The following is a 72,089-nucleotide window of genomic DNA, read 5'->3' as shown; positions in this document are numbered from 1 at the left end:
TCAGTCTCGCTGTAAGAACGGAGTGGTGAACGAGGGAGAGAACGGAAGGAAGTGCTCTAACATCTCCATCGGAGACGAGGTGAGGCCACATCAGCTCATAGCAACATGCATCATCCGTCATCCGTAGCAGAAGCCGCTAGCCTGTTGTTTTCTGTTTCCAATGCATTTCCAGGTATCATTCAACATTAACATCACGGCTCAAGGCTGTCCCAAACAAGGCAAACCTGAGAGCATTAAGATCAAGCCCCTGGGCTTCACTGAGGAGGTGGAGATCATGCTCAACTTCATCTGCGAGTGTGAATGTCACAAACACGGCATCAGGAACAGTGAGATGTGTCATAACGGCAACGGGACGTTTGAGTGTGGCGCCTGCAGGTGAGACGCTCCTCACAACAGCCCACAAGTCTGTGTTTCAATGCTAAATTACATTTGATGTGTTTTCCTGGAAGGTGAAGCAAGTTGCAAATACTCAGCTTAAAGGGGTAGTTCACCCAAAAATTAAAATTTTGTTATTAATTACTCCCTCTCATGTCGTTCCAAACCTGTGAGACCTCGTGTTAGGATCACTGCTGTCTATGGAGGGTCCGAGAGCTCTCGGATTTCATCAGAAATATCTCAATTTGTGTTTTGAAGATGAACGAAGGTCTTATGGGTTTGGAACAACATGACGGGGAGTGATTAATGACAGGATTTTCATGTTTGGGTGAAGTAACCCTTTAAAACAATCCTATAATAAATGTTTTGTGTACTTTTGTCATTTTTTGAGTCTTTTTAGTTCAATTTCTAATTAGCTTTAATTAATTTTTAGTCAGATTTTAGCACTTCAATCTAAACAAACCTCTGGGGCATTTCTAATTTCCATATATGTTTTTCATCCGAGATTATATTAGATATTTGTCAGCTTTTTTCAATGAATGAAAATGATTTTAATATTTTTATGTAACATATTTTGCATAAAATGAAGACCATTTTTATATCCTTTTTCTTGTTTTCACTGAATATCAGCATATTTTCCCACAAAATTCCCATTTACAAGAAAAAATGGAAATAAAAAAAAGTATTTGAATTTTGAATTATATTACTGTAATTGCTTGGACTTTTTCTGTGTTATTCTCATGATCATAAAACATTAATTTACTGTACATTTAAAAAAAGAAAATCTAGAATGCAATGATTTGTCTATATCAGCATACATTAAAGACGATGCACTGTCAATGAAAATAATAAATCTTTTCTGATAAATACTGTTTTTGTTGATTAAGGGTTAAATACAACACTGAATCTTTGAGGTAAATAATCATTGTAAAAAATGATGCCAAAATATGTGAACTATTGTTACACTGTTTTTTTTTTACACTTATAGGTGTCAAATCATGGCAAAAACAGATGATAGTCATGTTGCTCAGAAAAAAATATTTAATAAAATTGAACAGGACACATTCTAATGCACAGAAAAAAATAAATCTATATTAAACGTTCATTGTTTTGATGCTTGAAAAGCCCTTTTCGTCTTTGACCCGTAATCATGTAAGCGAGAGTCTTTATGTGAGCTGTGTTCTCTGCGTCCTCTCAGGTGTAATAAGGGACGTGTGGGCAGGCAGTGTGAATGTCGAAAAGACGAGGTATCCACCGAAGACCTGGACAAGAACTGCCGCAAGGACAACGGCACGGACATCTGCAGCAATAACGGCGAGTGTGTGTGTGGCACCTGCGAGTGCAAGAAGAGAGACAATCCTGAAGAGCGCTACAGCGGCAAATTCTGCGAGTGTGACAACTTCAACTGCGACCGCTCCAATAATAAACTCTGTGGAGGTACGCATGTCACCAATACATCACTCGACAGATCGTTAATAGAAGAAAAGCAGCTTGGGTGGCTGAGGAAGACTGTTTGGAGGTGTTTAATGTGGTGTTCTTCCTGCAGGACACGGCCGCTGTGAGTGCAGGGTGTGTATCTGTGATGCTAACTACACGGGAAGCGCGTGTGACTGCTCTCTGGATGCCTCCACATGCTTAGCCTCCAACAAGCAGACCTGTAACGGCCGAGGGATCTGTGAGTGTGGGACCTGCAGGTGCACCGACCCCAAGTTCCAGGGTCCCACCTGTGAGATCTGCCCCACCTGCCCCGGAGTCTGCACTGAGCACAAGTCAGTGGCACACATGCACACGTCTGTCTACACAATATATGACACATTAAACTCGGTCAGTACATGCACAGCTTCAGTGATGAACTGTAACACATCATACGATATACTGGGTACCACTTTTTTTCTGTCCAAAATAGATATAATATACTCTAAAAATATAATGTAAACAGCATGGGTTATAATTATTTTATTTTTTTTAATGGCAAAATATATTCTAGAATTCACTGCAAGTGGTAAGAAAGTGCATTCCCAATCTTAAAATACATTTGGCAAAATATGTTTTTTTTAAATATATAAACTAAACTCAGTTAATTCAAACAATTATTTATAGCATGCATTAAAGACGATAGAATGCCAATGCCAGAAAATTCATTATAGTTTCATATTTATTTTATTTTTAGGGTAAGAATCCTTTATTCTTTGGGTAAACATAGATATGTAAAAGTGTGACACCACTTGTCAAAAGTTTAAAAATAAGGTTGAAATTAAGTTTGTAAAGCATAAATAAATGAATAAATTAAAGCTACAATATTGTGAAATATTATTATGATTTAAAAGAAAGAAAGAGGTAAATAAATGATGTGTGTGTGTGTGTGTGTGTGTGTGTGTGTGTGTGTGTGCTTTGCCAGTGTTTTAATATTTAAAAATATATTTTCAGATTTGTATTCATTATTATTTTTTTAAGTATTATTATTTGTCGTATGGCCAGCTGTTGTGGTATTAGTACAGTTACTAGAAGTTTTGGTAACACTTTATGGTAGCGCTTTATTTTAAGGTGTCCTTATTACACGTATTACATGTACTTGCTATTATAATTACAATTAATAACGCATAATTACATGCAAGTAGCCCTAAACCAAACCCTAATCCTAACCCTAACCATATAGGAAGTACATGTAGTTAATTAATATTACTCAGTACTTAAATGTATGACTACCCCGTAACAAGTACACCTTAAAATAAAGTGTAACCCACTTTATTTTAAGATGTCCTTGTTACACGTTAAATGTACTTACTATTATAGTAATAATATGTTATGCATAATTACCCTAAACCAAACCTAATCCTAACCCTAACCATACAGTAAGTAATGTAGTTAATTAATATCACTCAGTACTTAAATATGTATAATTACACTGTAAAAAGGACACTTTAATAAAAAAGTGTAACTGAGTTTTTCATTATTTGTCAACATAAGCTCTGTTTCTTTGCAGAGTTTGTAAGGAATGCAATGTTACCATTTATATATCTTTGCCTTTTGCTCTGTGGGAAAACCCCCAAAATCTTAAGTAGGTTTCACAATCCACTCTTCCTGTCTCAGGGAGTGTGTGCAGTGCCGAGCGTTTGGCACAGGAGAGAAGAAAGACACTTGTGAGAGAGACTGCAGCTACTTTAACCTCATCAAGGTGAAGGACAGAGATAAACTCCCTCAGCCGGTGCAGGCCTTCCCCCTCATGCACTGCAAGGAGAGAGACGCCAACGACTGCTGGTTCTACTACACCTACGCCGTCAACAACACTGAGAGGGAGGTGCATGTGGTGGAGACTTTAGGTGAGGCTTCGTATCAATACAGAGAAGAGACATGCTTTAAATATCCGAGTTTGTGTCACTTGTATTGTTACTTTAGCAGCATGAGTGTTAGTTTGCTTTAAAGGGGTCATATGATGCGGTTTTGTGAGTGTTACAAGCAGTTGGTGCATACAGTATATAAGATCCGTAAAGTCAATCACGTTTATACACTGCCTCTGAAACTTCGTTCATCATAAAAAAATTCGGATCAGGTTCGAATTTCTGCATTTTCGCATCCATAGCCAGCATTTTGATAAGAAAGGATTACAAAAAAATAAAAATAAACTGCAAAAATGCATTTCGTATTCTGTGTGCAAGGACCTTGAAGTCTCAAACCCAAAGAGAGATAGACTCATCCACGCCTTCCTAAAACATCTCATTCAAACACAACCCCACAAATCTACATATCTGTTTCCATCCAAAGACTCAAATTAAATTTATGAGCAAAATTGGAATATTGCTTTAAAAATTTGCAAATAAAGCACCGTTTTCATCCAACGAGTCCAGGAGACGTCACATGACTTTTCCAGTAAATGTGTTTCCATCGTAGTTTATGCAAATGTTTTCTTATCGGATAAAAAGTTTATCCTAATCAAATATTCTAAAATTTATGCGCATCTTGCAGTTTCCATCCAGCGTTTTTTATGTGATATTCCGAAATGCACATAAAAATAGGTAGATGGAAACATAGCTACTGTGTGGGAAGATTTGCATAACGCTGCCCAAATGTTTATCAAAGAAAGAAGGCTTAACTTTTATTCTAGCTGTAGTATTGTTGTCGTGGAGATGATGTGTGTTTCCAAATATGGTAATGGGCGTAACATTTCCGCCACAAGCTTGAGGTATTCAGCCAATCACAACGCACTTGATAGCTGGCCAATCAGAGCACACCTTGCTTTTCAGAATGTTGAGCTTTGTAAAAATCAATGTGTTTCAGAAGGCGGGGCATAGAGGAGAAACAATAATCTATAGTATGTGGAAAATAATGTGTTCTTGTACCGTAAACCACATAAACGCATTACATTACACCACATACACAACACAATGTTCTTTTTAGCAACATCATATGACCCCTTTACTGAAGTAAGGTGTGCTTGTTTTGGCAGAGTGCCCGGCGGGTCCTGACATCATCCCCATCGTAGCGGGCGTGGTCACAGGCATCGTTCTGATTGGTCTAGCTCTGCTGCTGATCTGGAAGCTGCTCATGATCATTCACGACCGCCGCGAGTTCGCCAAGTTTGAGAAGGAGAAGATGAACGCCAAGTGGGACACGGTATGAAAAAAAAGAAATACAATTAAATATTTTATTTGAGCTTGTGCTTTAAAACTTAAAGTTTTTAAACTTTCCAAAATTCCAAGATTGTTTCATCAGAAGTGTGGTTTTCCTCTTTACGAGTGCTCCGTCTGGATTTTAGATCAGCTGTGGAAGTAAAGCGAAGGCTTCTGGAGTTTCAGGGCCTGGTTTTTCTGGGTGTGCCGTAGGTCAGTCAGGACGATGCTCTGCTGCCCTCTGCTGGCTCACTTTCTGAGCAGATCTGTGAAAAAGAAGTGCACTTAATTGTACTGAATGAGCACTGATTTACAGAATTAAACTAAAATTGACAAAATGGCAAATGGTCCAGCCAAGATCAAATGCAGGATGGTGTTCACAAAGGATCCAGGTCTCTTAAATATCCAGTTTGTGAATAAGAACAGGTGGATCCAATTAACCTGTAAAAACAGAACCAAAACAAAACCCATAACATTCTACTTCAGTTCTCAAAAGAATATATTTTTAAAATCTTTATTGCACATAATTCAATTTTATTTAAGTAAAAAACACACAGAGACACTTACATGACCGTTTAACACACTTTTGTAATCATGTCAAATAAAAGACCCCTTATTTGTTTTATGTGTTTTTATTTAATTTATTATTATTATTTATAAACCTTTTATTCCATCTTCATTTAAACTCCATATGCATGCTTTGGCTCCTTTTCCCTTGATGTTCATGAAATCCTCCTCCCATCGCTCTCAGACCTCCATCCCTTTTATTCTCCACGTGTTGTCATGATTTCAGCTCTTCTGTTTCTTCATCTGTGGTTGATCTGTTGTCTGCCCCTGTCCACTCTCAGACAGACAATCCAATTTACAAGAGCCCTATTAATAAATTCAAGAACCCAATCTATGGACGTAAAGCTGTGGCTCTATAAGTTTGTATACCTCTCCTCTCTCTGCATGGCCTTTTTTCAGAGTGTGTATGTGTGTGTGTGTGTGTGTGTTTCTGTACCTGGCCACCATTTGTTATATATTCCATCCTTGTAACAAAATATTGATATATTTATAAATTGAAGTGTGTATGGTATAACTCACTAATCGGCTGCAGCATGTGCATCTGACAGTGCTGTGTCATATTGAACGAGCGTTTCACATAATATTTTGGTTTTCTTCTTTGGATATTAATATGTTCATCAAAATATATGTGAGTAATGTACAGCTGCATGTGCGTTTTTTTAACCTTCAAGGTTTTTTGGACTTTCTTGGGGTGTAGTGCATTTAGATGACACCATGAAGTTAAATTGGGCTGTATATTTGTTTCTTAGTTTTAAAATCAGATTTTTGTGTGTTTCACAGGGAGAGAACCCCATCTACAAGAGTGCCGTCACAACTGTTATCAACCCCAAATATGAAGGCAAATAATGGACGTGGATATCTCACACAGGAATGTTTTGGAAGGGATAGGTTTGCAGAAAGCCTCAGTTCTCCTTTGCTTATTTTCTCGTTGTATGTCATTCTTTTAGAACAGTATTGTAGTCGTGTACAGTCTTTATATTTACATCAGTTTTTCTTCTTTTCAACCCTGTGTACTTTCACACATTCACTCTTTTCAAACTGAACAGATATTTGTGGCTTTGCATCAAGTGCTGCAGTGAAAAGGGATCCTTGAGTCCCACCCAAAAATGGCAAAAACTCATCAAATGCCATTTAAAATCATCTTATTATTTTTGTTTATCATGTTCTTTCTGCATTCAAACCGCTTTAACAGTCATATATTGGCATAAGAAACTATCTGATCGCTGTATAAGTTGTATAAGTTTGGTTTGATATGCTAATAATCTATGCATATTCATTTACTGTCAGACGTATCTATGCCAAAAATGTCTTTGATTTTGGTGTTTGCAACTTATTGCCCATTTATTGTTGCGCTTAGAAAATCATTATGGCACGTGTCTTGTGTTTAACTGAAAATGTCTGTATTTTATATGTCATGAAGGATTATTTGTTGAGTTATTATGTGGCTCTTGATGAGTATCAGTGTATTCAGGTGATATCCTGTAGTTTGTAGCCAAATGTCCTTAAACCGCTCATTAAAAATGAGCACAATTATTCATACCTACAGATTTCAAATATGTTTTCAGTTAGTATATTTAAAAACAACAACAACAAAGGATGTTGTAATTTGCATATTTTAAATCAGAGATAAAGCTCTTTGTTGTTAAAACAATTATTTGGAAAAATAATAATAATTAGAATGTAGTTTTGTGTTCAAATGTTCATATCATATGCTCAAAGGTACAACAACCCATATATTTGTAATTATTTTAACTGAATGTAATCAGGAGATGCAGGCATTTAAATCTACAGGAATGCTCAACGTAATTAATGTCAACGCCCAATCTACTAGCTTGAGTAGCTTTTTTAAAGTGCCTTTTTCTGGTTCTCAATATTGCAGTTTTCAATTTATTTATTAAAACAAAATCTAAAAGACTGTGATCATGTCTTTTGTTTAAAAAAAAAAGTAGTAGACATCAAATAAGGTTTATTTTAGCATTGTTTTAGGGTTACTGATTGTGTGCTTATAACAATATTAAGAATTATATTACTTTTTTTAAATGTGCTTTTCTGAACTGAATTGTAATAATTGGTATTATTATTATTATTACTAATGTTTCTCTTATATAACTTAAGAATAGCATACTATGCCAATTTTGCTCTGTTCATTACATTTTGTATAAGCAGCAGGATGATGTAAGATATAATACAATTACAGCTTAAGTCTTTATACAGCACATTATTTCCCACATATGCTAGACTGAGGGTTGTGGAAGTGTTTTGTGGGGGTTTTTTATGAATTTTAACATATTTCCTGACTCATTTGACTGGATTACCAAAAATGTACGTTTATTACAATTTTGATTAAATAAAAAATCTTAATATCCATATTAATTTCTGAGATTGCCACTCGTTGCACAAAACATGCCACATAAAGAGGTTTAATGACAACAGTGTAAAAATTATCGTTCCATACTGTATGTTGTTAACTTATACATTCTTGTACATTGAAGTAGTACTCCATTATGAGTGTAAATTAAGTGCAGAAACAGACATTAACCAACAGAGGGCAGCAGCAAATAAATACAGCTAGGACCAACTGCAGCCAAAAAACACAATCACCATCAACTCACTGAATCAGTGAGATGGACTCATTGTACCATTAACCAATTCATTCATAACACACTGTATGACCACAGAACAATAATTGACAGGTATATATGCAACACACACTAAGCTGTGTCTCAGGTTGTGTCCTATATTAATTTCCAGATGACACTGGGAGGTCATTTCACCAGACCAGCCCCATGTGATCACGAGGAAACCACATGACAGCCAACTGATTAGCTTTATATTAGACACAGCCTCTTACTAATTGTACTAATCTTTAATGAACAAGCACTGGCATGTCAGCAAGTTACTTTTTAATATATAAACATATAGATTTTCCCTACCCATGCACACTGACAACACTAATTCTTCCCATGCAAGCAGAATTAGGTTTTTGTGACCCAGCTGCAACAACAAAACACATTTTTCCCATCCATCTCGCTGAGTAATTGATTTCATCTGTGCTTGTATAATAGTGATTCATACTAACAACTGAAACAAGTTATGATTATGGTTATCATGAGCGTAATGCACATCTGACTAGAGATGTTCTTAGGTTAATGGATCTTGCTAAAGATTTATTTGAGGGGAAAGATCTATTAAGTGTCACTGTGGTCAACAGTGTGAACAAGCAAGACTTTGGATCCTCTTAAAGACATATCTCATTCAAATATAGCTAATCTCTCAAAGAACTGACATCTGGATGCATCTGGTGGATGCTTTAACGTTCCTGTTTGAAGGCGGTTTTCTTCCAAGTATAATGTTACTATTCACTGCACTACATCACTACATGTGTTATCCTTGTCACTTTCCTAATTGTTCATAGATACAACAAATGAAAGAAGACATTTGATTGTAAATAAGTAGCCCTTTATTGGGTGTTTTTAGCAGCAACATATTGCTTTCACAAAATGATTTTTATCACAAAAGTTTCCAAATCTCATGTAATCCTTGCCTAGCGTTATCTGGGCTATATCAAACGAAAGACTTAAGACCTTTGGGTAATTTTGGGATTGTCAGTAATGCCCTTTAAAGTGCAAATGCCCATATTTTCCTAGTTATTTTGAACAAAGATGGTCTCTTGAATATCATTTTGAATATAATTTTTCTGAAGTAAATTAGTAAGATTTATTAGTAAAAGAATAGTTCACCCAAAAAGAAAATTCATCTTATTCACCACTTCTATGGAAAAAGCAAGTAGTATATTATTAAAAGTTTTAAAGTTTACATTAAACAATGTAATGGGACAGACTCTGGACAACCAGCTAAAGAGCTTTTGTAGAAAACCCAACATAAATCAACCCAAATAAACATAGTTCAGACCCCTAGGAAACATCAGCTTACGGGTGACGTACAGTGACAATATAATACATCTCTTCCATGTGATAAATATTATGCTATATGTCATGTAGGCTATTTTTTTATATATTACAAGAGCATGGTACAGCTCTGCAAGAAGCAACATTATGCACCAGATGTGTCTCAAAACCTAAGGACCTTCTGTTGACATGCTACTGCCGAAATTGTTAGTGTTGTGTCAGTCTGATGTTCAGTGCACTATGTGCATGACATGTAACTAAAAAATAAAATCAGTCACAAGGTTAGGCTTAATATTCTGTTTATGTGTCTATTAATATCAAACCTTGCTCCTGTAAGGCCTCCATGCTGAAGTTTAGTTCCAACCAGCTCCAGCACACCTGTCCAGAGATTCTTAGTAATCCTGAAGAACTGGTTTAGGTTTACAGCTAGACCAGTCTCATGTTTGAGAACACTGAGCAAGACTCTATGACCAGAATTTGATCTGGCTCCTGGAGGGCCACCTTCCAGCAAAGTTTAGCTCCAACCCAAATTAAAATGAAATCCAAACAAGCTTATTAAGTTCCTTACAAACTTCTTAACAGGGGCCTGTTTCACAAAGCAGGTTAAGTGAAAACTCTGAGTATGTTAACCCTGAAATGAGGGAAACTCTAGATTTTCTGTTTCAGAATGGAAGGTTTGTCAAACCCGAGAAAGCAGGGTAAGTCGAGCCCATTTCTGAAAGAGAGGTATCTTATACTCAGAGTCAGTTACCATGGTAACTTACTCTATGAACCTAACCTGGTCAGGAGCAGGTTTTCTTCGATAAACCCAGAGTTTCTTTCGGTCTCCTCCCCTTTTTAAACACTTAATTGATGCACGTTGGAAAAATGCTCTTCTTACTAAGTGTTTTTTATTCCCCCCCCTCCCCCCCCCAAGTACAAATATAAAAAAAGTAATAAAATAAAGATTGATTTTCTATATAAGAAAATGATATAAGATACTTAGTCTTGTTTCCTGGGGGATCTAAATTAAGTGCATTTTACTTAAATCAAATATATGCCAGTGTGGTAATAAAAATAATCTTAATGCAAATTTAAAACAAGATTATTCTGAGTGTCTATTACTAAGTGCAAATCTACTGTAGCTCCGCCCTCCCACGTCACATAAGGTTAAATATGACACATGTGAGTAACGGCTTCAATGGTGTAGGCAGTAATGTTTTGGGCACGGAAAACTAGCTTGTAACGTGATTGATTGGGTTAGAGTCCGGCTTTTGCCGAGCTCGTTCTTCTCACTTTTCCCATCACATGTCACATTAGAATTTATTTTCAATAAAAATTAACAAAATGTTCTAAAAATGGAAGTAAAGTGCCTAACGAGTGTTTAATAATGATGCAATATAATAATTGCATCCTGTTAATGTATAACAATACTGAGGTGCACATGGGCCTAGTATGTATCTGCCAGTATAAAGTATAACTAGCATCTAATTATTATTTACACTCAGCCTGTTGCAAAGAACTGCAACTTTTACAAGGTAAATAGAATATATCACGATTTTCATTGTATTTTTTTTCTGTTAATAGCATCTAGAGCTACTTGCACTTAGCCTACTGTAAATAGGATCTATCGCTAAGAAAGTATGTTAATTCCACTTAGTGTAAATAGCCACTGCTGTATTTTTCTTACTCTACTGGCAGATCATTTGTAAAATAAGAAAATGCACTTAAAATATTTATTAATATGATTAATTTATATATATATTTGACCATGAGATACCATAAAATGATTAGCTATTAGTTCATTAATCTAACGTTCTGCCAGTTTTCACCTGTGATATAACACTTAGAAGAATTACATTTGTATCGAGTCTGAAGATTGATAATGGCTTTTTATAGTTGTGGTGCACGCGCTTAACTCAGAGTCAGTCAATTTAGAGTTGATTAAACCAACTCATTTCAGCTGTTCTGTAACCCAAAACTCAGAGTTTCTCATCTCAGGGTAAGTCAACTCAGAGTTCAAGTTTAAACTCAGAGTTGGTTGAACCTCCTTAGTGAAACGGGAGCCAGGTGTGTTGGAGCAAAACTCTGCCGACAGTCTCCCCTAGGAGCAGAGTTTGAGACCCCAGAGTAGGCAGGAGACCAGTGTCTCCCAAGTCCCCAAGGGAGACATCCAAAATGTGCACTGGTGGTGTGCCTTCAGGAACAACGTATAAAAACACTGTAGGAGACAACAAATTAACTCACTAGATCAGGGGTGTCCAATCCTGCTCCCAGAGGGCCACCTCCCATTAAAGTTTATCTCCAACCCAAATTAAATACATCTGAACAAGCTAATCAAGCTTGTCTGCTAATACACTCATTAGTAGAGACTCCAAGACTTGAAATGGATGGTAAGATAAAGGAGACATCCAAAATGTCTACTGTTGGTGTGCCTCCAAAAACAGGGTTGGGAAACACTGCAGTAGACAGCGAACTGATTCATAAGGTCAAAGGTGACATGTCTGCACCTGAAGGGCCACTGTCCTGTAGAATTTAGCCCCAACCCAAATTAAGTATCTAAACACAAGCTAATCAAGGTATTTGGGCTTACTACAAACTTCTAGGCAGGCGTGTTGGAAGTTAAACTCTGCAGGACAGTGGTCCTCCAGAAGCAGTGAGTTGCGCCAGAATTTCAGTAGGCCAATGTTTCTCATGCCTGTTTGTAGAGGCACAGTACACATTTTTAAACTCTTCCTAATCAAAGTTCTCTGAATAAACTCATCAGCTTGATAGTAGTGACTCTTAGACTTGAAATGGATGGGTCAGATAAAGGAGACCCCCAAAATATGTACTGTTTGGTTGCCTCCAGAAACAGGATTGGAAAACACTGCAGTAGATAACAAGTTGACTCAGTAGGTCAGGTGTGACCTATTCTGCATCTGGAGGGCCACTGTCCTGCAGAGTTTAGCTTTAACATGAATTAAACACAAGCTAATCAAGTTCTTTAGGATTACTAGAAATGTCTGGACAGGTGTGTCGGAGCTAAACTCTGCACAACATTGGTCCTTCAGGAGCAGGGGTTGACACCCTTGAGTTGCTCCAGAATTTCGGCAGAAGACCAGTGTTTCCCATACTTGTTTGTGAAGACACAGAACACATTTTCAAACTCTTCATAATTACAAATCTAATTCAAACTCATTTGCTTGTTAGTAGGGAGACATTCCAAATGTACTGTTGGTCTGCCTCCAGCAACAGGGTTAGGAAACACTGCAGTAGACAGCTAATTGATTAACTAGGTAAAGAATGTCCTGTCCTGCTCTTGGAAGGCCTCTGTCCTGTAGAGTTTAGCTCCAACCCACTTTAAACACATCTGAACCAACCAATTACAGTCAGGATTACTAGATCACTTTTGGTCAGGTGTGTTGGAGTTAGACTCTGCATAAGCGGCCTTCCAGGGGAAAGGGGTCCTTATCAAGTCAGGGGTCACCAGACTCGGCCCTGGAGTGCAGGGGTGCTTCTCAATTCTTATTTGTGCATCCTCGTTTCCTTTCCTCACTTCCTATCCTTGTGTCTTAGCTCCAACCCCTCAGGATGAGAGAAGGACACAAGGAAAAGATGCTTAATACTCACATTTATGTGTGTTTGTATTTTCTGCCATGGTTAGCACTTGGTGCAGATGTGAAGGGGAGGAAAATTTGTACGTGTCATGTTTAGTCGATAAAACACTTCCGCAAAAGATACACCTGTGTATCCTCGCTCACCTTCTTCGGTGCAATTAGAGATTTGAGATGTCCTGCAATATGGCTGAGCTTGATCGGTTTCCAAGGCTGCATTCCAGTTCACATTTAGACATGCACTCACAAACTTCCCTATGCACTTGCCCTCGAGGGAATCCCTGCCACCATTTTTGAAGTGAGGAAAGTTTACATGGACATACCCTTGATCCTTCAATACATTTATACATTTTACATTTATAACACCCCAAGCATATTTATATACATATAGAATGCTTCACCAAACTATTTTGTAAGGGGAAATGTGTTAACAGTAAACCAACTCCATAGCATATTCTAAGTGATGAAGGGCTTAGGATGTTCCAATTCAGCCCATTCCATTCGGCCAGTAGTGGGTACTCATGCAACGTAATCAATGATGTTCATCCGAGTAATGAGATGGAAGGAAGTTAGCGAGTGTAGGTTATAACAAAAGTGAACTGGAACGCAGCCAAAGTCATAGGATGGTGGACGAAGGAGTGAGAAAAAGAGGAGTTTAGCATCAACCCTAATTAAACACACTTGAACAAGCTAATCAAGGTCTTACTAGGTATACTTGAAACTTCCAGGCAGGTGTGTTGAGGCAAATTTGGATCAAGTTTGGTGACCCCTGGACTAAGCACCCCAGTACCATGTTTTGAGACATATCCACCTTGTTGCATCTCATCAGGCAGTCATAGGAATGCAAAAAGTATAAACATCTGTTTTTCTAAGAGGTCGACACCTCTGGCGTCCCCAACCTGTCCCCTCAGTAGAAAGCAGGTATAGTGTGTTCGATAACACAGCGTCTGCAGTGCTGTCGGACCAGTCGAAGTGCCTCAGGTGGCACCTCACACTCTTGTACGTTTAGTAACTGCAGCTCGGGACATCCCACTGCTAGCGCCATGAGCCCTCTCCCTGTCAAACTCTCACAGCCTCTCAGACTCAGCCTTCGTAGCCCTTCACAACAACGTGCTAACACCTCCAACCCAATGTCTGACACCAGCGGACAGCGTCCAACATCTATGGACCTCAATCGGGAGCAGTTGCGAGCTAAGTGGCCCAAACCCTGGTCTGTTAGCCCCTCGCATCCCCGCGCATTCAGGTAGCGGAGCCGCGGACAGTAACGTGCTACATAGCGCAGTCCAACGTCTGTTATGCGCATACAATGCGCCACGCTCAGATAGCGTAAACGGCCCTCAAGGCGAGCGACCTCACGTAAGCCAAAGTCTCCAATCAGATGGCAGTCGCTAAGGCTAAGCTCACGTAAAGCAGTGCAGTGCAGTGCTAGCTGTCGCAGGGCCTCGTCTGTTAGCCGGCTGCAGCGCCGCAGGTAGAGGTGTGTGAGACGCGGACAATGAAATGCAATGGTCCTCAAGCCTTTGTCCTCCAGTGATACACAGTCTGTCATGTCCAGGTGCTGCAGGCTGATCTGCTGTCCATGTAGAGGTGTGAGCTGTAGAGTCGCCTCCTCCGTCAAGCTGATACAGGTCACTTTAGGGCAGCCTTAGGAAAAGGAAGGAGATATTATCATAACTAGAACAATTAAAAGGATAGGTCACCCAAAAATGAAAATTCTGTCATTAATTATTTGTCCTCATGTCGTTCCAAACCTGTAAGACCTTTGTTCATCTTCCAAACACAAATCAAGATATTATTGCTGAATTCCGTATGCAACATATGTATGTGGATATGTTGTTTATCAAAGAGTAATCAATGTATTCACACACAAATGTTGCAAAATTGTTTATGAACGTGATACTCTCCAGAATGACACTATAGGGTGAAGTAGAGGAGACAAATTATTGAATAAAGTCGTTATTTTAGTTTTCTTTGCGAACAAATGTATTCTCGTAGCTTTGTAAAATTATGATTGAACCACTGATGTCACATGGATTATTTTAACAATGTCCTTACAACATTTCTGGACCTTGATTGTGTTAGGATCCTTGCTGTGTGTGGGAGGGTCAGAGAGCTCTTGGAATTCATCAGAAATATCTAAATTTGTGTACCGAAGATATACGAAGGTCTTAAAGGTTTGGAACGACATGAGGGGAAGCATTTAACGACAGAATTTTCATTTTTGGGTGAACCATCCCTTTAAGTTCTTTAGGACAAACTTTTAATATCTGGTTGTTAAGTCTGATCCCATGTGTTACATGTGTTAAAGTGAAATGGAATATCGAAACAGAATAAATGTATGGCAGGGACTTGGTTCCGTCTATAAATTCCGACATACAGAGTCCGACATACAACAATTTTAATTTTTTAAATAGAAAAAAAAAATAAATTAATGTCGACTTTAAAGATAATGGACATAAGGTAAAATAAATAAGTGGGGACTTCTGATTGCTGAAATTTCTGGGCAGCACATATACTTACTTGACAGCAACCCATCAAAATAAAAGCTTGCTGATTTTATGTTTGAAAATGTTGAAAATTCATTAAAAAACTATTTTTAAGTCTACTATATATATATATATATATATATATATATATATATATATTTAATACTCCCTTTTTATTTTAAAATATAATATTATTATTTTGTTTATTATTATTTTTTAAAAACTAACTAAATGTAATATATTATCTTCACTGATAATATATGTATTATTAATTAATTATTAGACCAAACCAAATCTCCAGGTGCTCCATGATGAAAAACTTATGCGCACACCTGGTTATTATGCGAAATTAGTACAAATTATAATAATAAGCTGTGTTCTGGCCACTGTACAGTTTAAACCATGTTCTGTCCACATAACTGTTATGACCTTTTAAAACAGGGGGCCATTATTTACTCTTCCTGTCTTATATAAAAGCCATCAGACCATTTCTTGTTTTTTTTTTAGATGTCTTTAAACATATCTGAGCATCAGTTCCTGTTGTTTTGATCCTTGTTCAAGCAATAAATCAAGATCCTGCACTGGAAATGCAAAGACCGCTGAGAAAAAAAAGGAAATGTCTCATGGGAAACAGGAAAACAGTCTAATAAAATTAGTTTAAAATTCTGAAATTTAGAGTCTACATCAGGTTTTCAAATCGAGGCGAATGAATGTAATACAGTGAATATAGGCCAAATAAAATAGGACAAAACAGAGAAAAATAATAAAGAAATAAACCCCAGAAACCTAATATGGAACAAAAAGCAGGCAGTATCTGTTTTTGCTCCTATTACAGTTATACTACCTGCTTTTAAAAGTAAATGTAACCGCAAGAAATTTAGGATATGTTTGCAACAAAGGGTGTATTACTTGTGGAAAGCAGAATGCATGCTGTGCCCTCTGCATGATGAATAACTGTACAGTACAATGTGTGACTCGTACAATGAACTCAGAAGACAGACTCTTGCTCTTTGTTTGAGGTTAGCAGTCCATCTTTCAAAACTGAGCAGAGCTTCCTCCAGAGAAAGACTGGCAGCGATTCCTGGATCCCATAATGTTTTTCCCAGCCTTCCCAGAAAAACTTTACCACATTGAATCACTCCCTGAATAAATCCACAACCAAACATGGCTTTCTGATGCTTAATGGCAGCTAATTAATCACAAGAGCTCTTGAAAGTAATCAAGAGATAACATGTTTTACTCGTTGACCAAGTAATGGATGTGCCATGCCAATGCATATGAGAAATAAACATGATAATACTTGAAATTAAAGAAAAAACATTTCATGCATACCTACAACAATGCGTGGCATGAAGAAAGTTGTTCCCATAACCCAAAGTGATTATAAAATATGCTTAATTTTCTTGTAAAATATAATTTTTAATTTTCTCTTTTCAACTGAAGTGAGATTTGTTTCTCTTAGCATATATTCTCTAAAAAACCATGCATATTTCACCCCAAAATTAAAAGGCAAAAAAGATTTAAAAAAAAAGTTTTTTTTTTCGCTTCATTTCAATAAAAAAAAATGTTTCCCCAATTCTCATTACCATAATGTGAATTCCCAGCTGAAAAGCAACCACTTTTTGAGACCATTATTATTTATTTATGTGCATACATTACATATTACTTAATATATAATGTATAATGAATACTGACATAACAGATAAACATTTTTCACTAAGAGAATTAAAATACATTGTCATAAAATGTTATTATATAGTAATATAAAAATGTAATTTCAAATTTTCCCTTTTAATTGGAATAAAATATTTCCTTATTGCATATTCTGGACATATGTCTTGAGATTCACTCAAAGAAATATCCAGACGTCATGTTTCACCACAAAATAAAAAAATAAAACTAATATAAATTCCAGTAAGGACCATGATTAAATTTCTTTATTTTTTATTTGAACTCAAATTCACATTAGCATTATGTAAATGTCCTGATGAAAATATTTTTTTAATTATTTAATGATGATTTTTTTTTTTTAAGATCCTAAAATATGCATTATTTATTTCCCAATTAAATTTTTTTAACTGGTGGGTTAGCAACTGGAGCATGTTCTTGACAGGTTTCATGAGATTTTCACCCAACTGGCTTCACCGACTGCAAAGTCTGTCAATATTACCTGACACGTCTAGATGTTCCAGATTGGGACACTGGGAAACCACATCAAACACTGCTTCGTTGGACACATTATAGCAGCCCGCAACCTCCAAACGCCGCAGTTCTGGACAGCACTGAGCGAGCACACGCAGCCCTCGATCAGACAGTCTCCGGCAGCCGCTGACCACCACCGTCTCCAGGGTCAGACAGACGTTGGGAGTGTCCTGACACAAGCGATGGGTGAGCACTTTGAGGGCTCGGTCAGCGCTCAGCAGCTCTCCGGTCAGACGGATGGTGCTCCAGAGCCGTGGGTCCCAGGCCAGGTTATACCAGCGGCGGCTCACTCGAGCGCAGCGGCACAGCTGGGGGGTGCACAGGTAAGACAGCACCTGTAATAACACGGGGTCGGGCAGGGTGTCGATGAGGGCGGTGGGGGGAACTCTGGAAGGCCGTGAGCGAGATCCTGGAGGCACGTGTACCAGCGCCACTGTTTCGCCAGTGACGGTAAAAGACGTGGAAGACGTTTCATGGCCGTTTGGGACTGTTTGAAGAGGGTTTGGCTTCAGAATGAGAGCGGGACTGGGAGTGCTAAGCGTCCTCATGCTCGGGTCCGAATCTGAAAGAAAAAGAACAATCACATCTCTTTAGTTCAGTTACGCTACCAGTCGAAAGTTTTTGAACAGTACGATTCTTGATGTTTTTTTTAAAGAAGTCTCTTCTTCTCACCAAGCCTGCACTTATTTGATCCAAAATACAGCAAAAGCAGTAATATTGTGAAATATTTTTACTATTTAAAATAACTGCTTTATATTTGAAAATATTGTAAAGTGTAATTTATTTCTGTGATGCTCCGCTGTATTTTCAGCATCATTACTCCAGTCTTCAGTGTCACATGATCTTCAGAAATCATGATAATATGATGAATCTATTATTATCTTATGCCACATCTTGAGTATTAAAAAAAATAATATAATTATTATTATTATGATGATGATTTTGAGCAGCAAATCAGAATATTAGAATGATTCTGAAAGATCATGTGAATTAATGATGATAAAAATTCAGCTTTGAAATAAGTTAATTACATTTGAAAATATTTAAATATTAAATATATACATGTTTGAAATGTAATTAAATTCTGTGATGTGCAGCTGTATTTTCAGTATCATTACATTAACATGTATTATTATTATTATTATTATTATTATTATTTAAAACAAAATGATGATGATGTTTTTGTGCAGCAAATTAGAATATTAGAATGATTTCTGAAGGATCATGTTAATTAATGATGTTAAAAATTCAGCTTTGAAATAAGTTAATAAATTACATTTGAATATATATTCAAATAAAAAACAGTTAATTTAAATAGTGAAAATATTTCACAATATTACTGCTTATTTTGGATCAAATACAAACAGGCTTGGAGAGCAGAAAATAATTTAAAAAAAAAACTTATCTTTAATGATTATTAAAACACATTTGACTCTCACTCTGATCAATGAGATTAAAATCTAAAGCAAATGCAGGTCAGATTTGAGAACGACCGAAGTATTTCTATCGAATGCTGTCTTATACTCAAAATAAAGATTTAAAGGCAGGGTAGGTAATACATGTATAAACAACTTTCTTACAAATTTGTTTAAACTTTCTATATATATCAATGCATAATTAAAATGTAAGTACTCTGATAAAAAGAGTATAAAAATCGAGTGACTCTAGACCATTTAATCTGTATTAAACACAGCTCATTATTTCCATTTCGGGACGAAACATAGGATTGGCTTAGGCGACTGTCACTCTCTCGTAACCATGGCAACCACCCTTTTGCCACACATGACCTGCCCACTTGCGCGCGCACGTTTGATTTGAGGAATTCAAAAGGCACGGATCCTAGGAATACCAAAACAATGGCAGAGAAACAGCAAGCAAAATTCACAGTACCAGCCTATGCAGTTAGTGAAGGCAAACCAGGCAAAAAAAGGAAGACCGTAACAGTACAAGAAAAGGCAATGAACAAAAAGTCTTTGGATAAACAAAGAAATAAAACGCGAGTTAATATCGGCGTGGCTTTCCAGCGATGGCGAGAACTGAGGGAACTCAAGGGGCTGAAAAGTGACTCCTTGATGGCTTTATTTCTGCTGGACAGGTAAATCTTTCTTTTTGTATTTTGATTATACATATTTTTTTCATGAAGCATGTGTCATTAGCACACGTAGCTGCGTAATACAGCTAACATAACATTACTTAGCGAGCCGTAGTAGTGACGATAAATAATCTATAGGAGCCCAGAAGGGAGGGGGTGGAGTGAATGGAAATAATGAGCTGTCTTTAAAACAGTCGTGAGAGGTCTACAGACACTCGATTTTTATACTTTCTTTTTCAGAGTACTTACATTTTAATTATGTATTGATATATAAATAAAGTTTAAACAAATTTGGAAAAAAAAGTTTTTTATACATTTTTTTTTACCTACCCTGCCTTTAAATGAATGTAACATTGGTAAAAGAGAATCTGATGATGCATTAAATGTGTAGAAGCTCAAAGGATCTCAAACATGGAAGCCATCAGCTGGTTTGAGAAACATGTTTAGCACAAATGGTGTTAACTCAAGCGACGCTCTCGCGCTCTTTGTTCTCAAAACTGTTTCTGATATCTCGTTATTGGACGCTGATAAAAGTGTCAAGTTTATCTCAGATGCACTTGAAGTGCTTGCCACGCTTGAGTCTGCATTAATGGTGAAGCTTTCATTCTTCGCAGATGTTTCACTGATTTGGAAAAGATGAAGAGGGAGTCTGGGTGGCACGGTGGATAGCTTGAGAGTTCTGCGCTCCTTTCCCTGTGTTATTGTTTTCTATCTGACCCAAACTAGCTCGTGACTGGCTGAAAAGAATTAGCTCAAAATGCTGTCCTGGGTTTGATTCCTAATGTTAGACTCAACGTGCTGTCATTGTTTTGTATAAAACATCTGCAAAGATTTAAGATATCCCACAATGCATTGCACTCGACTTCACCTTGCATGTCCAGTGTGACATATGTTCCTCTCAAAAGCAACATCGACCACAATTTTTAAAATTTTTTGACTTGACATTCCACATTGATTATGCATAATGATTGTTTTTACTTACAGATGCTAAGTAGACGCCTGACTAATTTAAGTTTACACATACTGAGATGACATCACATGATGAACATGACGAGGTCATGTGACAACAGTGCAGTTCACCCAGAATTCATTCTTTCTTTAAACACAAAAGAAGGTTCTGAAGAATTCTGGTCATTAAAGGGTTGACGGTAGCCATTGACATCCATAATAACCTTTTTTTTTTTCATACTATGGAAGTACTATATTGTTACAGTCAGCTTGGTTTGGTTATCAACATTGTTCAAAATATATTCTTTTATGTTCAACAGAAGAAAGAAATACATTTCAGAAATACAAAAAACACAAACAAACAAAAAAACACGAAGGTGAGTCAATTATGACAAAATGTGCATTTTTTTGTTGAATTAACCATTAAACACTGTTCAATAGGAATTCATGCAATGGGGAAAGTGACTAATGCATCACATATATATATATTTTGTAAGTCACCACTGACTTACAATTAATTACAATCTTTTCTCCTTAGGTCAGTGTGGGGCTGAACAGTTTAACTGTGTAGATTTCCATTTATGAGCCAGTCATAAACTGAAAGATAATGAGGAGAAATATTAAGGGGGAAAACGTTTATATTAAGCTCTTGTCTTCCCTCGCTATCTATTTCACGTCCTTGTCAAGCCTCCTCCACAAAAATGAGCACAAACGACGAGAGAATGGGAGCAAAACATTTCCTAAGGCTGTGTTTAGGAGTCGTGGATTCCCGTCCCTAAACTCTCGATTAATAGCTCTGTGTTAAGCTCCACAAAGGTCCTTCTGAGGAAGTGAGGGTTTATGTGAAATGATGCTTTCTTTAGAGGAAATTTTCTTTAGGAAGGAACTTCTGTGGCTCAGATCCCTCACATGATGGATTAGTCCAAGCTGAATTTTCCTCCGCAAGCCATTTTTTGCATGCAAGATTGCATTTATAAACGCTACATTAACAGTTTTCGGTGTATATTTTTTATTCCAGATGAAGCGCTGCAAGAAGAATGTAATACACATTATATGGCCAAAAGTATGTGGACGCCCATTTCTAATTTAGGGATCTGGTTACTTCAGCTACATGCACCAACAGGTGCATAAACTAAAGCGTACAGCTACACACACTCCTTACACAAACATTTACAGCACAAGAACTAAAAGCACAATGATTATGAATGTGGCACTATCACAGGAATCCACCAGCATTCCTGAAAGCAGGCAAGAAATGTAACAAGTATCATGAAACCAGTGCACAAATCTTAAATATAAAATTATATGTTTATGTGTATAAACTATATATAAAATATATAGTATATAGTATAAAAATATGTATAGTATATATATAAAATATATACCTGCCTGCGGGTGTCGCTGTTGGACAGTGTTTTCTCTACTTCCTGTTGGCCTTCTGTAGCAAATCGTAGCTCCGTGTAGCTGTTTTTATTTTATTTTTTCTCTAGAATCTTTATCTTACTCTCACTCTCTGTTTTTTAAAGTGGTAAAATATGACTTAATTCACACCATATTTCTGATATTATCGATCAATCTTATCAGATTAACTTTGATCGTTCACTTTTATTTTATATCCGTGAGTGCAGTACACCTGCAAAGCATTAGCACTCGTTAGCTTGTCATTAGCGTTTTCATTCGAACCTATCGCTGTTTTCTTTTCTCCTCTCGCTCCAGTTTTTCACAAGTTCTTCAAACAACCGCAGTAAGAATATTTCATCAAGCACGGTGAGTAATGGCTTCTCCCGTCATTGTTTCTTGCACCTCTTGCCACATGTACAGTTTATCTATCTCTGTCGCTGATGAGAGATTCACATGTGATAAATGCAGGGAAATAGTTAGGCTGACAGAGAAGATTTCAGAATTAGAGACACGCATCCAAACTTTAATTGAGGACAGTAAGAATGTTAGGGCTCTAGATACGGCTTTGGATGCGTCTAGCTCAGGGATTCCTGTACATTGTTCGGTTCCGGAAACAGAGCCCCAGCAGCAGGGCAACTGGGTGACGGTGAGGCAGCGTAGTCGTGGGTCAAAACACCGCTCTTCTGTTCCGATCAAAACATTAAACAGGTTCTCCCCACTCAGTGATGCACCCACTGAGAAACCTGATGAAAGTGCTCTAGTTATTGGTGATTCTATTGTACGGAACGTGAATATAGAGACACCAGCCACCATAGTCAAATGTTTACCGGGAGCCAGAGCGCCTGACATCTTGGCAAATTTAAAAGTGCTGGCTAATGCTAAACGTAAATACAGTAAGATTGTTATTCATGCCGGCGCTAATGATGTTCGACTTCGCCAGTCGGAGATCACTAAAAATAACATTAAAGAGGTGTGTGAACTTGCAAGCACGATGTCAGACACTGTAATATGCTCTGGTCCCCTCCCTGCTTACCGTGGTGATGAGATGCATAGCAGATTGTCATCACTCAATGGCTGGATGTCTAAGTGGTGCCCAAAAAATAACATAGGTTTCAATTGGACAATTGGACGAGCTTTTGGGGCAGACCTGACCTGTTGAAAAGAGATGGTCTTCATCCCTCCTGGGGTGGCGCCACTCTTCTCTCTAGAAATATGGCAAATAGTCTTAGTGTTTATACTTGACTAACTGGGGCCCAGGTCAGGAAGCAGACAGACTGGCTAAACCGACCGTCTGCTAGCTGCCTCCCGTCACAGAGGTCAGTTAATTCTCAGCACATAGAGACTCTTTCACCTAGATATCACACTATAGAGACTGTGTCTGTTCCCCGAACTATAAAAATACAAAAAACGTCCAAACCAAGTTAAGATTAACAATTTAATTGAGGTTCAACAAATAAAAAACAGAAGCAATATGGATAAACAAATGATAAAGCTTGGCTTATTGAATATCAGATCCCTTTCTACGAAAACACTTTTTGTAAATAATATGATCACTGATCATAATATAGATGTACTCTGTTTGACAGAAACCTGGCTAAAACCTGATGATTACATTATTTTAAATGAGTCCACCCCCCAAGATTACTGTTATAAACATGAGCCACGTCTAAAAGGCAAAGGTGGAGGTGTTGCTTCAATTTATAACAACGTTTTCAGGATTTCTCAGAGGGCAGGCTTCAAGTATAACTCGTTTGAAGTAATGGTACTTCATATAACATTATCCAAAGAAACAAATGTTAATGATAAATCCCCTGTTATGTTTGTACTGGCTACTGTATACAGGCCACCAGGGCACCATACAGACTTTATTAAAGAGTTTGGTGATTTTACATCTGAGTTAGTTCTGGCTGCAGATAAAGTCTTAATAGTTGGTGATTTTAATATCCATGTTGATAATGAAAAAGATGCATTGGGATCAGCATTTATAGACATTCTGAACTCTATTGGTGTTAGACAACACGTTCAGGACCTACTCATTGTCGAAATCATACTCTAGATTTACAACCCGAATTCCGGAAAAGTTGGGACGTTTTTTAAATTTGAATAAAATGAAAACTAAAAGACTTTCAAATCACATGAGCCAATATTTTATTCACAATAGAACATAGATAACATAGCAAATGTTTAAACTGAGAAAGTTTACAATTTTATGCACAAAATGAGCTCATTTCAATTTTGATTTCTGCTACAGGTCTCAAAATAGTTGGGACGGGGCATGTTTACCATGGTGTAGCTTCTCCTTTTCCTTTCAAAACAGTTTGAAGACGTCTGGGCATTGAGGCTATGAGTTGCTGGAGTTTTGCTGTTGGAATTTGGTCCCATTCTTGCCTTATATAGATTTCCAGCTGCTGAAGAGTTCGTGGTCGTCTTTGACGTATTTTTCGTTTAATGATGCGCCAAATGTTCTCTATAGGTGAAAGATCTGGACTGCAGGCAGGCCAGGTTAGCACCCGGACTCTTCTACGACGAAGCCATGCTGTTGTTATAGCTGCAGTATGTGGTTTTGCATTGTCCTGCTGAAATAAACAAGGCCTTCCCTGAAATAGACGTTGTTTGGAGGGAAGCATATGTTGCTCTAAAACCTTTATATACCTTTCAGCATTCACAGAGCCTTCCAAAACATGCAAGCTGCCCATACCGTATGCACTTATGCACCCCCATACCATTAGAGATGCTGGCTTTTGAACTGAACGCTGATAACATGCTGGAAGGTCTCCCTCCTCTTTAGCCCGGAGGACACGGCGTCCGTGATTTCCAACAAGAATGTCAAATTTGAACTCGTCTGACCATAAAACACTATTCCACTTTGAAATAGTCCATTTTAAATGAGCCTTGGCCCACAGGACACGACGGCGCTTCTGGACCATGTTCACATATGGCTTCCTTTTTGCATGATAGAGCTTTAGTTGGCATCTGCTGATGGCACGGCGGATTGTGTTTACCGACAGTGGTTTCTGAAAGTATTCCTGGGCCCATTTAGTAATGTCATTGACACAATCATGCCGATGAGTGATGCAGTGTCGTCTGAGAGCCCGAAGACCACGGGCATCCAATAAAGGTCTCCGGCCTTGTCCCTTACGCACAGAGATTTCTCCCGTTTCTCTGAATCTTTTGATGATGTTATGCACTGTAGATGATGAGATTTGCAAAGCCTTTGCAATTTGACGTTGAGGAACATTGTTTTTAAAGTTTTCCACAATTTATTTACGCAGTCTTTCACAGATTGGAGAGCCTCTGCCCATCTTTACTTCTGAGAGACTCTGCTTCTCTAAGACAAAGCTTTTATAGCTAATCATGTTACAGACCTGATATCAATTAACTTAATTAATCACTAGATGTTCTCCCAGCTGAATCTTTTCAAAACTGCTTGCTTTTTTAGCCATTTGTTGCCCCCGTGCCAACTTTTTTGAGACCTGTAGCAGGCATTAAATTTTAAATGAGCTAATTAAGTGGATAAAATTGTAAACTTTCTCAGTTTAAACATTTGCTACGTTATCTATGTTCTATTATGAATAAAATATTGGCTCATGTGATTTGAAATTCCTTTAGTTTTCATTTTATTAAAATTTAAAAAACGTCCCAACTTTTCCGGAATTCGGGTTGTAATACTGTCACATGGAATTGATGTTGATGGTGTTGAAATTATTCAGCCAAGTGATGATATCTCAGATCATTATTTAGTTCTGTGCAAACTTCATATAGACAAAATTGTAAATTCTACTTCTTGTTACAAGTATGGAAGAACCATCACTTCTAACACAAAAGACTGCTTTTTAAGTTATCTTCCTGATGTATCCAAATTCCTTAGCATATCCAAAACCTCAGAACAACTTGATGATGTAAAAAAAAACTATGGACTCTCTCTTTTCTAGCACTTTAAATAAAGTTGCTCCTTTACGCTTAAGGAAGGTTAAGGAAAACAGTTTGACACCATGGTATAATGAGCATACTCGCACCCTAAAGAGAGCAGCCCAAAAAATGGAGCGCAGCTGGAGGAAAACAAAACTAGAGGTATTTCGTATTGCTTGGCGGTAAAGTAACATATCCTACAGAAAAGCTTTAAAAACTGCTTTTTAAGAAGAAATTCTCTTTTAGAAGAAAACAAACATAACCCCAGGTATTTATTCAATACAGTGGCTAAATTAACGAAAAATAAAGCCTCAACAAAAGTTGACATTTCCCAACACCACAGCAGTAATGACTTTATGAACTACTTTACTTCTAAAATTGATACTATTAGAGATAAAATTGCAACAATTCAGCCGTCAGCTACAGTATCACATCAGTGCACTATAGACCCCCTGAGGAACAGTTCCACTCATTCTCTACTATAGGAGAGGAAGAATTGTATAAACTTGTTAAATCATCTAAACCAACAACATGTATGTTAGACCCTATACCATCTAAGCTCCTAAAAGAGGTGCTTCCAGAAGTCATAGATCCTCTTCTGACTATTATTAATTCCTCATTGTCATTAGGATATGTCCCCAAAACCTTCAAACTGGCTGTTATTAAGCCTCTCATCAAAAAACCACAACTTGACCCCAAAGAACTAGTTAATTATAGACCAATCTCGAATCTCCCTTTTCTGTCCAAGATACTAGAAAAGGTGGTATCCTCACAATTATATTCCTTCTTAGAGAAATGGTATATGTGATGATTTCCGGTCAGGATTTAGACCATATCATAGTACTGAGACTGCTCTCCTTAGAGTTACAAATGATCTGCTCTTATCATCTGATCGTGGGTGTATCTCTCTATTAGTTTTATTGGATCTTAGTGCTGCGTTTGACACAATTGACCACAACATTCTTTTGCATAGACTTGAACACTTTGTTGGCATCAGTGGAAGTGCATTAGCATGGTTTAAATCGTACTTATATGACCGCCATCAGTTCGTAGCAGTGAATGAAGATGTATCCTATTGATCACAAGTGCAGTATGGAGTACCTCAAGGCTCAGTACTAGGGCCGCTACTCTTCACGCTTTATATGTTACCCTTGGGAGATATCATCAGGAAACATGGTGTTAGCTTTCACTGTTATGCTGATGATACTCAGCTCTATATTTCTTCGCAGCCCGGTGAAACACACCAATTTGAGAAACTAATGGATTGCATAGTCGATATAAAAAACTGGATGACGAGTAATTTCTTACTGCTAAATTCTGAAAAAACAGAGGTGTTAATTATAGGACCTAAAAACTCAGCTTGTAATAACCTAGAACACTGTCTAAGACTTGATGGTTGCTCTGTCAATTCTTCGTCATCAGTTAGGAACCTAGGTGTGCTATTTGATCGCAATCTTTCCTTAGAAAGCCACGTTTCTAGAATTTGTAAAACTGCATTTTTCCATCTCAAAAATATATCTAAATTACGGCCTATGCTCTCAATGTCAAATGCAGAAATGTTAATCCATGCATTTATGACCTCAAGGTTAGATTATTGTAATGCTTTATTGGGTGGTTGTTCTGCACACTTAGTAAACAAACTACAGCTAGTCCAAAATGCAGCAGCAAGAGTTCTTACTAGAACCAGGAAGTATGACCATATTAGCCCGGTCCTGTCAACACTGCACTGGCTCCCTATCAAGCATCGCATAGATTTTAAAATATTGCTTATTACTTATAAAGCCCTGAATGGTTTAGCACCTCAGTATTTGAATGAGCTCCTTTTACATTATAATCCTCTACGTCCGCTACGTTCTCAAAACTCAGGCAATTTGATAATACCTAAAATATCAAAATCAACTGCGGGCGGCAGATCCTTTTCCTATTTGGCGCCTAAACTCTGGAATAACCTACCTAACATTGTTCGGGAGGCAGACACACTCTTGCAGTTTAAATCTAGATTAAAGACCCATCTCTTTAACCTGGCTTACACATAACATACTAATATGCTTTTATTATCCAAATCCGTTAAAGGATTTTTAGGCTGCATTAATTAGGTAAACCGGAACCGGAAACACTTCCCATAACACCCTATGTACTTGCTACATCATTAGAAGAATGGCATCTACGCTAATATTTGTCTGTTTCTCTCTTGTTCCGAGGTCACCGTGGCCACCAGATCCAGTCTGTGTCCAGATCAGAGGGTCACTGCAGTCACCCGGATCCAGTACGTATCCAGACCAGATGGTGGATCAGCACCTAGAAAGGACCTCTACATCCCTGAAAGACAGCGGAGACCAGGACAACTAGAGCCCCAGATACAGATCCCCTGTAAAGACCTTGTCTCAGAGGACCACCATGACAAGACCACAGGAAACAGATGATTCTTCTGCACAATCTGACTTTACTGCAGCCTGGAATTAAACTACTGGTTTCGTCTGGTCAGAGAAGAACTGGCCCCCCAACTGAGCCTGGTTTCTCCCAAGGTTGTTTTCTCCAGTCTGTCACCGATGGAGTTTCGGTTCCTTGCCGCTGTCGCCTCTGGCTTGCTTAGTTGGGGACACTTCATCTACAGCGATATCGTTGACTTGATTGCAAATAAATGCACAGACACTATTTAACTGAACAGAGATGATATAACTGAATCCAATGATGAACTGCCTTTAACAATCATTTTTGCATTATTGACACTGTTTTCCTAATGAATGTTGTTCAGTTGCTTTGACGCAATGTATTTTGTTTAAAGCGCTATATAAATAAAGGTGACTTTGACTTTGACTATATGTTGAGTGGCAAGCTGAATTAAGTTACCTGATATTTTAAAATAATTCTATAACATAATTTCCATTTTTTTTTCCTGCAAGTTGGTCACACTACAAAACTAATTAGCAGTTTTATACGCAAGATATATTATATTAGATGGCTATGCAAAAATATTTAATACGATTTTCATTCTTTTAATGAGGCTTAGTTATCCATTATTGTATTAATATTGTATCAGCTTGACCAACTTAATTAATGTGCAAACTCTTTATGCTTTATACAATTATTTTAATGCTTTAATTATGCCTTGTAATTCACCTTACGAAACAATTTATAATACTTGTATTGCATACTTAAATATTCATTGTGACTCCTCAAAAAAAGTACAATTCAAACAAAACAACCAATTTTTTGAAATCTACAAAAATTGCATTACACATTCGGATATTCATATTAAAAAGTCTTTAAGTAAACTGTAAAATTCAGACATGTAAAACACCTTCATCACACAAAAGGTGTATTAAACTCCATGTATATATGACGTACATTTCTTAATGCATTTTAATAGATAGAATATGTCATGCCATTGACCCATAAAGTGCATTGGTTATTTAAGGCCATCTTATTGACCTTGGTTCTGCGAATCAGATGACATCATAATAATAAAAGTAGAGGTTAGTGTCCCGAGGGCTGGTCTTCGGATGAATTACATTATGACTCTGACTGGCTCTGAATGCTTCTGCTCCAGACAGTGAGACAGTGGTCATCCCACAGTGATTTACAGTATGTTCAGGGACAGACAGACTCCTTCCCTTCTTCTTCACGTGAGAATGAATGACACGCAAAGCCCTCTGCTGTGCAGATTTGTGTTACTGTAGTTTTTTCTTTGGGTGTGTGTGTGTGTTTGCAAGTGCAGTAAGTCGAGGAGATTTGTATTCCAGACTTGACCTGAGCCGGGTCATGATGACATACACAGACTCACACTCTCGAGGGAGGTAAATGTCTTCGGCCTGACAGAAGACCGCTCCACGATCCCCCTCCAGACCCTCACAGAGACACACACAGCACCTCCTGAGACATATACTGAGAATGCAGCACACACTCCACCTTAAAGTCCTAATATAGTGTCTGTTTTAACATGATGAATATCAAAATCTATCCCAGTGTCTCATCTATTAGTTCATGTTAGCGTTTCTTTTGGAGAGTCACTGTAACAGCTGGCACAATGCATCCATTTCTTCTGATTATTATTCCAGTACTGCGTCTGTGACAACTGTGGTATTTGTAGAACGGTTTCCACTTTTTCTCTATAAATACACTCAGGCTGAGCTGTTTGCATAATATCAGTATATTAAACCAGGGCCTGTTTTGATTGTGCAACTGCTGGCCGCCTAACGATTTGACAGACCGAGTAAACAGATTACTTCTCCTGTGTCCTTTAGTACAGGCTTTCTGAGCGGACACAACCGGCAGCGGCTCACAGATTCAATCAGCTTCAGGCTTAAAGAGGAAAACAGCGTGAAAGATGAAGGATTCGAGAACGGCACCGAGGGAATTCGCTGCTAGATCCCCTGGTTTGCTGTGCAACCGAACCGGCGTTTCTGGGTGGTCCGTTCATATTTCGGTTCCTTGGGGACCGTAGCGTGCAATACAGTCGGTGCACACAGCTGGAGCGAGCCCCGGGAGCTTTGGTTCCCGCCGTGGTGTAATGAGTCATTACCAAACTGCTCATCAAATATCCCAACCACTCAAAGCCCTGGCTCTATTCGGCTCACTGCAGAGCACTAGCTTTCATACTTGGGATTCCTGTCAAAAAACATAATGATGAACATCGCTCCCACAAGCCCATGTGTTTATTCAAGCGCTCCACAAATAATGGAGCAGACTTTGGCTAGAATCCAGTGTTTATGGATGTGTCCTTTGTTTAGGCAATGTACTGACCCCAAGCTAATTCGGGCTGACCGTGGAGCGCTGATGCTAAATGAACCGCTCTCTTGAAATCCAGCGTTCCTGTGCTCTTACACCGCGGGGCATTTGGGCGATTCAACACACGCCTGTCACAGAAACATGCCACGATGACATTTAAATCTCAGTCCTTTATATATGTTTGAAAGTTTACTTGACTTTTTGATCTTTAAAGTTGAATTTTTTTTTAGAGGGAACTCCTTTTGAAATACATTCTTATAAAATAAAGGTACAAAAGCCTACCTTTTCAATAGTAACACTTTTGTACCTTATTTACTCCTAAAAGGTGTATGCTAGTACATTAAAGGTACATATATTTAGTACATTTTGAACATACTTTTTCCACTTTGTTTTATTAACAGTCTGTTTCAGTATTATTTTGGTATTGAAATAGCTAGATTTTAATAGTTTCAGTATTCATTCTTATTTTCACATTTGAGTAATTTTGCTCTTTTTTATATATATATATATATATATATATATATATATATATATATATATATATATATATATATATATATATTTATTTTATTTTTATTTCAGTTTTAGCCTTAGTAATTGTAGTAATGCACTTCAACATAATCCTTTTATACTTCAGTTAGATTCAAACAAAGTTTTTTTTTAGGTTTTGTTTTTTTTTATTTAACATTTATGTTTTACTTAACATCAGCTTTATTTCAATTAATAACAAAAGTTTTCGTTTTTGCATTACAGTAAAAAACTATTATTAATAAAATAATTGCTTTATATTTATTTGAATTTTATTTATAAACTAATAAATCATTATATATGAACACAACTAAATTAATAATTTGGTAAATACAACTAATACAAACTATAATAATTTATATAATTTAGTAAACAAACTACAGCTAGTCCAAAATGCAGCAGCAAGAGTTCTTACTAGAACCAGGAAGTATGACCATATTAGCCCGGTCCTGTCAACACTGCACTGGCTCCCTATCAAGCATCGCATAGATTTTAAAATATTGCTTATTACTTATAAAGCCCTGAATGGTTTAGCACCTCAGTATTTGAATGAGCTCCTTTTACATTATAATCCTCTACGTCCGCTACGTTCTCAAAACTCAGGCAATTTGATAATACCTAGAATATCAAAATCAACTGCGGGCAGCAGATACTTTTCTTATTTGGCGCCTAAACTCTGGAATAACCTACCTAACATTGTTCGGGAGGCAGACACACTCTTGCAGTTTAAATCTAGATTAAAGACCCATCTCTTTAACCTGGCATACACATAACATACTAATATGCTTTTATTATCCAAATCCGTTAAAGGATTTTTAGGCTGCATTAATTAGGTAAACCGGAACCGGAAACACTTCCCATAACAACCTATGTACTTGCTACATCATTAGAAGAATGGCATCTACGCTAATATTTGTCTGTTTCTCTCTTGTTCCGAGGTCACCGTGGCCACCAGATCCAGTCTGTGTCCAGATCAGAGGGTCACTGCAGTCACCCGGATCCAGTACGTATCCAGACCAGATGGTGGATCAGCACCTAGAAAGGACCTCTACATCCCTGAAAGACAGCGGAGACCAGGACAACTAGAGCCCCAGATACAGATCCCCTGTAAAGACCTTGTCTCAGAGGAGCACCAGGACAAGACCACAGGAAACAGATGATTCTTCTGCACAATCTGACTTTGCTGCAGCCTGGAATTAAACTACTGGTTTCGTCTGGTCAGAGGAGAACTGGCCCCCCAACTGAGCCTGGTTTCTCCCAAGGTTGTTTTCTCCAGTCTGTCACCGATGGAGTTTCGGTTCCTTGCCGCTGTCGCCTCTGGCTTGCTTAGTTGGGGACACTTCATCTACAGCGATATCGTTGACTTGATTGCAAATAAATGCACAGACACTATTTAACTGAACAGAGATGACATAACTGAATCCAATGATGAACTGTCTTTAACTCTCATTTTTGCATTATTGACACTGTTTTCCTAATGAATGTTGTTCAGTTGCTTTGACGCAATGTATTTTGTTTAAAGCGCTATATAAATAAAGGTGACATTGACATTGACATATAACTAACATTATTGTACATATTACACCAGTATACTGAACATATTTGAATGCAAAACAGTAATAAACAGACTGTTTAACTCAATATTTTGACATAAAATGCAGTCCAGAAACTTGAAGCCAATTCAGTGCATCCAAACTAATTCTTTCACTAGAATGACTCATTAATTCTAATGCTTCGGATAAGAGAAATGACCATTAAGGAGACAAAACAGTAATAAACTAAGCATTTAACTAAATATTTTGCTATAAAAATAAGATGGAAATAAGAACTAGAGTGCAGTGCAGTGACTTTTTTTGCATCTAGATTAATAATTTTAGTATCTGTTAATTTACATGACTCATCTAAAAGAACTGATTTGCAGTATTAACAAGAGAGAACTGCTTATTAGTGCATCAAACACTCAAAACTGGTAGACCACTCAAGATAGACTGGAACTAAGAAATTAATGCATTAATGTTTTGCAAAATATCTTACATTTCTTAATGAATACAAGCCTCTGAAAACAAGATCCACTACTAGCTGTTGATAGCAAATAAGCAGTTAATAAGCTATAATTACATGTGTCACTGATCAAAGGAATGCGATATAAAGCCAAGCAGGCAGAGTTAATAACATCCATTTTTCCAGATGAATTTCAATTGAATTGTGGCTGGCCTCACATTCTTTCTCCTGTTTGATCCAAAGCCTAGAGGCCAGAAACTAAGATCAACTTTACTCACAGTGTTGGATTTGGAATCGTAATCAAAGCCGCACTATCTGTTCAATTCCAATTGCCAACCGTAGACTAAACTTAGAAGTAAAACAAATACACACACGCTAGACAAAACACAGAGGAACAGCCAAAACCATTCAGACAAAACATCTTTCAGGCCTGGAAAAAGAGTTATATATTTAGCACAATAAAACCTGGTACAATGCTATCTGACTATAAACTGCTCATCTGTAGGCCAGTTTTCGGAAGCACGTATGATGTTTCATACTTGGCCAGTTTCTCCACTTTTTCCAAGCTGTTTTTGAATGTATAATTAGCCTCGTATCTCTTCCAGCTGACTGGCCTTGATGTGAACTGCCAAAGGCTGCATATGGTGGAGGAATCCACAGGCATGAGATATCAGAGAAACAGGTTAACCATCTGGTCTTCAACTTGGCCAAAGCAAAGCTCGCGCATTTCAAATGGGAAACCACAGCGAGGCTTTTTGGCTGATATTCCCCAGTGATGGACAAAACAGGACTGATCAAAAAGTTCAAAAGAAGTGATCATCCATTGGCTAATCATTAGACTGTGTGTCTTCAGTGCTGAAGACAGTGAACATCACTGCACTTGTATGTTCTTGAATGGAACATCAACTGAACAGTAATGGGATAAAGTGGCTCTGAATGTTTAAACACAGTTCTATGTAGTTGTAACGGTGTTGAGGTTGATTATTGGTCCAAGTTTAATTAGTCCATCCCAAGTCTCAATGCTAATTTGGAGCCAGATTTACAAAACAGTCATTTGCTACATGTCAATATGATCTGGAAAGGATTTTCTTTTCCCCAAAAAAGCTATTAAATGTTATCAGATTAGACTACAACTTACTAAGTTCACACAGAGTATAATTACTTTTTTTTGTCATTTGTAATATTTTAAGGATTTACCCAACTTATAACACTTGTGGTGTTCCTGGTCCAAAATGACTGTTCTACAAAGAATTGCCTGTAAACCTCTCATTATGCTATTTTACTACCAAATCTTGGATTCAATCTTTTTATCAATTTCTTTTCTTCTGGGTTTTGTGTTTCTTTTTGAAGTAGATTAATATAGGCCTCAGTTTTTGAGTGAAGATTGCCAAAATTATCCACAAATAATGTTTTTTCACTTAAAAACTGAAGTGCGTTAGCTTGGGTCAATGAGGCCTACGATCAGTCTGCTCCAGAAAGAAACACAAACCCTATGCTAATTGAAAGAACACAAGTTGATAGATTTACAAGCAATTAAAAAAAATAATAATTTTGGAGAATTTGCAGCAGAGCAAAAGTGTTAAAGATTACAAGACAGAAAAAAGGGTATTTAAAAACAACAAACCAAAGCCTCTCATTTTCATTTTCAAATTTGAAACAATTAATAACAATAAATGAATGAATACATATAGATGTTCTTAAGATTTTTTAAGACCTTGTAAATGTTTGCACTTGTGATGTATTGCAAGTTTACCATTTTGAGACTATAGAGACTCACTAGTGTCAATACATCACAGCACTCTTACAAACTTAGAATTTATCTTAAGAAACTAATTCCATTCTTTTCTAAGAAGATTTTTGTACATCCAGCTCCTGATCTCTAGACAAGATGTCTATTGATTTTTTTAAGCTTTCTTATTGTCCTCCAGGCGAAAACTACTGGTCTGACAGCTTAGAAAAGCAACCGAAGACTTCTCGTATCAATCATGTCAGTATCACTAACAGTGTGGGCAGATTAAGTTGAGGTTTAATACCTAAGGTTAGGGTTCATAACAAACCTCTAACCTTAAATATGACCAATAATAATAGTGATTCTAGCCTGTGCAAACAGCACTGAATACACACTGTGAAACGTATCACCTGCACACGCTGTGAGGAAATACACGACGGTAGAACTGAATGATAGAGCAGGGAATAGAACAAGTCAGTGGTAATTATTAAAAAATGCAGATGATGAAGGAGAGAGAGTGGGGGAGGCTAAATATGGCTCTACAAAACTAATTTTCCCAAGGTCCAGGCAGCAGTTAAATATCTGTTAAGTTATTCTTCAGGGAGTCTGGTGATGAGTTAAAGCTCTGGAGCCAAGATGACTCAAGTGTGTGAAGGGCAGCCGGTGTTTCACTGCCAGTAGCTTAAAGCACACAATCCACATCAGCAGCACCTTCAAGTGCTTTTCTGATGAGTTCCTTTCCATCAGATCTTTCCACATGTGCAGTGCTGCCAAATGAAAGCTGTTGGTAGAGTGTGAGAAACACTCTTTCTATTCTGTACTCAAATGACATTGGCAAAGTCACGCCGCTTATTCATAATGAGGGAAGTACATTGTCTGGGACATGAATGGTAGGTGTAGCACTGATTTAAACCCCTTTCTACAATAAATGAACTCATTAAACGAATATTCCTGGGTTCTGTACAAGTTAAACTTACTCAATAGCACTTCTGGCAAAATGTTGATAAAAAGTAATAATAATAATAATAATAATAAAAATCTGGGTTTCAATAGTATAGCCAAAAGACATAATGTGTTTTTTGTGTAATTTTAGTATGCAAACATCACTTACTCTGCTTAAACCTGTATGTAGTTTAACATCTCTGTCACCTAAAACTCTACAACTCAAAATGGTTGTAAAAAATTATGGTTTAAACTGCTTTACAGGTCAAGTATGTTTTATGTAAGTGCCATATCAACATGTCCTCCAACCCATATGACCATATCAGGTGTTTGTTACTTCCCTGAAATTCAACCTATAGGAACATGTACTAAATTAGTGCCCCTACCGATAGTAGGAAATGCCACAGAAACTTTCTTATTAATGCATTGTGCACTTTTATCAGCATTATACTTGGGGATCTGTGTAGCTTGCATGGTAGAGCATTGCATTATAGCAGCACAATCATGGGTTAGATACACTGCAAATTTTTTCCAAAGTGTCTGCCTAATGCATAAATGTAAATGTTGCAAATTGGAAATAGGAAGATGGTGGGTAAAAAAGTCCACACGCTGCATTTAAATGAACCTGTATTTTCATTGGTAGCAACAGTCATACCTCATTTCATGACAACACACGCAACATTGTCAATCATTTTGCACTAGCTAGAGGGTGCTTACATTTATAATAAAACCATAGGTCATGATAATAAAAAGATGTTTGCACAATATACCTATAGGAGGAGGACAGTCTCTTTTAAAATTAATTTAAAGTGATAAGCTTTACATTTTCGGTCCCAGCAATTTCCATTGTAAGTACCGCAAAGCAAGCTAATACCACTTGTTGTAGGTTCACAACAAGCAGGAACAATCAAAATAAACAAAAAATAAAAAGAGGCATTTACCTGTCCAAAAACTGCCACTGTGAAAGTAAAGGTCAGTTCACACAAACACAAATGTTATGTTAGTCGCAAAAGTTTAATTTGATTTTCATGTGTGATCTATCTGTTCAGGCCAATTAGTCAAAAACAGTAGACAGACTTAATGAGAACGTAAATTCCCTCTCTGACAGTAGGTGGCACTGATAGAAAAACATCACTGCACCGTTTACCCCAGTTACTCCTAGTGTTGCAAGGGGGTGGAACATTTCTGGTAAATTTTCTGAAACTTTCCAAAACTCCATGGAATATTCCAAAAAATCCTGCAAAGTTTCCAAAAGTTCTGGAATATTTCTGAAATTTACTGGAAATTTTCCAACTTTTTGCAACCCTAGTTACTCCGGTAAACAAAGCATTGCTGCACAACTTTATTGTCGCAAAGAAAAAAAGGAAGTCAAACATTATTTACATGTTTTCAAACAGCCATTCGGATTTTTGTACTTTGCTATGAAACAACACCAAATCTCCTTTTAACAAGTAGCATGATTTGAGGACTTTCATAAGTTTGAGCTAATAATTGACCATCAAGACAAGAACATGGAAAAGCAGTTGCCCACTGCCCAGGTCTTCAATGAAGTCCTCACCGAAACACAGTCAACATCTCCCTTTCTATCCTCAATTGAGGATACTCTGGGTGAAATGGGTCTTTACTGAGCATGTGCGAGCAGGGCTTGTCCTTCTTCTGGAGAGTTCACCAAGAAAAACAAAAATACCCAAAGGACCTCCTCCAAGGCCTACAAAATCTGCTGCAAGGACATTCGATCCGTCCCATTCTGCTCTCCACAGCTCATAGATCTTAACATGCAGCAGAAATATAAGGGTAAAAGCAACTCTACAGCCAGACTATTGTGTTTTACATCCCTCCCAAGCAGTATTTCAGCAGTCAGGCCCAGCCCAGCAGATCTGGTCCGTTCTACACCTAATCATTGGCTTAACACCTCAAACTCCATCCGATTTCCATCATGGCACTGTAGTATCATTTAGTACCTTGAAATATAGGCTATCAAAAGTTCTTGAGCAACTTGCCTGGAATATTAAAGATTGAAACTTAATGACATCTACCCGACATGTGCACAGCAGACACAGTAAAATACTCGCAGATCACACAAATCACAGACAAACAGTCCTAATGGGTTGCAAGATGTTCTGGAAAGGCCCCCTGCACTATATAGTTATGACAAGAGGCAAATTGTGGCAACTGCTGTAATGTGGTCATGGACATCTGGAGGGCTGACTGACTAAGCCCTCTGATTTGGAAAGAGAGGGATTGATGAGGTAATGCGATGCTGTCCAGATTCGGTCCGTAGATTCAGGTTTAACCAGAGAGAAAGCCATGCTCCAACATTCCATGAACTATTATCCCCAAGCACATCGTAAAAGTTTGTTGTTTAGGAACCTCGCAGTTAAAATTGCGTTCCTCTACGGAGAGGTGTTGAATCATACGTTGTGAAAGGGTTAGGCCCCATGAAGGTCTACCAAATCTTGGCTCCGTCAAAACCTAGCTCCTGCTCGTGTGACGGTTCAGACAGAGGGTAAGGACTTACATATTTTCACAGTTGTGTTGAGGAGTGATTGAGAAGTTCATACCAACAGGGTGCCTCCTTTGAAGAGCCCAAACACAACAAGACAGGTCTAGGTGAAACAGAGAACATAAGGCACGATTCTTGACTGAACCAGGTGCACGAGAGCCAAAACCACAATTTTGACTGAATGAAGTCTTTACTTTTCATTGCCCAGTGCATTCATAACACAAACTTGACAGCTGACAGCTGTCTGAAGATTGGTGCACTTAAAAATGAATGTTCTGTCATCATTTACTTGTTCCAAACCTGTATGACTTTTTACTTCTGTAGAACATGTCTCAGTGTTTTGGAATGGAAGTCAAAGGGTTCCAATGTTGTTTGAACTTTGATGTTCCTCAAAATATCTTCTTTTGATTTCTGCAGAAGAAAGAAAGTCACACATGTCTGGAACAACACAAGGGTGTGTATCCTTTAGAGTTTGAAATTGCTTGTTGCAGTAAAGCGTCAGTGAATGGGGAGTTATTTTGTAAAAATAATTTTATTTTAAGTAAAATTGTCAGTAGAATTGCATTAAAACAGATCAGGTCTGTTCAGTCTGTATCATCTCAGTGAGTTTTTTTGAGGCTTTACGCATGTGCAACAAAGCACATTTAACGTTTTCTGATGTTTCAGTGTAGATGAGAAACTTTTGGAAAATGCTTGAAAATGCTACTTTGGACAGAGAGTGTTTTAAATCGAAAACACCATTTTCAAATGTATCTGGATTAATGTAGACATATATAGGTGGAGAAACTGAATTGGCAACTCCTGTAGTCCATTAGAAGCAAATTAGGAGGACTACATAAAAGGTGAAATATGGTGAGCTAATATTTCTTTATAGTATAGTAGATGTTTTGCCAGTGACTGATATTATTTGGAGGACCCTTAAAAGTGCAAAGCTGAATTTTTTTCCCATCTACTGCCTTTTATGGCTCTGCTCAGGATAGTCGCTAGTATTTCGTGCAAGATTAATTACAAACATGGCAGGCTCATTCGTCCATGCACATGAACACATTTAATCTAAAATACATACAGATTCTACACAAAAAGCCATAATTGAGTGGTCTTTCATTGTCTTGTGTAAACATGACTGAAACCTCAATATCTGTTTTTCATCAACTTCAGCAAACATGTTTCTAGAATTTGTTAGGGTATATTCGACAGAAACAGATCTTAAGAATGCACACATAGAAACTGTTCCACAAAAAAAAAAAACTACAGTACAAATATAGTTGGGCACATTTATAGATAACATCAATAAGTTTATAAGTAAATATTTGTTATAACTGTTGTTCTTTGTGCAAACAGATCCGATTTAAACAAGAAACATTAGACAAGTTATGTTAGTAAGGCTACAGACTACACATTAGCTTCAAGCCCTGTTTTACATTTGATGTATCAAGTTTTAGCAGGGTATCTTGAGTATGTGCAAGACATTTTTAAGCATTACACCAGTAGGTGGAGACAAGTGACTGTCATCATTGACTCAACTGATTCATTCAAAACCACTGATTTGTTCAGGAACAAAATAAATGATTTGCATACTACTGTAATCTTACCATTTCTGCCATATAATAAAATGGAAAAAATGGTACAAGTAGTATGTGGTTCCAAATTCAGCAACTGTCTTTGTGAGTGAGTCGTTGAATAACTCACTTGATTTGATTATGCATTAAAACCCATTTTGTTGATGGAGAAAGATGAGTATTGTGTCCAAAATTGTAAACTTTTGTGTCCAGAACTGTTAAATTAGGGTGACCATATTTTAGCTTGGTTGGGTTTGATGGATGGGTTATTGATGGGTTTAATGGGGTTAAATTATCCCCCTTAGTAGCGCAATGACCATATCCCAAATATCAAAACTCAAAATATGTCATTTCCAGAACCTAAAATAACTATTTTACAGTCATCGTTATGCAGATTGATCATAAACCCTGCTAAAATGTTTCCTACCAGTGACTGTCCTTCATAAAACTTAACACCTAGTTTTATCATAGGTAGAATGCAGAATGTTTCAATACAATCATTTCAGTCAAATGTAATTTATACAATATTTCGAACCATTAACCCAGGGAAGAAAATCAACCTGACACAACAGTTTAAAATCAGACCAATTCCGTACAAAAAAACATGTGCTTCATCCAAAGTGATTTAAATATTGCTGCATGTTAGGGAGCCTGTAGTGGCTCCCTAATGTGTGAAAATGATGTGCAATATTATAAAATTTGCAGGAGCACACCGTAATGATCAGAAATTCAGCTGGATCAGGATTAAGAAAACAATACAAAAATGCACACAATGAATAGCGAGCGACTCTAGAAAACAAAAGCCAAATCTCCGAAATTTTGGGCGATTTAGAAATCTCGACCGGACACTTTTTTTAGGTCCAAAAATAGGACATTTCCAGAAAAAAAGAGGACGTATGGTCACCCTAGTTATATTAAAGCAATATCAGATTTGCAATCATGCTGGTCTACTGCAAACTAAACAATTACACATGCTTTTATCAAAATTCTGTAAAATTGTCATTTAACTGTTTTTGAAGACATAGAGATTATTCATTAGCATTTGAAATTTAAGCAATAAACCATCAGAAGGTAGAATGCTGTAGCCAGTTCCCAATAAAAAATCATAAAGGAAATGTCACAAAGAAATGGATATACCAAACTGCATCTGCATAAACCGCACACTCTTGTGCGCCAGGTTTAAGTTACGACATTTGACTGTGGCGATGTACCATTTAATCCACAGCAAAATAAATCTGCCGTACTCTCCCACATATCTCTTTATGCAATAGGCCGAAGGTCTTTGGCAATGCAGTCGGTCTGAATCGGGAGAAACTGATTCATAGGTTTTTCTTGGGCTGAACTGTCCAATCTGCTGTTATTTAGTGCTAGCCATCAGTAATCAGTTCTGTCACTTGGCTTCACTTAAAACCCCATTACTCCTTAGTGCAGGTCTCTGAAGCCTAGTATAACAAATTTCCACTCATGCTTCCATTATCTGCACAAGAGAAGATTGACAATGACACCTCGCACATTGTGCAAAAATATAAAAGAGAATGTTAGTAATCTAGAAGTTTACAAACAGCTGTTAATAACCGGGAGCCCATGAAGAGAGAGAAAGCTTGAATACAGCAGAGACGGGCTGAGCTGCAGTGCTCGGGCTGTTAAACTTCACCTCCGCTGACCTGACAGCATGGACGGAGAGATAGAAACACGAGTCCACATATCACTCATGCACGGGAGGAGGGTGCTGATGAGTCCTGCTGGGAATCCTCCCATGCATTTTCTGAGGAAAGGAAAGTCCATCTATTTGAGATAAACTTCTTCTAAGGAAATTCCAATATATGAACGGATTTACACTTTACTCCCGGTGTGTAAGAGTGATTTGAATCTCTTAGAAAGCAATATGATGACCACTACAGTAACAAATGGAAACAATCGGAACTATACACTATAAATGTAAAGGACCACTCAATATACATCTATGTAATATATATATATATATATATATATATATATTTTATGTAATAAAAATAATAATGTAATAAAAGGTTTGTTAGGGCAAACTCTATGTTGATTTGAGAAAGCAGTTTAAAAAGCTTTAAGAGTTTGACCATTTTCAAAATGTGAAAGTTTCAACCCTCTCAAATTCTATTTCATAAAACAACTCCCCTCCCCCACCCCCACCCCCACTCCCAAATAAATGTATTTCAAATACAGGCTATACATTTTTTGCTAACTTTTACCAAAATTAGACCTTTTCATTATTAATACCTCCTGTAAAGCACTCTTGCCATGTGAAATAAGAAATCTGGGCGACATTTTAATATATCTTTCTCCTATTTTTAGATTAGAAATACAGAATTTCTTGTGTTTTTTAGGAATAGCAGTAGTCTATTTATCCGTTAGTACTGTGACTGAGCCGAATCTCCGATAAATGGTCCTGTTGGACTAGGGAGGAAATTTTCAATTTCGGAAATTTGCAGTATGTTTACATAGTACATTAAGTCTTTAAAAAGAAAACTTCAATACGACTCTTTGAAAGAGGTAGAAAAATATGTTTAATTCCTCTCTGAAGAAAACTGACCAAGAGGCACCGCGAAGTGGGTGAATAATCCTCCTGCGCTAACAGCTCTGGTCTCATGATTTGTTATTCGTCCTTAAACAATCTGTAGAGAAACCACACCTTAAACACAAGGGGAGCCAAAGAAAACTATCCGGGGACAACCATTCCTAGGCCAGACCTGAACTTATACTGTTTATATTGAACCACATCCCAAACAAGGAATGTGGACTCGTGAGCATTTTAACTACTTTAGCTAAGCACCTCGTTAAATTCTCTCTCATATTGACCATTTGTCAGGAGCTAAATTTAGCTATTCGTAAGCTGAGAAATCTGTGTTGTATTTCTCTTGTAAAACAGAGACAGGAGACTCCTTTAAAGATGGCAAAGCAGTGTGCTTCACTAGAAAATCATCCCACTTTAAAATGTTTTCCATATAATGGGAAGATATTTGAGATGTTCCGTTGAGCATTATCTTTCGTAGGCTCAGAGAGGTTTTATTAGCATCATGGTGTTCTTTGAAATAAACTCTCAAATATTCTCTGAAGTTCAGATGAGTGAGGGTGGTCTATCTACTGTTCCTCTTTCCAGCTGAACAACCAGATGCCTCAGAGATTGTGGAAAACAGATGAAGGCTGCAGGTGTTTAAAATGTGTGTTTGTTACCAAACCTCGACAGCACTGGATCTGAGAAGTGCAGTCTTTCAAAATCAACCAGTAAGGAACATCTTTCTTCTTCCATTCAACAAAGTCAAAAAATGATGGACCTTGATGCCAGATTTATATGAGTGGTGGTAGGATGGTTGGCACAAGACATTCTCAGCATTTTATGGTTTGGTTTGAGACTTTCCCACACTTTGAAAAGCCAGTCAGTGTTCAATAATAAATAGAGAAGAAAATGTTCCTGCTAAGTGTACAATATGTTCCCTGTTAAGCTGAGCTGGGCATTATTATCCATCTGCAGACATGAAACTGTATTTGGTATAACTGCATTAAAATATACATATATTAGTCCTTTTTAGTTTTTAGTTGTGACAGTAGTTGTGTATAAAAGCACAAATCATGGCTGGCATACAATAAATGACCTCTCACAAAAGTGCGTCATTATTTTATTCCTCATACTTTAATTACATGAATGTGTCTTCAGCATAAAACTTCTAATAGTACATTTTCCACTGAGGGATCATGCAACAAGAAACCTTTTATCTTATTCTTTTATTCGATCACTTAAGATTTGATCATCATTTTTACATTGCAATTCCTTAAAATGTAGGGTTACTCTATTTTATTTACTTTACTAATTGGCCACATACTTTTATTTTGATTCACTTTTTTGTGTGTGTGTTTTACTTTTGGGTGAGAGTGTTTATTTTAGACCCCTGTACTACCATGGGATCTTGTTTAAATATAATGCAATCATAGGATTTATATTTATTATGTTTTAGTAGAACCCACAAAGGCAAGTTCTGTCTCAATTAATGAAGACGTATATTTCCAAATATCACCGCACCCAAAAATATGGTGAACTGCCTTCACATAATACACATATGTGATTTCCCACTGTGCATAAGTTGGACATTCACAATGCCAAGCCTTTGTCACTCATCCAGGCTTTATGTGTGTTTGTGGCATATCCATTCTTGGAGAAAGCACACATCACTTTGGAAAAACAGTCTCCTTATTGACAATATGAAATATCCTGACATTTCAGACGCACTCACATGTGTTTGTTATCCTGTGGGAAGCAACATCCCACACAAGTGGATTTCATCCTTCCCTGAAGGCATAAATATAGAGGGATTCAAGGTCTTTACATTGTGTGAGTGTTTGTGTATACACACACTGACCTTTATCTGTGACAAAATAGAGATCAGGAAAAAAAAGTCAGAGTTTATGGATTCACCAAAGACAACAAAAGATACTTTACTATATATGAGAATGCTTATAAGCTCTGACTGAAGAATTTTACTACTAAATTTTTATTATGCTATCAGTGTTTAGAAAAGTCAACATGAAATCAAAACTGAAGCAGGAAAGCTTATTTTCCTGGTTAAGAATTAATCACATTACTATAAAAAAACAAAATAAATAAACATTTGATTAATGTTTATCTAAATCTTGGATAAAAATGCACTTGTACACTTTAAAATGACTTTTCTATTCAAGTAACGTAACTTGTCGAAGGTTGTTTTATACAGTATTGTCTAGCACTGACACTCCAATCAAACAATCAAATACATCCCAATCAAAGTTTGACCCTTTTTTATCTCCTTGAATATTCTGTTTCACTTGTAAAAACTTCACATTATAAAACTAAAATGGATAGCGAATACATTTCGTGTTGACTTTAAACAGCAGCAAGTTCCTTAGCAACTACCTTAGTTCCCGTTCTGGCTAACTATCATTTATAAAGGCCAGTGCCGTGTGCTTAACATTTCAACTTTTTTATGTGATCACATTATTTCTTTGTTAAGTTTAGGGGACAAGAGTTTCCAAGTTTTTCACACAGCTTAAACATCTAATCATAGCTCTTAATATTGACTTTAACCTCATTTTAATTTTCCTCATGTTTAAGCTACCCTCACTAAACCACATGAATTGGCAGCTTTACACGCACACTATGTCGCCCTCATTAATGCTGGGCGTTGCTTAGTGAAATGTTTGTTGATATTCATTATTCCACCTGTCTGAGCCAAGAAACTATGAAATACTACGAGTACAACCATAATCACGGGTCACACTCTATTAGCGCCTGGCTCACTCTTTTTCACACACCAGATGCTCCATTTGGGGACAATATGGAGTTGGACCCGACTTCCTTGGCATGAAGCCCGAGTAGGGTGGGTACAACAGCAAAACAACAACAGTGCCAACCTGGAAAACAGCTTTCCAGGGAGGTGTGGTGCTTCCCAACCACATACTGACTTTAAAACTAAATGTTAGATTTAAGCACGCATCCCAACGCAGTATGAAAATACGAACAGATTAATGTAAATTAATCTAAATATCTAGATGATGTATTGCAAACACACACTCTATAAAAAACCTATAAGAAACCTCCTGTACTCAAGAGGGTGATAGAGGGCAATGCTATTAAAACAAAGTATTATATTATATTATTAAGGTAGCTATTTAACTTTAGTTTACTGAACCTTAACTAGCTATTAATGTCAATAGTTTTATTAACTTTTACTAGTTATACAAATGTTGACAGTTTAACTAATGATAACTAGTTAAACATAGACCGTTAAAATAACTTTAAATAGTTACAAACGTGAAGATAGAAAAACAATAGATTACTAGCTACAAACGTAAAGATAGAATAACAATAGATTACTAGCTACAAACGTGAAGATAGAATAACAATAGATTACTAGCTACAAACGTGAAGATAGAATAACAATAGATTACTAGCTACAAACGTGAAGATAGAATAACAATAGATTACTAGCTACAAACGTAAAGGCAGAAAAACAATAGGTTATTTGCTTAGCTGTAACATCTAGTTTATAGAACCTCGCAAATGTGTGTGGTGAGAACCAACTCGCCGGTTCACAGATATCTTGTAACGTAACCACTTTAAAGAGGGCCCATGTTGTTGACATTCCTCTCGTTGAATGAGCACGTAAACCAGAGGCATAAGACCCTTACTGGAATATGCAAGAGAAATTGCCTCCACTATCCAGTGGGATAAACGCTGTTTAGTAATCGGCCTCCCCATACATGGCTTCTCCCAAGACACAAACAGCTGATCAATCTCTCTGAACCCTTTATTTCTCTCCGTGTAAATGCATAAAGCACGCACCGGACATAATGTATTCAGCCTTCGCTGTTCTGCTGAAGCAAAAGGCGGTGGGTTAAAGGCTCTTAACTTGAGAAGAACAATAAAACCGACCACCATGGGCATAAAAGCAGGATTAGGTTTCAAGAGCACCCCTGCGTCCCCTGGCATAAATTGTGTACACGCTGAATTCACAGAAAGTGCGTGAATTTCACATTGGTTTTGAGACTGGCAAAGCGCAACGCGCACCCTTCAGAAACCGGAATACCAAAGGGTGCTGCCCCACAGTTTTGTTATTAAAACCTAAATGACAGGCAGATATTGTGGCCAGAAACACATTTATTGTTGAGAATGCTTTACCCTGATCTATCATATTCTGCAGAAATGATAGAATAACTGCCACTGAACCCTGAAAGTGGATTAAGTGTCTAGCTGTGCACCAATACTCAAACACGCCCCATTGACATTCATAGAGAGACCGAGTGGACAGGGCCCTAGAATTCTGTATAGTTCTGATGACACTGTCTGGCAGAACAGCCGCATTTATATTTAGCCACTCACTGGCTAGCCCCACCACCCCCTCCCCCCCCCCGCCTGTGACAGCAGATTCCTGTGCAGTGGCAGGGACCATGGCTCTGCGTACAGCATATGTATGATCTCCACTAGCCAAAATTTCCCTGGCCACCGTGGAGCTACCAGTATCATTCTCAGTTCCTCCTCCCTCACTCTGTGAAGAGCTAGAGATATCAACATAATCGGTGGGAACACGTACAGGAGAACGCAAGGCCACTTGTGCGCCAGTGCGTCTATTCCCAGAGGTGCGCTCTGATCCTTCAGAGAGAAGAAGAACAGAGGGCATTGAGCATTGTCCTGCGATGTGAAAAGATCCACTGTCGCTGTGCTGAATTTACTCCAAATTTGACCAACCACTTCCGTGTTCAGCTTCCACTCTCCATAAAGGGGATTTCCCCTGGACAGCAGATCTGCACCCGGTTCATGATGCCTTGCACGTGCATCGCTCTCAGGGATAAAAGACTGGCATTGCTCCACAAAATCAGTTTGTGTGCCAACATGTGTAAAGTGAGTGATCTGAGACCTTCCTGTCTGTTTATGTATACCACAACTGTAGTGTTGTCCGTTCTCACGAGAAAATTATGTATTTTCAGAAAAGCAAGAAAATGCTTCAACGTTAGAAAGACGGCCAGCATTTAAAATTAGTTTATGTGACAGTAGCTCAGATGGTGACCCCATCTCCTGTTCACCCCCCTGCCCTCGTAAATACCCCCCACAGCCGGACAATGACAGGTCCGTCGTTATGCCTAATGGAATGACTCTTAGAGCTGAGGCCATCAGACCTAATAGTCTAAGGCATGTGCAAAAAGAAACAATGTTCCCTTTCTGATATTTGGCCAGGCATTTCATAAATTGTATTATACATGCAGAGCTGCAAGGCCTCATCATCCCTTTTGCATCCATGTCAGCGCTGAACCGAAAATGCCTTCTGCGATAACTGGTGCATCTAAGATGGCTTCCTTTTCTCTGTCGGAGAGATTCGCCAAATTAAGCCAGCGTCCTCTCTCCTGAATGACCATTGTGGGCATAGCCTTGCAAAGGGGAACCCTCAAATTATTCCTCCTCTTCAGAGAGAAGTAAATATGATTGTCCCTCTTCCTCAAATTCAAATGTGCCCTCCTTCTCCTCATCCATGCTGAGGACAACGGCCAGAGGGACGCGTACATCCAGTTGTTCACCCCACACGATAGAGTTGCCATTGTGGGCAGCTCTACAGGAATGGGTACCTAGGGGGCGGAAACCGGAGCGGGACTAGCTGACATGAGGGGATCATTGCCAGACAAGCTAGCTTGGCGTGCTAACCTGCGACGGAGACTCTTTATAGTGAAACATGCACAGTCACCTCACTAGCTACGGTAGTCTGCTTTGCTGCGACCCGGTCCTGCAGATTTGCCTTATACAACATTAGGAAGATTAGACCCTTACTGTCAGAGCAAGCCACCCAACTTCTTGTCCAAGCTCTTGTTCTCTCCAGACTAGGGCTGCACGATGTGTCGTTTAAGCATCTATACCGCGATGTACAAATCCTGCGATGTAGGCTGTCATAGTTGATCCATTATTCATTAACTGTACGGGCCAGCTACTCCCTGGCCCTTGACGAATGTGATTCATGGATTAATTGCACAGCTAAACCATAGAGTGAAAGTTTTGACAGGTCAGACAGAGAGAGAAAGAGCGCGCGAGAGAGAGAGCGTGAGCGCGGGAGACCGAGATAGAGAGAGAGCGTGCGTGAGAGAGAGCGAGAGAGAGCGTGCGTGAGAGAGAGAGCGTGAGTGCGAGAGATAGAGAGATAGAGAGAGAGCGCGCGTGAGAGAGAGCGAGAGCGAACGCGAGAGAGCGAGCGCGCCAGAGAGAGAGAGCGCGTGTGAGCGTGAGAGAGAGAGCATGTGCGTGCGTGAGAGAGAGAGAGAGAGAGCGAGCCCCGGCCGCATGCTCACCATCTTCAAACAACACGAGTGCTGTCTTGCTCTCTCTCCCTCGTGCATATTAATCAATTGACACGATGGTGTCGATGTTTCAATCATTTAAAATGAGAATGTAAGTGTGCTCACCCCATTTTTGTTTGTAAGAAAAAAGTTGATTAGATTTCATATTGCAATATATATCGCAGAAAAATAAAATATTTCAATGTCATTTTTTCCCAATACCTTGCAGCCCTACTCCAGACTGGACTATTGTAATGCTCTCCTGACTCTTCCTGCATGTACTGTCAAGCCTCTGCAATTGATCCAGAATGCAGCAGTGAGGGTTGTCTTCAATGAGCCAAAAAAAGCTCACGTTACTCCTCTCCTCATCAGGTTACACTGGCTACCAGTAGCCGCTCACATCAAATTCAAGGTACTGATGCTAGCCTACAAGACGACCACTGGCACGGCACCAACATACTTAAACTCACTGGTTAAATCTTATGTGCCTTCCAGAAGTTTGCGCTCTGCAAGTGAACAACGCCTTGTGATGCCATCCCAAAGAAGTTCAAAATCCCTCTCACGACCTTCTCCTGGACTGTGCCCAGCTGGTGGAATGACCTCCCAATCTCAATTCGTACAGCTGAGTCTTTACTCATTTTCAAGGAACATCTAAAGACTCATCTTTTTTGCCAGCAATTAACCAACTAATACTAGACCTTTTCATTCTTTTCTTGTCTTTTCATAAAAAAAAAAAAAAAAAAAAACACCTGGCTATGCGTTCGATACTAGACTATATAGTCTAGACTAATAGACTGCTTCTATTGTTCTCATTTGTAAGTCGCTTTGGATAAAAGCCACTCCCTGGCACAACATCATGTCTGCCAGCCAATTAGGGCTGGCGTAATGGAATTGGGCTTCTGAGGAATACGCGGAAGGGCTTAATTAACTTTAGCTATGAACTTCTCTAGACCACTGAACTAACTTTAACTACATGTATCTTAAATTTATTGACAGTTGAACAAACTTTATCTAGCTAACTGTCATTTTGTTGACAGTTAAACGTAACTCTTAATAAATGGACATTTGCATTATTTTAACTAGCTTAACAACAGTTTAAATAATTTCACTAGATATAAACATGTCAAAATTTATTTAATAGTTTAATTAACTTATAAATATATGCTATAAGCAAAAAAAACAGTTAAACTATCTTTTACTTGTTTTATAGTCCTGTTGAAAGTTTAACTGGCTTAACTAGTTGACAGTTTAATAAATTTTAACTAGCTATAAACATGTTTACAGTTTAATAACTTAATAGCAATGTAAAAAGTTTATCTCATTTAACTACCTTAATCAGTAAAAAAATGTTAACAGCTTAATTAACTTGTATGAACTTCTGTAGACCGCTGAACTAACTTTAACTACATGTATCTTAAACTTATTGACAGTCGAACAAACCTTATCTAGCTATACACATGTCAAAAGTTTAACTTAACTAGTTATAAAAATGTTGACAGTTTATTTGACTCCAACTATAAACAAGAAGACCAGCTATAAACTTGTTGACTGCTGAACTACCTTTAGCTATACACAGGTAAAAGTTCAATTAATGTAATTAGCTAAAAAATATCAACAGTTTTACTAATTTCACTTGCTATAAATATGTTGACAACTACATTAACTAGTAACAAAAACATTGACAGTTTAATTAACTTTAACTAGCTTTAAACATAAAGGCAGTTAAACTAACTTTAACTAGCTATAACTTGTTGACAATTGAACTAACTTCAACTACCAATAAATGTCAAAGGTTTAACTTAACTAGTTATACAAATGTTGACAGTGTAACTTTAGCTAAGCAAGAACACAGTTTAACTACCCTTACGAAAAAGAAGTTCCTTTTCAGGAACGTCCCTGACAAAACCGACTCTGAATATCGTGTGCAATCAGTCCATCGGAAAGGCGTGACGTCACGGGCGGGGTGACGTAGCGACCAGGAAGCTATAAAAGCACGTGCCGTGCAGCTGGCTTCAGCTTCGAATCTGTCAGCAAGCGCTCTGTGTGTGCATGTCAAAAGTCTGTCCTGTTGGTCCTATTTATTGATGTCTGTCCCTTAGCCATTAAAAGATCGCTAAAACAGCTCAATATGCCAAAACAAAAGCAAAAGACCTAACATATGAAGGGCGATTCCAAGCCACGTTATAGATTGTGTGTTCCTCCCTGCCCTCGCTACATTACGAGTGGGGATACACACAGTTTGTGCGTGGCTTGCCTGGGATCGAAGCACGCTGAGTCGGCTCTCGAGGGGGCCGACTGCCCGCATTGTGAACGAATGCCAATGCGGAAGCTTCGATCCCGCAGGGCTCTCTTCGAGAAGTGAGCCTTCGCAAGCGTTCCTCGCGATGCCGAAGCCGCGCCGGCATTCGTTGGGTTCGCAGATCGATCTGCTGGAAGGTATGGAGACGGGCACGTCCTTATCTCCTACCGTACCCACCAGATCTGCCTGATTCCGGGGTTTGGAAGCCCGAGCTTCGGCTCTTCCCCCCGAGCGTCGGGCTTGACGCTCTGCCTTTCTTTCTCCGAGGAGATTGACACGGAGGGCATCGGCGAGCTTGTAGTTGCACAAACAAAGTTGCATAAGCACAGTATAAAACAAACAGTGTCATTATACGGGCAGCGTTAGTGAGCAGCTATTTAATCTCCGAGGGGATTAATATTGTTTGTGTGACTAAGCTATTCGCGCGCTGTCGAGGCAACGCGTGTATTACATCATTTTCAGTTTTGATGTGAATTTTTCCATACCCGACCGCGTGTCTGGTTATTTTAACTCCATTTAATAAGCAGGAGTTGGTTCTATCACTTCAATGTGTACTTTATCACAATCTAGACCGTGTTTACTTGTCTGATTGTTTGATTATTTTTAAATTCTGAGGAATATGACTCTGAGAAGTCAATATATCACTATATGTGTACTTTATCACAATCTAGACCGTGTTTACTTGTCTGATTGTTTGATTTCACTAAATTCTGAGGAATTTGGATTGCATTAGATTCTGAGGAATCTAATGACTGTTATCTAACTTCGAGAAGTTCAATATATCACTTCAATGTGTATTGTATCACAATCCAGACCGTATTTACTTGTCTGATTGTTTGATTTCATTAAATTCTGAGGAATATAATGACAGTTATTTGACTCATGAAGTTAGATGTACTGGAGGGACTGCTGGGCGGGAGCAGCCCCCTCCGCGTACAAACAGTCACGACTACATAGGGCAGCCCCTACTGGGGTAGAGCGGTGTCCACCTCATTACACGGTGCCCGTCTCACCTCAGTGCCCTCGGGAGGTGGGTCTGCCAACCCTGCCGGAGTTTCAGGGTGCAGCGGCCTCCAGCGAGCACTACTCAGTTATTTCCGCCCGTGAGCGTAGCGGAGCTGGGATGCTCACCTCCCCTTTGGGGGCCTCTTACTCCAGAGATCAGTCTCGAGAGACTGATTCCCTTAGTACATTAGCTAGCAGCGTGGAAACTACTGCCAATGTATCTCAATGGGTCCTGCGCACAATGGAAAGACAATAGTCGGCCTCCTGCAGGCTCTGGTTATGGAACAAAAAGTGAATACCCCTTTTAGGAAGGAAGCCATCGAGGTGGTCCCTCCTCTAGTCAGGGAGTCCGGGTTTTATAGCCGGTATTTCATAGTTCCAAAGAAGGATGGGGAGTTGCGTTCGATCTTAGACTTATGTCATCTAACCTCTCAGTAATGTCACTGAAGTTCAAAATGCTCACTGTCAAACAGATTGTAGCTCAAATCAGATCCGAGGACTGGTTTGTCACAATAGATCTCAAAGACGCATACTTCCATATCCATCCTTCCACAACACAGGAAGTTTCTGAGGTTCGCTTTCGGGGGCAAAGCTTATCAATATCGAGTACTTCCCTTTGGCCTCGCACTCTCACCCCGCACGTTCACGAAATGTATGGATGCGGCTCTGGTATCCCTCCGTATGCAGGGCATCCGCATTTTAAATTATATCGACGATTGGTTGATCCTAGCTCAATCAGAGCAGATGGCGGCTCGACATCGAGATGTCGTTCTCGCACACATGGGGGAGCTGGGTTTGAGACTAAATGCCAAGAAGAGTGTACTTTCTCCAGTTCAGAGAACCACCTATCTAGGCGTAGTGTGGAATTCGACCACGATGCAGGCACGCTTGTCTCCTGCTCGGATCGAGTCGATCCTCACATCAGTCGAGAGAGTCAAAGAAGGCCAGTCACTCACTGTCAAACAATTCCAGAGATTGTTAGGGCTGATGGCAGCTGCGTCCAACGTGATACCTTTTGGCCTGCTGTACATGAGACCCCTACAGTGGTGGCTCAAGTCCAAGGGCTTTTCCCCGAGGGGAAATCCACTTCGAGTTATCAAGGTCACGCGGCGGTGCCTTCGTGCCTTAGACATGTGGAAGAAACCTTGGTTCTTGAATCAGGGCCCGGTGCTGGGAGTTCCTTGTCGCCGTGTAACGCTAGCGACAGATGCGTCCCTCACCGGTTGGGGTGCGGTCATGAGTGGCCACCCTGCCCGCGGTCTGTGGAGTGGTCGCCATCTGATATGGCACATCAATTGCCTAGAGATACTAGCCAGTGTTGGGGAGTAACTAGTTACATGTAACGGCGTTACGTAATTCAATTACAAAATTATTGTAACTGTAATTAGTTACAGTTACTAAGAAAAAATGAGTAATTAAATTACAGTTACTTATGAAATTTTGAACGATTACAAAGTGGATTACATTTGAATATTTACACACATCCACATACAGATTTAACTGATTTCTTTCCCAAATTGCACTGACTATTCTGAGACATACCACCCTAATAATTTCCGGGATGCGGAAACACAAGTCTAGTTTGTAGAATCCAGTCATAAAAATGGAATGCCTAGCGCGGACGGAATATGCCACATTTTGGATGACTAAATCAAAACTAGGTCAGTACACTTGAATCAAAACATGACATGGACTAGTGTCTGTGAATATTAAGCCCCAAAAATGCAATATATGACTCCTGCACGTTCTGCGTGTCTGTGGAAATCAGGCGCGGACTGGACACCGGGAGAACCGGGACAATTCCCTGTGGCTTCGCAGCCGATTTTGCCCGCTATTTTAATATCATTATTTTATAATAGCCTGCCGAATGTACTTAAGCGATCATTTGCGAATCCGCCATTTGATAATTAAATCTCTAATAAATCATGAAGTGTTAGTCATGACTCGCGCGCTCTCCGCACCTCCGCCAAACGGTTTGGATAAGACTCCGAGTAATCAATGCGAGAGAGAGAGTGGACTGTGGAAGCGCACAGCTGGAGCAGAGAAGCAGAACTCCTGTTCAGGGTTTCAGGTCAGTTTCATCTGTAAAGATGCTTTTTTGTCTTTGTTTTTTTATTTATTTAATCAAGCAGCAGCACGTTGCTCATCAGTCATCACTCAAAATAGGCTACTATATAAAGGACATCATTATTATCTGTAGTAATGTTACAGTAGTAATTTAGCTGAAAAACAATCAGATTTTTTTTATAGGTTTAGGGGGAGCTACGGACAGACAACAACAACAGTTTTAATATATTACTATAAATCCAGAGAAAATAGTTACTATTGTTTAACTGTGGTAACCAAAAATTTAAAATGATTTTACAAATTGAGTTATTTAAAAATAAATACAAATCCATTTGCAAAAAACAAAACAAAACAAGGTTATTGTATAGGCTAAAAAAAGCATGGTAATTTTTTGTAAGGGAAAAACATGACTCGTGTACAGTATTAGGATTTTTCTATAAAGATATTGTAGTATTGTAGAGTATTGTATTGCAAAGTATAGTTTTGTTCAATCTTGAGTTTTAAAGTCATGAGAGAGATGGATAACAGGGCAAAATAAAGAGACTGAAGAGAAAAATGGAAGTGAATGTGCAGTTCAGAAGAGAACTTTTAATTATTTTGCATGTCCCCAAATTAAAGATTTAAACCTTTTTTTATCTCAGGTCCATACCAAAAATAGTTTTGTCCATGAATTTGTTTGTATGAGTTTGAATTTTCCAGTCTGAATTTTTTTCCCAGTCCGCCCCTCCTGTAAATTAATGGCAAAGACATGAAAGACATATATTGAAATATTTCCTCCCTGACCTGAGAGGTCACCATGTGTTGGTGCGCACCGACAACACATCAGTGGTCTCTTATATCAATCACCAGGGGGGTCTGCGTTCGCGCCCCTTGTACAAGCTGGCACACCAGATCCTTCTGTGGTCCCAGGACAAACTCCTCTCGATCAGAGCAGTGTATATTCCTGGGAGATTGAATGTGAGAGCAGACATACTGTCGAGACAGGGGCCGAGGCCCGGGGAATGGATGCTTCACCCCGAGGTGGTGAAGCAGATATGGAGAGTATTTGGCACAGCCCAGGTGGACCTCTTTGCGACTCAGGAGACATTGCAATGTCCCCTCTGGTCCTCTCTAGTTCATCCGGCTCCTCTGGGACTGGACGCTATGGTACAGACCTGGCCGAGGCTTCGTCTGTACGCTTTTCCCCCTATCGCTCTGCTCCCGGGAGTTCTGGCGAGAGTACGCTGGGACGGGGCCCGTGTACTACTAGTAGCCCCGTTCTGGCCGGGCCGAGTATGGTTCTCAGATCTAGTCTCGCTCCTCGACGGCTCTTCGTGGGAGATACCGATCAGGACAGACCTACTCTCACAGGCGCAGGGCACGATAATTCACCCTCGCCCGGAGTTGTGGAAGCTATGGGTGTGGCCCCTGAGGGGGCACAGCTGTTAGCAGCTGGTCTCTCAACCGAGGTTGTTGAGACCCTACTCCAATCCAGAGCTCCCTCTACGAGGAAACTGTACGCCCTGAAGTGGAAGCTCTTCACTTCATGGTGCAGAGACTGCCAGCTTGACCCAGCAGACTGCCCAGTTGGTACAGTTCTGGAGTTTTTACAAGCCAGGCTCTCTGCGGGGTTATCCCACTCCACCTTAAAGGTTTACGTGGCGGCCATAGCTGCTTTCCATGTCCCTTTCAATGATCAGTCAGTGGGTAGACACCCCCTAGTTACAGGTTTCCTCTGCGGTGCGCTGAGGCTGAGACCTCCAGTATGATCCCGTGTTCCCCCCTGGGATTTGGTTGTGGTTTTAGAGGCTCTTTGTAAAGCTCCATTCGAGCCAATACAAGATATCTCAGATAGACATCTGACACTTAAAACTGCCCTGTTACTGGCAATCACCTCACTAAAGAGAGTTGGAGATCTTCAGGCCCTTTCGGTGGCCCCTACTTATTTAGACTTTGCCCCTGGTATTTGCCCCTCACTCTACTCGGGGTATGGCGGCCTCCAAGGCCTTCTCAGCAGGTGTGTCCCTCTAGGACATCTGCAAAGCTGCGGGGTTGTCCATGCCCTCCACATTTGTCCGATTTTACGATCTTGACATGCGAGCCACGCCGGGCTCTTCTGTTCTCTCGTCTTAGCTGTGCTCTTTGACTACACACTAGGCAGGGATTTGGAAGTCTGGCAGCGTGGGCACATCGTTCCCCAAAAGCGTTTCGACGCAGCTCGAGTTCCTGAAAAGGAACGTCCCAAGGTTACGTATGTAACCCTAGTTCCTTGAAGGAACGAGACGCTGCGTCCTAGAGCCATACTCCCGGCACCCCTGCCGGCGCTTGCTTCCCTACTCGAAGCTGAAGCCAGCTGCACGGCACGTGCTTTTATAGCTTCCTGGTCGCTACGTCACCCCGCCCGTGACGTCACGCCTTTCCGATGGACTGATTGCACACGATATTCAGAGTCGGTCTCGTCAGGGACGTTCCCCAAAAGCGTTTCGACGCAGCGTCTCGTTCCTTCAAGGAACTAGGGTTACATACGTAACCTTGGGACGTTTTTCAAGTGTGCTATTAGTATACTTCTTTTAAACTAAAAATAGGAAAGTATGCTTTTAGTTTACTTTTTATGTACTTGGAAAATGGGCTTTATGCATGAAATGGGCTTTATGTACTCCTCAGAAATATACTTAAAATTACATTTAAGTATACTTGACTTATACCTACAAAATTTCTAAATATTTTTGAGTTATACTCCTAGAATCCATGTTTTCATTTTTATACGGTAGAGGTCGCTAGTACACATCTTCTGCACAGAATTTAAAAAAAAGACAAGTGAAGAAGAAAAAAGAAACAACAGATACTAACACATGTAATCTAGCATGATCATCTGACATGAAACAGCATCAAAACTGTAACGTTATGGAATAAAATGTTGACCGATGAAGAGGTTATAATTACAGTCAAGCTTTGGGGTGTTGATCGACTCCATCTATGTTATGATTATCATTCTGAAACCAATTCATAGTCTTTTTTCAGCTTTTTGTTCAAAATGATATTTCCTTATTTTTTATGAAACTTACCCTCATTAAAGTGTTTCAAAAAAGAATGCATGAAGCTAGAATAAAATGTTTTTGATTACAAGCAGATACCCTGTTCTTTCTTTGGATGTTTTCTATGTTCAGATATTCATACAACAAAATATATACACATTAAAACCTAAATAGGGACATAGTTGTATACTTAAAGTATAATGTAAAGTTCACTTAAAGAAAACTTACTTGCAGTATAAATCTACTAAACTAGTAGTTTACTGAGACTATACTTCAAAGAGTACAAAGTATTTAATTAGTAAACTAGCAGTATACATATAAGTTCACTTTTAGTATAATTGCAGTACAATCTACAAAGATAGAGGTTAACTAGTTGTGTACTCAAAGTTTCCTACTGTTATACTTATATATACTAGAAAGTGGGCCAATTTAGTCCCAAGGAGTATTGAAACCGTACACTTGCAGAAGTGTACTATTAGAACACTGATATGTGTATACTTGTTACATAAAGTATACTTAAAAATATACTTTAACTTTACTTAAGTTTACTTAGGAAAATAAACTTGAAGTATACTACTTTTTGGTAAGGGTATCTTTGACAAGCTATAAACTTGTAAATGTTGAACTAACTATAAATATGTTAACAGTTCAATTAACTTAATTAGCTATAAAATATCAACAGTCTAACTAATTTCACTAGTTATAAATATGTTACAGTAACTAGTTAAAACAAATTGACAATTCAATTAACTTAAACTAGCTTTAAACAAAAGACAGTTGGACTAATATAAACTTGTTGACAATTTAACTTACTTTAACTAGATATAAACATGTTGAGAGTTTAACTAATTTCCCTAGCTATGTCAACAGTAATTGCTCAGCAATTTTCTTTTCTAATTTATATGTAAATGATGTAAACAGACTCTAGATAAAGACAGTTATTGCATTATCAGTCAAGTCTCTGACACGTTTTGTAATGCAACGACGTGTGAAATCAAGCCTGAGCAGTAAGAAGTGTCTGCGTTCACAAACTTCTGTAGAGTATGTTGTGGTGAAAAGCATTAAATAGTCCAGAGACAAAAACAAACATGTTGAATAAATGTTTCGTAAACATGCGTATGTGGTTGGCGACGAGGTGATGGTTGAGCTCCGTTCTCGGCACCCAGCAGAAGGAGATCCCATGCCAAATACACAGTAAAAATATTTACAAGCTTTTTGCAGACATAATTTATGCTAATGAAACTAAAAAGGCTATGGAACCAGTAAATGAACGAGTTTGTTTAAACATGCACAGATAAATATAACAACATGGGTCAAATAGTTACCCATAATGGAAAGGAACACAAGAGGAACGTCGTAATTGTTAGCCCTATCATGTTACAAAACAACAGTGAAGTAATCTTATATGTGGAATATATCTGCGGGAGAGGTCATGTGGTACATGAGAATCTATGATGCATAGGCCAAGAGAAACTCACACAGGGATTAACAGATTTACTGTCTTTTTTATAAGCTGTTTCCACAGTACAGCACGGGGATGCAAAGGGTGCAATCCACACCACAGTAATGTAAAAACATCTCAATGATGTTTTCCTAATTTTAAGAGAGCCTCTAAGCAAAACAGCCACACACGCTCTGCGGTCCTGCAGCTAATATCCAGATATTAACCTGCCCTGGGGATTTTTCCTCTCCGCTGGCTCACAAGACAAATGGCCCACAAGTTAGCTCTGATGGGAATGTCAAGTTTTTTTTCAATTGCCAGGTTATCCTACGAGTACGCTCTAAATTGTTAAGCATTTCATAAAGGGAGAGAGAGGGCAGAAAGGAAGGGCGAATGGGAGTTAAGCAGGCATTTTGGCTCATAATGAAGACCAGATGGTTTACCTTCACTGGTAGCCACATTCTTGGGAGCTTTGGTGGGCGTATGATCAGTGCTGGAGCTCACATCGGAGGAGATACTGGAGCTACCCTTGCCTGGGACAGAAGGGAAGAAGGAAATAACGTTTTGAGAAAACAGTTCATTTTGGAGATCATACTTGACTGCATGCACTCGCGATCTGTACGGTCAGCTCCATTGGCCGACTGCTGTGCAGTTTCACAGAAGGGTGGGGTGCAACGGTTCCCACTGTAAGTCAATATTATAACAGATGCAATAAAAGTACGATCGGACATTTTGGCCCCATCACTCATTCACTTGCTGAACCATTTCTGAAAGCAAGGAAACTCCTCTTGTTCTTAATCCAAAACAAGGTCTGAGGTTTTCATGATTAAAGATTTGGAGAGGAACTCATTACTCAGTGCTCATCAGGAATGCACTGAAGCTGAGCAAAACCCTTCGGTTTACGTCTTCCTGCCAAGACAATATCCGTGACTGGAACAATAGATGGAAGAAATCACTTTAGTATCTCCAACACTGGCAGAGTCTGCAGTTTCGCTAAGATCCTCCAAGACAGATTTATCTATCATACATTAGGACATAAATATGGCCACTGTGCAAGAGAATGAGCGGAGACCATTCATGACGACTTGAGGTTATTTAAGAGGGCGAATAAGTTCGATACTTGCACATTAGCTCACATTTGTGGATCTGAAGGTTGGATTGGTGTTGTAATAAAAGTGTGGTCATTCACAGCCTGGAACGGAGAACTAGACATAAATCAACATCACTACCACCACCCTTAAGATTATGGTTCCCTGTTCGCAGGAACAAGCCAGTGTTAACTGCCTGATTTGCATTTGGATTTCCATGTAGGCTGGCATGAGTAAGTGCTTATTTGGTGCTGGCCTAGCTGGTATGCTATTCACCAGCAAAACCCTTGTTGTGTTTAAACTGATCGAAATATTGATGCATGCAAAGTTTTGACTCATGGATGTTACAACTATTGAGTAGGGGTCAAACCAACTGTCCCATATGTTTACACCAATTTGACACTTTGAAAAACTCCAAAGAAACAGAAAACTTTGTAAAACACATAAAATCCGAAATACATGAGAACTTAGGACTCAATTTTTACTTGAAACTGAGACTTGTCTTCTGAATCATCCAAGGTGTAAGTGTGTGCATGTTTGTTAATTTGGCAGGGTTGATTTATGGCATGTCATCCTCTGTCAGGTCATAAACGTGAACCACAAGCGGCTCCATGTGAGCAGAGCACAGTCTTCATCCCACAAACACCATTCCCTCTGTAAACAAGTTCCCTTTAACACACATCCATACATCTCTCTAATGCTCTTTTCACACATATAAAAAGGTCACGGAGTTGCTGTATTTAGTTGGTCGTTGCAAATCGCTATATGTGAGAACGCCCCTTTACATGCTGCCAACATACGTCCACCCTGAAAAGCTGTTGTGTGAAGGTCTTTCAAACAAGCTGTCAGATTACCACTGATGCATTGAACGACTCAATGAACTCTTATCACCTCGGTCACGACAGGAAAAACAGCAGGATAACGTGAGCTGCACTGAACGCAGCGTGACGACGTGTTGCAATGACATCAGTGAGCCAGAACATCTGCTTCATGTGACTCATTCGTCAAGTGGACCCCATGTGCTCTGCACGCTTTGAATTACAACCAGATATGGACGCTGTTATTATGATGTTGCTAGTCGAAGCTTTCACAAAGCTTAAAGTCTTCAGTTTAATCAAAACGGATGATGAAACTATTACTTTGCTGCTAAAAGAGACACAGCAGCGTTCTTACTCAGAATCAAGAGCTAAAACCACGGATATTTGCTGAAAGATCTGCTTTTGTAATTTTTTACAGGCGATTTTCTCATGTATAGGATACAAATGTGGCCTAAAATGTATAAAGTATATGATATGATATGATATGATATGATATGATATGATATGATATGATATGATATGATATGATATGATATATGATGCGATGCTCTGACAGATTTGCTTTTTCAGTACAAAGATAAATATAGAAATTGGTCATACTCAAAATGTTGATTTTAAGACTTACTTGAATTAAGCTGTTTTTTGTCCTGTAAAAACTTTAGATTTCTTTAATCTTTCATTTGAACATTAAACAGTGTAACACTGATTTTTTGTAACCTTTTATAATTTATCATTAGACCTTGCGCTAATGCACAACCCTGTTAAACAAAGAAACAATAAATAAATAAATGCAAAACAATGTAGAACCAAACCATTTCATATTTTGTATTATTAAAATATTTAATATATTGTTGATTAAGTTATGACAAGATTTATTTCATAACTAATGTCATGCATAATAATCACCATATTTTGAGAATGACCCACCTAATTTGTGTGAACAAGTTGTGAACATTCATCATTTACCAAAATTGTCTTTAATGCACAGATGAGAAGGCTACGTGACAACTACCAATGGGCAATAGAGAAGACATTAAAGTTTACAAGATCCATCACCTGATAGATACAGTGGGATTCAGCTGAAACGGCAACTAGCAACCAACAGTACAGCAGTTTAATTATTCTCAGTGTAAACGTCCTTATGACTGCCAGATCATTGATTTGAAATCCTTCTTTGCTTTTGGACGGGTGCTGAACTTTAACTTAACTCTGACCTGTAAAAAAGATGGCTAGAAAATCCAAAAGTCTTCACTTTCTCCTACCAAACTAGGAAGAAAGAGCTCTGCTTCACTCTGAAAATAAATCTGAATCATTAAGCTGTCAGTCGCTTGCCATCCCGAGCACATCACGTAAAGGGAGAAATGACAAAGGAGATTTCCTTCAAATTTTCACAAACAGTTCATCACTCATGGCCTGAGTGGCCAGTGCTGCTTTTGATCCAGTGACCCTAATCCATAAGTCATATTAGAGCTCTTTTCCTCCATGATGGAAATTTCAAATACTCCTAAGTATTCCAGATGGAGACTAAATGAGGATTGTCCTAAGCACACATTCCCACATTTGACTTGATTTATACCCATTCACTGACAATACAGGCCCTGCATTTATAAAAAACAATCTACCCAGCGGCCACAAAACACATTTGGACATTTAAGTGAATCTTAAAATTGCATGAACGCAAAGCAAAATATCCAACCATGTGGCATCTGCAAACAAACGATGGTAATAGTAAAGGTGATTTAATCCAAATCATTTTTGGGTGCCACATAGTTTAGAGCCTTGGAGCAATGTTTAGAGCAATGCTACATTTCTCCAAATCTGATGAAGAAACAAACTCATCTACATCTCCGATCATCTGAGGATGAGTAAATTTTGAGCTAATTTTCATTTTTGGGTGACTAAGTGGAAGCAAATAACAGTTTGAGGTTTGCTTTTATTGTTTTGCATTGTGAAATTTCGTTTGGAATGGCTGTATTTGGGTTATTATGGTATATTATCAAAAATATCCATTTATTTATAAAGCCCTTTACAACACTCAAGGTGACTAAAGCGCTTTCCAATAAGAGCAAAATAAAACAGTTTAAAAAAGCATAAAACTACAACTAAATAAGTAGAATAGAAAACAATAAAATACACAAAAATGTCACAACATTGCTAGGTATTAAAAGCCGGTCTAAATAAATAAAAGTTAATAAAATAAAATAAAAGTCATGTTTTTTTCATTCTGCTACATGTGTGGACATACAGTGGAATGAAATACATAAATACAGATATACAACAATTAAGTAAAATAATATAAACCTATACACAACTAACTGACAGATTTTGACTTTAAATATTAAACTATATATAAATGTTTACCTATATGTGGCAGATTGGGTAAGTTCCCTCCCCCTGCATTTAAAATATACAACTTGTCTTGCTGACCAATTGTTGGTTTGTATGATTCATTTCTTTTACAAATAAGTTATTTGATTTAAGTAAATTTTAATTCTTTGTTTTTAGGACAAACCATTTTTGTTGGGGGTGTTCCATCTTGTGTTGGTTGGGATGATCCTTTCCAACATGGAGCAGGATTAAGACGGCACTGCTGTTTTGTTGCTTCGTTTTGCTTGCTATTATGTGACAATTGTCTTGTTGATTTTAAGCATTGTGCATGTTTTATAAAATGTGGTGTTTTGTGTGTGTTAGACCCCTGTGTCAGGAGGCTGGCTGTATTAGAGCCTTGGTGGAGGTGTTTCAAGCACTGAGATTGGATTGCCGCTTGTGACCACTTGCCACGTGTGTGGTTTTAAGAATCACTTTACAGCTTGCCCACCTGGCCACGGGTAAGTTTTAGTCATTTTGTCTTAAGTGTTTTTACTATTGTAAACCTAATAAACATTTGTGTACACTAATACCTTTTTGTCTCTGCCCTCCCTGGTAATGAACCTGCGTGTCTAAAATCTGTTAAGCGGTTAGTTCCCTTCACTTTAAAGGGGTGGCGTAGTCCACATTGGTAAAATAATCACTTTAGGGCTTTGGTATTCCTAGGGTGAACTAATCTCCTCCCGCTCTGCTACATATACATAAACAAAAAAATACAAACCATACAAATGCTACACAGAAACACTGTACCTAAACACAACTAACCTACTGACAGATTTTGAATCTGATTATACTATACATATAAATGTTTACCTATACATGGACTGAAAAAGTAAAATGTATAGACCATACAAATGCTTCACATAATACTATACATGTGCAAAGAGAAACATAGTCCAGCAGTTGGCTGGGGAACAGTGCAGGATGATTTGTAGTGCATGAGTTTGTAAACACACATATTACTGCGTATTTTGTGAGATTATATACACAGCAGTGTGTATAAAGTGACTAGTGTGCATAGAGGAGAGATGCACCAAAAAAAAAAGTCTCGGACAGTTTTTCTGTGATGTGGAATGTCTGGGGGGGGGGGGGGGGGGGGGGATGGTCCATGTTTCAGGAGGTAGCTGGTTAATGTGGGGTTTCAGAGGAGGGCAGGGTGATTGAGTTCAGGGCTTTTGCTGATGAGATCTACCACAATTGTCATCCTCAAACTTGATGATGTGGTTGGAGATGAACTTTGCAGTGCAGTTGTGGGTCAGCAGCGGGCTGAGCACACAGCCTTGTGGGGCACCTGTGCTCAGTGGTTGTTAGTGCTCGAGGTTTTGATGTTGCTGACACGGACTGACTGAGGTCTTCCAGTTAGAAAGTCCAGGATCCAATTACAGAGGGAACTGTAAATGCCCAGCAGTTTTAGTTTGTTGATGAGTTGTTGTGGTATTGTGTTGAATGCTGAGCTGAAGTCAATGAACCGTATTCTAACATCGGACTCTTTATTTTCTCTAGATGGGTAAGAGCCAGGTGGAGGAAATTGCATCGTCTGTAGAGTGGTTTGGACGGTATGCAAATTGTAGTGAATTGAGTGTGTTGGGGAGGCTGGTTTTGATGTGCATGACTAACCTCTCAAAAAACTTCATGATTGGAGTCCGTCCTATGGGACGGTAGTTGTTTAGACAGGACACAGGTGATTTCTTTTATATTGTTGTGGATTTGATGTGGGGACAGCTGATATCTGTTAGGACATCTGTCAGCTGTTCAGCACAGTCTCTCAGTACATGGGCAGGTATGTCATCAGGACCTGCAGCCTTGGTGGGTTAATCCTAGATAGGGTTTTCCTTGCGTCGGCTGGAGATAGACAGAGCCCCTGTTCGTTGGAGGTAAGTGCAGTTTTTGTGCAGGTGTGTCTTTCTGCATGTGAATAAAAGTGGTTGAGTGCATCCGGGAGGGATTTGTCATTATCACAGGCCTGTGGTGGGAAGCATAGTTTTAAAAAGGCCAAGGTCAGTAATGGTGCACATATCAGGGGGAAGCTTGTTCCAGAGTCTGGGCCCAGCCACGGAAAAGGCCCGATCACCCCAGTGTTTGTTCCTTGACCTTGGGACTTCCAGCAAAAGTTGATTTGTTGACCTCAGAGCCCTTTTTATCTGACAAAGTGAACAAACATCTCAGTCAATAAGAAGAGGCGAGGCCTTTAAAAGCTTTACAATAAATAATACAAATTTTAAATAAACTCTGACCAAAACTGGAAGCTAGTGGAGCGAATAGAGAATTGGGGTGATGTGCAAAAATCTGCGTGTATTGGTTAAAAGGTAGGGCAACTGGAGAAGACTGAGGGACAACAGTGAGACACCAACATAAAGTGCATTACAGCGATCTATTCTTGAAGTGATAAAAGCATGAATAGCTTGCTAGAGGTCAGGGAAATGAAAAATAATTTAACGCTGGCCAAAAGACATAACCGAAAAAACTTGCTTTAACCACGCTGTCAATTTGTTAATTAAATTTCAGACTACTATCAAAAGCTACGCTAAGATTTTTGACAGCTGTTCCAAGCTTTGAAGGCAGTGCACCAAAATCAGAAGTCACAGACTCTTCAAATAAAACATATTCAGTATTTTCTTAATTTAAGTAAAGGACGTCATGCTCTAACAGTTTAATGTCATAAATGCAATCAATTAGCGACCCAACGGTGTCAAAATTTTTTGGCCTCATAGGCATTGTGCCTGGCCATAATTGACCCAAGAGGAGCATATAAAGTGGAAATAAAATGGGCCCGAGAATAGAGCCTTGTGGCACCCCTCAAAAGAGAGAAGTAGAGGAGGAGGAGTCCTTGACCACTACAGAAAAACTTTAAGGCCAAAAAAATTAAGGCAGGGCAGCAGGACTTCATGGTTCACTGTTTCAAAAGCCTCTGTGAGATCAAGTGGTACTAATATAACAGGGCACTTAGCATCAACAGAACAGTGCAGTGCTATGTTGAAATCTAAATCCAGACTGGAATTTCTCAAATATTTAATTATTTTTAAAAAGGACTGTAATTGTATAAAAACTACTTTTTCTAAAACTTTTAAAAAGAAAGGGCAAGTTGGAAACTGGTCTAAAAATAGATAAGACTGATGTTTGTTCCATGCTACTGTCCATCTCCAGGTGTGTTTCAGTGGTCAAAGATTAGTGGAGCCTCACTACTTCACGCCTTTCTTTAGGCTCTATGTCCTTATCCTAAATGAGAGGGATACATATTCATCTGTTAATTCTAGAGGGTGATGTCGAGGGAGTTTAATGAACATGTAGCTTGACTCTCCCACTGAGCTGAAATCAACATGAGCTGCAGTAGAAACAGAGTAATCAAAAGAGCCAAGGCGGACCGGACACATAATTGTTTTCTGGTTTGGAAAACAACTTCTCAAAAGCTTTCATATGTTTCCTGTCTTGTGCTTATGCAAAACACAAGGATAATTTTGCTAGGCCTGAAGAGAAATTCAAAATCGGGGTCAGATTGCAGAGTCCCAGATGCATAATGTATATCTTAGCATTTCATATGCAGTAAAAAGTGTTACAGAGACAGAATGATTCACTTGGCATCGTTTAGATGATTAAACTATATCATCTTCACATTTGTGCTTTGGCACTAAATACCTTATGATATTCTGTACAGTTGCAGGAAACAGAGTGTGATATTGTGTTTAAACAGTTCAGTGAGCAAGTAAAAATATAGCCAGTTGTACTTAAATATTATTTTTCCAAAAATTATCTGCACCTGCTTGGATCACGGTGGTCCAAAAGAAAAAAAAAAAACACTATGCATTGAACTCCTTTTACAAGTCTAACTTATTCTCAGAATTACACAAAATAAATGCACAATTGCATGTTTATTAAAGAGTTTATAAAATAAGAGTTTATAACTTTCAATTGTGCAATATAAACTCACAATTTAAAATTGTGAGATGCAAACTTGCATTTGCAAGAAAGAAAGTCAGCACTATGGGAGGAAAAGTAACAAATTACCCTTTTTTTCACTTATTCCATGGTGGAAACACATTTCCATAGTAACTGCTTCACACTCTATAAAAGAAATGCAAACGTGCTGAAGGCACACTCATGTACCTCCATTTACTGGTCTATTAAAATAAGAGAGACACAGCAAAGGTGCTGATCTCAGTTAAAACAAGGGGTTTATTAAATTTATATTCAGCTTGAGTTGTTATGATTATGGTGAGGTTAAAGTAGTAAGTAATCGGACATCTTCCCCACTAAATCAAACCACAAGTGGTGAAAGGAAGTGCATTTGAGACCCATCACTATCAGGTACACAGTGATCTGTTTCGCCTGACCACTTATGATCAAATCACACAAGACAAATATTAATGGCAGATGTAAACAAAGCCGGAGAAAGCTGACTTTGAGCAGTTTCACACACCCACAAGTGTTGAGTTTTACTCAAAACTACATAAAGTACACACATCTGCAAGGCACCATTACACAGGGCTGGAGGAGCACAAGACTGTTTGTAAATATCAGCGGTTACTTCTGGGATTAGAACTGGACAAAACTGCACCTCTATTCTGTGCTGCTAGTGGTACCATATGAAGTTACACAGATGATTACTGTTACCAAACAGGTTTCTCAATTATGGTTAGGATGTGTACAATACCTGGAAAAAGTTAATTGTTTGCATTTCCATTCACCTCAGTAGCTGTTGCTTATTTGAAACAAACCCCCTAGATGCCGTCTTTGCTTCTTGGGGACTCCGAATATTTGTCATGTGACCAATGGCTTGTCAAAAGCAGCAGACAGGGGAAAAAAAGTACAAATCCTACGCTAACCCAGGGTTATTATAGTTAACTAAACCATAAACAGTTATTTTAAATAAAGTAAACATTAAAGTAAACATAACTACATAGACATTATAAAACTAATAAAAAATGGCAAAAATTGTTAAATTAGCCTACTAAAGCTTTATCTAAAATGCAAGATCTGGAATGAAAACAGAATACATTAAATAAATAAGCGTTTACAATATTAAATATACTGAACAAAATTATAAACGCAACACTTTTGTTTTTGCCCCCATTTTTCACGAGCTGAACTCAATGATCTAAGACTTTTCTACGTACACACAAGGCTTATTTCTCTCAAATATTGTTCACAAATCTGTCTAAATCTGTGTAAGTGAGCACTTCTCCTTTGCCGAGATAATCCAGTTTTAGAGAATTTGCAAGTACATCCAAACGGCCTCACAACCGCAGACCACGTGTTTAACCACACCAGCCCAGGACCTCCACATCCAGCATCTTCACCTCCAAGATCGTCTGAGACCAGCCACACGGACAGCTGCTGCAACAATCGGTTTTCATAACCAAAGAATTTCTGCACAAGCTGTCAGAAACCGTCTCAGGGAAGCTCATCTGCTGTTCGTCGTCCTCATCGGGGTCTCCACCTGACTGCAGTTCGTCGTAACAGACTTGAGTGGACAAATGCTCACATTCGATGACGTCTGGCACTCTGGAGAGGTGTTCTTTTCACGGATGAATCCTGGTTTTCACTGTACAGGGCAGATGGCAGGCAAAGTTTATGGCGTCGAGTGGGTGAGCGGTTTGCTGATGTCAGTATTGTGGATCGAGTGGCCCATGGTGGAGTTGGGGTTATGGTATGGGCAGGTGTATGTTATGGACAACAAACACAGTTTCATTTATTGATGGCATTTTGAATGCACAGAGAAACCATGTCCAGATCCTGAGGCTCATTGTTGTGTCATTCATCCACGACCATCACCTCATGTTGCAGCATGATAATGCACGGCCCCATGATGCAGGATCTGTACACAATTCCTGGAAGCTGAAAACATCCCAGTTCTTGTATGGCCAGCATACTCACCGGACATGTCACTCATTGAGCAGGTACACCTGTGCAACAATCATGCTGTTTGTTTTGCCTTTAAATAGTCCAGATTTTTATCAAATGTGAAAAAATACAAATAAAAAAAAAAATAACAGAGAGAGACAGGGACAGCTAAGCCAACTCAAATTCAGTTGTCCGCGCAGATGAAGTGAGTAATGTAAGTAAGCAGTGTAAGGTAAGGGAGCAATGTAATATAATGTGATATAAGTGAGTAATGTGATTTTAAGTGAGCAGTGTAATACAAATGAGCTGCGTAATAATACAAGTAATGTTGAAAATAAGCAGTGTAATATAAGTGAGTTGTGTAAATAGTGATTTGTGTAAGTTCAATTATTTTTTTATTTAACTGATTTTGAAGTCAAATGTTTTTTTTGGGGTTTTTTTGGAAAACTACATCCTGCCGTCAGTCTTCATTTGCTGCCGAATTGTTAATACGCATATAGAAACAAAAGGAGAGCTAGAGATTGATTGTTAGATTTTTAATTAATACTACAACAGTTTCCTTTACATCTTTAACTAGCCGTTAAACTGTCAATTGAATGGGTGACCTAGTATCTTCATAGTAGCATCAGTGCTACTAAGTGTCCTAAAATCCCTAGCAGAAAGATGTTAGCAATTTAAAATAAGAGGTCTGTTGGAAGAACAAAGTTTTGGCTTCAAAAACTGTAAAAGTACTAAAAAGTTGCATTATTAAATTGACTTAAAGGCAGGGTAGATAATAAAAATGTATAAACAACTTTTTTTCCAAATTTGTTTAAACTTTATTTATATATCAATACATAATTAAAATGTAAGTACTCTGAAAAAGAAAGTATAAAAATCGAGTGTCTGTAGACCTCTCACGACTGTTTTAAAGACAGCTCATTATTTCCATTCACTCCACCCCCTCCCTTCTGGGCTCCTATAGATTATTTATCGTCACTACTACGGCTCGCTAAGTAATGTTATGTTAGCTGTATTACGCAGCTACGTGTGCTAATGACACATGCTTCATGAAAAAAATATGTATAATCAAAATACAAAAAGAAAGATTTACCTGTCCAGCAGAAATAAAGCCATCAAGGAGTCACTTTTCAGCCCCTTGAGTTCCCTCAGTTCTCGCCATCGCTGGAAAGCCACGCCGATATTAACTCGCGTTTTATTTCTTTGTTTATCCAAAGACTTTTTGTTCATTGCCTTTTCTTGTACTGTTACTGTCTTCCTTTTTTTGCCTGGTTTGCCTTCACTAACTGCATAGGCTGGTACTGTGAATTTTGCTTGCTGTTTCTCTGCCATTGTTTTGGTATTCCTAGGATCCGTGCCTTTTGAATTCCTCAAATCAAACGTGCGCGCGCAAGTGGGCAGGTCATGTGTGGCAAAAGGGTGGTTGCCATGGTTACGAGAGAGTGACAGTCGCCTAAGCCAATCCTATGTTTCGTCCCGAAATGGAAATAATGAGCTGTGTTTAATACAGATTAAATGGTCTAGAGTCACTCGATTTTTATACTCTTTTTATCAGAGTACTTACATTTTAATTATGCATTGATATATATAGAAAGTTTAAACAAATTTGGAAGAAAGTTGTTTATACATTTATTACCTACCCTGCCTTTAAATCCAGGAAAACTGGCTAAAAAGAGAATGCCTTGGTGTCCTGTTGTATCTATCGCTGTGGAATCGCATGTATTAAGTAGTGGGCGTGGTCTGTAGCTTTCTAGTAGGCGTGATTAGTAGATAGTATCTTCTTGTGGGCGTGGTTTATTATTGATGGATGCAGACACTTTTTCCAGGTAACCCCGCCCCCAACTACACGCAACTATTAATATTAATTAATATAATATAATATTAATATAAATATTTTTGAGGTTTTACAGGTAGGATTTATTTATTTAATTTTTATACCACGTTTTATGGTTGTTACCAGGTTCACTTATACTTTATCTTCGAACAGCCACACCCATCGATTTCGCTGTCTTAGTGCAACTAGTACTATTCATTCATTAACAATTTTTAACATTACATTCCAGATATTTAAAATCAACAAAGCTGCACAAAACAAACATTTCGACATCATCAGAATGTGCTCAATGTATTGCAACTCATCCAGGGCAGCTCTGTATCAGTATTTCAGCAACTAAAAGTCCATGCCAGTTACTAAAAACCACCATTTGCAATGCTTAACGAATTGAAGGTGAAGTGTTTTAGGTCTTGGAGATCACGTACCTTCACTCCCACACTGTTTGCCGTTGTTCGCACCCATCCTGAAGAACACATAGTCTCTCCTCACAATCACGGATCTAAAGCAGTGAGGTTACAAGGGAAGTCCTCGTGCACGCACAATATAGCTCCATTAAGGGAACAGACGGACTATTCTCTGTAACGCAGCATTCAGAAAGCAGAACGAGCAGAATCCTGGCAAAACCTGACAACGATCTTCTCGAAAAGAGCATTCATTACTGGAGAGAAGCTGCTCGGGTCTCTAGCGGACTCCGACAGATGTGTGAAGAGAAACTGACCTGAACTCAGTGTGACTGATGGAGGGGCTGGACCACCTTAAAGAGACCCTCTGAAGTTTAGAGCGTTTCGAGGATAAGAAAAATAATACAAAGAATGCATAACATGATACAGTTATAGCCCATTGGATACTTAAGTAGCACTTTTACAAACGTTCTAAGACCGATTAAAGAAAACTGAAGTAATAAATATAATGGAACACAATATGTCAATGTGAGATCTTTTTTTTTTTTTGAAAAGCAAAATGACAAAGTTTTAAAGTTCTATCTAAGCATGAACTCACTTGTGTTAACTTTTTCAGGAAACAAGACTTTGTATGTTAAATTTTTGTGTTTGTATTGGAAATAAATATACGGAGTACAATGTATGCAACATTTAATTGCATGACTTCAAGACTTTTTGCACAAATTTAAGACCTTTTTAAGCCTTAAATAGCAGAAAGGCGAATTAAGACTTCAGACAGAAAACCTGATTACATGTGCTTGCGGTCATCGAGGTTTAGTGCACTAGGTTCATAGTTCCTATAGTGCCATGTGAGAACTTGTGGGAAACTGACTTCTTGTTCACTTAAATCTGATGAAAATACATTGCAAATTTGTTTGCATCTACGAGCACAGATGTCACTTTATAAAATATTTGGATTAACAAACTGAACTGAGTACTGCAGCATTTCAGAATTGTGTTATACTCGAGGGGCCATTAATAAAATAATATATTAATAT

General features: G+C 38.5%; 2 protein-coding genes across 3 annotated transcripts in view; one reads left to right on the top strand and one right to left on the bottom strand.

Moving 5' to 3' along the window:
- The window catches only part of LOC132115861 (integrin beta-1-like), a 36,431-nt gene extending 29,921 nt beyond the window's left edge, over positions 1 to 6,510 (top strand). The window contains exons 10-17 of one of the 2 annotated variants that reach the window (XM_059524248.1): positions 1 to 79; positions 173 to 375; positions 1,574 to 1,812; positions 1,922 to 2,144; positions 3,466 to 3,695; positions 4,820 to 4,986; positions 5,831 to 5,908; positions 6,330 to 6,466. The exon at positions 1 to 79 is cut by the window's left edge and continues 62 nt beyond it. In XM_059524248.1, the coding sequence (XP_059380231.1) occupies positions 1 to 79; positions 173 to 375; positions 1,574 to 1,812; positions 1,922 to 2,144; positions 3,466 to 3,695; positions 4,820 to 4,986; positions 5,831 to 5,908 (1,219 nt within the window). In that variant the 3' untranslated portion in view covers positions 6,330 to 6,466. Of the gene's footprint in view, positions 80 to 172; positions 376 to 1,573; positions 1,813 to 1,921; positions 2,145 to 3,465; positions 3,696 to 4,819; positions 4,987 to 5,830; positions 5,909 to 6,329 lie in introns of both variants that reach the window. The other variant, XM_059524249.1, reaches the window with a different exon arrangement.
- Positions 6,511 to 13,411: 6,901 nt separating this feature from the next.
- LOC132115863 (F-box/LRR-repeat protein 7-like) lies at positions 13,412 to 71,440 on the bottom strand. Its single transcript, XM_059524253.1, has 4 exons — positions 71,077 to 71,440; positions 59,150 to 59,239; positions 17,689 to 18,282; positions 13,412 to 14,676 (listed from the first exon to the last, which is right to left on the bottom strand). The coding sequence occupies exons 1-4, from the start codon at positions 71,111 to 71,113 to the stop codon at positions 13,940 to 13,942; spliced, it is 1,458 nt and encodes a 485-aa protein (XP_059380236.1). The 5' UTR covers positions 71,114 to 71,440; the 3' UTR covers positions 13,412 to 13,939.
- Positions 71,441 to 72,089: the final 649 nt, after the last annotated feature.

The sequence above is a fragment of the Carassius carassius genome, chromosome 35 (assembly GCF_963082965.1).
Source record: "Carassius carassius chromosome 35, fCarCar2.1, whole genome shotgun sequence".
Classification (NCBI taxonomy): Eukaryota; Metazoa; Chordata; class Actinopteri; order Cypriniformes; family Cyprinidae; genus Carassius; species Carassius carassius.
This window is presented reverse-complemented; position numbering and strand designations above follow the sequence as displayed.

Excerpts from the sequence above, each read along its gene's own strand:
- LOC132115863 (XM_059524253.1), bottom strand. The coding sequence starts at position 71,113 with ATGGGTGCGAACAACGGCAAACAGTGTGGGAGTGAAG. Across the intron at positions 59,240-71,076 it reads CAAACAGTGTGGGAGTGAAG|GCAAGGGTAGCTCCAGTATC; the intron begins GTACGTGATCTC and ends CTTCTGTCCCAG. Across the intron at positions 18,283-59,149 it reads GAATGTGGCTACCAGTGAAG|ATTCGGACCCGAGCATGAGG; the intron begins GTAAACCATCTG and ends TTTTTCTTTCAG.